Here is a 72,089-nt window from a genome sequence, read left to right on the forward strand (position 1 = left end):
AGGTACCCGTCCATACAGCTTAAGTTTAGTTAATCTGTATATTTGTTCTAATTAGGAGCCCTGTAAAGGTACTTGTCCATAGCGCTTAAGTTTAGCTAATCGGTATCGCTGTTCTAATTAGGAGCCCTGTAAAGGTTCTTGTCCATACCGCTTAAGTTTTGCTAATCGGTATCGCTATTCTAATTAGGAGCCCTGTAAAGGTACCTGTCCATACCGCTTAACTTTAGCTAACCGGTATCGCTGTTCTAATTAGGAGCCCTGTAAAGGTACTTGTTCATACCACTTAAGGTTAGCTAATCGGTATCACTGTTCTAATTAGGAGCCCTGTAAAGGTATCTAACCATACAGCTTAAGTTTATCTAATCGATTTCGCTGTTCTAATTAGGAGCCCTGTAAAGGTACCTGTCCATACCGCTTAAGTTTAGCTAATAGGAATCACTGTTCTAATTAGGAGCCCTGTAAAGGTACCTGTCCATATAGGTTAGGCTTAGCTAATAGGTATAGCTTTTCTAATTAGAGCCCTGTAAAGGTACCTGCCCATACCGCTTAAGTTTTGCTAATCGGTATCACTGTTCTAATTTGGAGCCCTGTAAAGGTACCTGTCCATACAGCTTAGGTTTTGCTAATCGGTATCACTGTTCTAATTAGGAGCCTTGTAAAGGTACCTGTCCATACAGCTTAAGTTTTCCTAATCGGTATCGCTGTTCTAATTAGGAGCTCTGCAAAGGTACCTGTCCATACAGCTTAAGTTTACTAACTGGTATCACTGTTCTAATTAGGAGCCCTGTAAAGGTACCTGTCCATACAGCTTAAGTTTACTAATTGGTATCACTGTTCTAATTAGGAGCCCTGTAAAGGTACCTGTCCATACCGCTTAAGTTTAGCTAATCGGTATCGCTGTTCTAATTAGGATCCTTATTTAATTCCTTCATTTTTCATGAAATCCATTTGCTTTGATTCGCTTTATCATCCTACGCAACTGACAACTTTATACACAGCTTATTTTCTGTTTAGGCCATAATGCTGATTTTTGTTGAATGCGATTCAAATTCTACACTGGTCAGCAACTTTCCAAACAAGATGAAATAAAAGATATTATAGAATTTTGTCTGATGAAACGATGCAGAGATACCTATAAAGATCTCCTATGAAACGTTTTGAGTTTGTATTAATTTATGATAACTTATGAGGATTCGAGTTTTTAAAAACTCCCTCTCTCTCTCTCTCAGTGGCAGTACATCAATTTCTCTACCAACATGTGCATGTATGTCTGTATGCATGTGTGCGTACGTATATGGGTATGCATGTATGTATGTACGTATGCATGCATTGTTATGGAGATTTAATTTGCATTGCTTGGTAGTTAGTTTTTATTTATTATTTTGAAATTTTAGTATATGCTATGGAAAAATCCATGTCTGACGTGACCTTGTCCAAAATCAAGGTCGTTTTCTACTTGACCTGAATCATTGATTTTGTTTAGTTATATAAACGACTAATACATAACTAAAGTTTCTTTATGAGGATAGTTTAACGATTGTGCCTGAATCAAGGACAGCGTGTTTAACACATCTTATATTCTTATTATAAACATCTTGTAAACATTAGGAACCTTCTACAAAGTTATTTTCCATTAGGTAATATTTTTTATTATCAAATGCTAATTGTGACTTGAGGTCAAGTAGAGGACTACATCATCTTGTTATTCTAGAAATTATTCATTCGTGCTTTAAGATCTGAATAGAAGCAATTGTATTATTGTTGTGCTCAGCAGTTTATTTAGACTCGAATTTTATTTATTCAAATTATTTATTCATTGGAGGTACAAATAGTGACTTGAGTTTCGTGAAATTACAAATAAGGATATATTCTTGGCTTGTATTATTGTGATCCAATTAAAGTTTATTTAGAACTTTAATCATTGGGACATGTATCTATAAGTCTAGGATTATTTGGTACTTAATTTGCAATATCATAAGTTTCGTTTTGTATATTTTCACTTTGTCTTCTATTAAAATAAATTATTTGCTGAATTTTCCAAGGCTTGTTGCTTCTCACTCTTTTCTTATTATATATTTTAAGACCATAGTATATATATATATATATATATATATATATATATATATATATATATATATATATATATATATATATATATATATATATATATATATATATATATATATGTATCTATGTATGTAAATGTATTGATGGATGGATGAATGGATGGATTTTGTTCGATGAAATGTCTTGAACAGATTACATACCATCACTTTTAGTGTTGTACGTAATTTATAAGTCATATAAGCCGAACCTGCAGGAACTCAATCTCTTTAAAATAGCGAGCAAAATTAAATAGATGTCTACAGGCACAGGCAGTTACAGATGTATAATATATACGGCGGAAGATGCTATACATGGATAATGGATCCTACAGGATGATGCGTGGTAAACTGAAGTGAATCTTGAAATAAGGAGAAAGAATATTATCATACAGGTTGGAGAAGATTTAGGTGGTACACAGCTGACATTCAAAACCGTGTCTGCAGGTTATGGTACCCTTTGTCTTGCCTTCACAAACCCAATGCACATACCTCCTCGACCAAGCAAAACATCACCCGAAAAGGGATGCAAAAATGTCGCTAATATTAGCTTTCATGCGTATCGACCCAGTAATGGGTTGTCATCTAAGTACAAAGTCAATGCAGATTCGTACGATAGAAATCAAGAAATATGGGGCTTATTATAGATAGGAGGTTCTGATGGCATCCGATTAATACTACTAGTTGGCATGCGTGTATATTGCTTATTCGTGCCAAATTACTAATACACTAATACATTAAGACATACTGTCCTCTTCGTAGTGTAGGTTTGTAATAAATAAGAGAGAACAATATTCAAGTTTGTCAGGCAAGTAACTTTATCTGCAGTGCACTTATTCTGGTTTCTAAAACTGACGATAAAAGCATAGGATCAATTTGTCACTGCTTTCAGTATAAAATGGTTTGTCTCAGCGTGGCAGATAAAAAGAGTGCTTTCAAAATGACATCAAGTTGGTTACTTATTCCTTATTCCAGATGCCCGATTCAGTAAGAAATAAGTAACTAGTTACGTATTCCAGGTTTTATAAAAGCAAAATAAAATTTGAACATTCTTCAGGACAATCGTTGCTAGGTGTCCACTTGGACCCCTGTAAAAAGATGAGACGAAACATTCAGTCGAGCGTCACTGAAGAAATAGGAGTATCTTGATGGGTATCAGGTACATAAAGCTAGAAAAGAGAGTGACCATTACATTAATATTTTGAGTCAGGTTACGTATCCTTATTCAGTCAGGTGATAAGGAGTTGTTAATAATCCGTATCTTGAATTCACTCGCTGTCAATTCCAATCGACATGTGGCAAGTAACATATCTAAATTTTCCATGATAACACTCATGAATATCAACATTTGATTCATGACATGGTTAATGTATGTATTAGCAATAATTATGTATCTGACAGTCGATTCACGCCATGGTATGTATCATTGTTAATTACGTATCTGACATTTGATTTATGAAATGGTAGATGTATCAGCAATAATTACGCATCTCACCTTTGATTCATGCCATGGTACATGTATCAGCATTAGTTACGTATCTGACATTTGATTCACACCATGGTATGTGTCATTGTTAATTACGTATCTGACATTTGATTCATGAATGCTTTTTGTCATCGTTATGTATCTGAGATTTGATTTATGACATGGCATGTATCATCTTTAATTAGGTATCTGACATTTAAAATCATGACATGGCAGGTATCAGCATTAATGAAATGTCTGTCATTTGATACATAATACAAATATAAAGTACAAAAGAACATCTGTGGAAAGCGCAGCATTTCTAATTTGTTTTTACATACATACATACATACACACACACACACACACACACACACATACATACATACATACATACGGTTGCAATTCAAGGTCTTAAGTTATGTAACAGAAAGGAAGTGAAACGAAAAATTCAAACTCAGCAAACAATTTATATCCTATCAGAAGTCCAAAATTATAGAATGTTCCAAATGAATTCCAATACTCTTGAATGTTCTAATGTACTAATAGTCTTGAATGTCCTCATATACCAAAGATGCAGTCCAGAATATCGTTGAATGAATTACAAAATATCTGTCTCGCATTTATATATAAGATTCTAGATGACTATAAACTTCATTCTTCATCGGAAGTCAATGTAGGAAAGAGACTGCTTGAGAAGGAAAACTTTTTCCCACTTTGCAAATACAACAAAAGTTAGGGACAAACCACTTAAATTAAGAGGTAGGGCAGCTGAAGGGCTGTGACTGAAATGTCCCCTTCAAAAATAGACTAAAATATTTTTCTTGCTCTGACTTGCACGAAAATAATATTGTATTAAAAATATCTTAAGATAAATGAAAAAACAATTATCCAAACCCAAAAGAAAATATACGACCAGGTTATATTTTATGGTGCTTATACAATTGGAGTAACGTCCCTTTACCAGAAACACACCATACATCACGTTTCCAGACCCAATCTGGTCTAGGAAGGAATCGAACTCACTCTTACTGGTTGCATGCCTGGCACACTAACCACTAAGCCATCACTACTCTTGCGTCGAATAAGAAAGGAAGGTAACGATGTCCATTTCTGCAAGTGTCCATCTGTGTGGTGAGGAAGGAAATATCACAGTTGGTGATAAATAAAAACTCCCATTGTATCGGCTACGCTCCACCCTGAAAAACCAAATAATAACTGTCAGTTTAATTTTTCTTTCATTCAACGTTACATTCTGTCTGTTTATTTCTTTGTTTCTTGTCTTTATATCTGTTTATCTGTTGTTCGCGTCCATCCGTCCCCCTCTCTAATTTTCTTTTACGTGAAAATAATTATGGAAGCAAAATCAGCATACGCCTTTAATCAACATGCATTATTAATAATGAGAAGGTGTTATTTTGGGCGTAATAAGCTACAAAGTGGGTTATCTTTTTTCCAGAGAAAGTAATTTTGATAACCAGTAACAAGAACAGTTAATTCATTGCTTGTAAAGATTAGATTTCTTGCTCGCAGTGGATTGACAAAAATATGATGATTCTGTTGGAATTATAACAGGGAATTGCCCCTTATGATGTTAATAATGATCAAGATCCTTAACGTCCGTAATTAAAAAATTACTAGCAAGTTAAATAAAGCTCAGAAAATATGTTCTCAGTCTACATTCACTGTCATAGTACTCTCTCCTGGTTAAGCCAGCAAACAAAAACATAAAGGCTGTTATATGTTGTACTCTCCCACTCCAAAACAGAAGCGAACCTCTGTTATTTCAATCGACAAACAGTGGTATGCTAAAGCGAGCACCAAAATTATTGTATGCCTACATTGCTACTATGTCATGATTTTAAATGGCTAATCTCTGAGGAAATGCAAGCTCTTTCGAAGCAGAGAGCATTTTCTTTGAAAAAATAAAACGAGAGGGATTGAGGAAAGGTGCTCGTTTTGCACCTCTGTGAAGTGAATTTCAATCCTCGACTCCAACATGAGGAAGGGTATGAGTTTGTTCATTCAATGTTGCTGGTTTTCACTGGGTTCCACAGCCTATATGACTATATTTCTTATAAAAGTGATCACCGAAAGTTTTTATGGGATCAGTTTATATAAATACAGTTTCAAGTTTATTAACTTTCGTGTACCATTAAAGAGTTTTCCATTTTCTTGGTTTTGTACATAGACAATAGCTGGAAAGCTTTGGTGCATATCATATGAACATGTGCTGTTTCTCTTCTCTGCAACTACCATCATCCAACCAACGTCGTCACACGGATCTTTGAAACTCTGGTTGATAAAAAATCGACGCACTGTATTCTTATCTTCCAGCCTAAACAAGAGTGAAAATAACATGATAGATTAGAGAAAATTTCAATATATTAAGGTATCGACTTTTTAGATTTTCCTCAAAGCAGGTGTTTCTGAAAGAGAGAAGAGGAATAATAACAGTTCTACCGTAGTATGCAAACTTTATCGCGAGATCTGTATTAATGTACAACAAATTAAACAAAAATGATTGAACGATTGTTACAATTATTGCTAGTCACCTTACTACCTTACTACTGACACAAATATATCAGCTGCAATATAAAAAACCCAAAAGAAAACACCATCATTGCTGCAGCACTTTCATTACTACAAAACTTCAAGGTTGTAGTCCAGAATCGGATGAAACAATACAGCTGAAAACACTATACTATTGAAAGATTGCTAATAAAAATATAAGATCATTTCAAATATATCTCTTACAGTATCTCTCGACAACACATCATTGCGGCAATACACAACATGTGCTCAGCATGAATGGACGTTCAAATCACGTCTGCCGTAATAGGTCTTAATATTTAAATATTTATAATTCCAAATTTTATCAATGAAACGGTTTTTCTGCAATATGATTGGCTGTAAACGGTCACTTGATAGTTATCTGGATTTTTTTACACAACGATAAATTCTGGGACTACCTTCGGTTTTTGTACCGTGTGGGATATAAATAAACATTGCAGACACGTCACTGCAAAAAGATTGTTTCATCTTTAACATTTTTTATTCAGCAAATAAATATAATTTACACCGTTTGTGAACTCTTACAAATATTCTTTGATTGAAATGCATTTGGCGTTCGTCTGCTACATATTCCAAACAGGTGATTGTTTTGCTAATTAAATTATTTTCGAAGGGTCTTGTTAAGTATTAACACTGATGAAAAATATATAAAATGTTATTCCTGTATAGGGCATACTAAAATTAAAAAGAACGTTATTTTGTATATGAAAAGAAATGTGCTGGCACGACGGATAGCGATTGCTTAAGATGTAAAGTATGAAGCTGCGAATAACGTAACTGACAGTAGTCACATTTCCTGTATCCAATTTATTTGTTACCCTTATGTTAGTAAGAGATAGCATAATCTTGTTCATATTTCCAGGTTGTTCATTGTTAAAATCCATTTTAATTTAACGTTTGATTGGAAATTTAATCTAGCACACTAGTTCCTTCAGTATCAGCTGTTATTATGTAAAGTCAGGGTCATCTGACGTAAGCAGACGGGACTGACTAAAATTGAACAAGAATGTTGTAAATGAACTAAGTGTGTTGAAACCATCGGTAGCCATTGCCTAAGATGTAAAGTATGACGTTTCTGAATAATGTGAGAGTAGTCAATATGTTCATGTGATTCTATGCAGGTTATGTATTATGGGGTGATGTGAAGCGGCGAATGAAAGGGAAGTACGCGGTACTTAAATTGGAATGCATTGTTGATGGAATAAGTTGATTTGACGAAAGAAAGGACAAAATTGTAATTATAAGGATTAAACTATCATGGTTGGGTTGGGTATCTATCGATGTGTAAATTTTACCTAATCAATCACAAAGATAACGTACAGTCCTTCGGACTTTATTTACTTTGTGAGTGATTAGGTAAAATTTACACATCGATAAGTACACAACCATGATCGTTTAATCTTATAGTAAATTAAAATTGGGACATTTTAAGCGTAACAATTACGTTTAACAAATACTGTCATTCATTTGTACATGAAATAGCTGACCTTTTGTGATCAAAAGTGTACGTTTAGTTACGATGGTGCAGTGACTGAAAAATGTCATGCTGTACGGAAGTTGACTCCTAAGAGAAACTTGGTAAGAACAGCAAGCGGAAGAAGAATACGTTGGCGAAGGTATCGGTAATTGCGTGACCACAGGGAATGAATTCGCGGACAAGTTGGAAACGCTCGTGGGATCAGTTTGCGCTGGAAACAACACGCCATAATTCAGTAATAAGGCCGCATCAATTTGTCAGCGGTTACTCACCAACAACGTCATGAAAAGAGGAAATTTCCCGCAAAGAGGCACGGAAGAACTTACTAATGACATTGATGATAACACCGATCACTGAAACACTCAGCAGCTTACGTGAAATCAGTGCTGCAATTCAGCGTATCACTGCAAATACAACAACATGCGTCGCCTCGATGATTACAATTTCATCAACGAAACCAAGATTGTATGTAGTCGTTCCAACATCAGTCATCGTCGGGGATATCCACACACTAGATATCATAGTAGCATCATTGCGTTTTCATCTTAGGTGGCCTAATATTCGATCACCTCTAATTTGGAGGGTTCCCCGTAAATATCTCGTTCCAACATTTGGCAGATGACGGTCGAGAGAGTACCTGGAACGTTGTTGGACTTTCTCCAGGAGCGTACGAGATTGAATCAATCAATGAACTGATCTAACAGAGGATCACATTGGTGACCAAGTGCGATTCTAAAATCAGCATACATGGTCCTGCACTCATGCCGAACCTGGTCGGAAGGACTGTGAAATTACATATATATATTAGAGATCGACCTGATATTTAGATAAAGTGACAGTCGTACGTAGACGTGTGATACCCACACGTGTTGTTAAAACGAGAAGGCAAGTTTACCATGCAAATTCCGAATATGATATTGATAATGTTGTTCTTGATATGTTTCCAGGTCATCAAAAAATATCGCGTCTTTTCCTTCGCGCACCGCATCAATTGTTAAACAAGTTGCAATATAAGTCGTCGATATCATCAAAAACTATGCTGCGGGTATATGGAAAAATCTGGAATTGTGAACGGTTCAAGCGAATTGAGATCGATTACGACGATTAATGACTGGACGAATATAGAATCATCAACAGACTCCGAGTTAGTAAAATCATCAATGAAGCCGCTCCACAACCTATGTCTGATTCAATGATTCGAAATCTGGCAAGTGGACGCGGCCTAAAAACTTATTAGACAAAATAATAATGTATAGTTTCACCAAACTCAATTCAAAGATGTATCGAATCCAGCGTCTGACATGGACGCTCTTGTCTTGCGAGATTAAAGCAAGCAAAATTATCATTATTACTCGGGATCCAAACTAGGGAGAGCCAGTAAACTTTCAGGATCATAACACATCTCCGTATTTTCATTCGTGTGAGGCATTCTTGGAAGTCCAAGAAAAGATTGTATACGACGACAAAGGCGCTGAAAACGGTGCCAATGATACATTCGGTATAATGCCGTTATTCAACAACGCACGCTATTTCATCAACGGAAAGGAAATCGAGACAATTCTGGAAAATGTAGACGTTGCTACAACCATCATTCGACTCGCTCAGTGCAGTAACGATAATGTAAGATCTGCCGGCCCGTCTATGGTGTTGAGCAAAGACACAAACGAGCATTCTGATCAACAACAGTTTGAAACAGCTTATGCGCATCATGATCCTTTTGAGCATCACCTTGCTGCTCACAGATAAACATCGGTCTTAATTTCAATGGTCGATTTGTAGATCGTGGAACGCAGCGGGCAGTAGGATTCCACTTTCGCATACATTTAGGTATTGTAGTGACTTTCGGAAGGTTATTTTCGGGACCAAACACACGGTCACGTTAAACAGAAGGAGCGATGCTAACATGCAATTTTGCATGATGTTAAAGTTGTCAAGGACGGTAAAGTAGTGCTAACTAAGTTTACATTTTTTGGATGCCATCAACAAGTCCATCAAGGGACACATACGCACGTTTAACATCATCTACGATGTCAGACGGAATATTTATAATTGCATTTCTTGCGATGACCACAGACTCACACCAAAGCGACTCTCAAAGAACATGCTCGTGACAATTAAGTACTCAGCAACGTATTAGTGCACCACGACACGAATTTATAGCATTTTTTCAAAGCGTGGACATCTGAACAACCAACTGGAAAGTCAAATTATATTTTCAAAACAGGAATTGACTGAGGTCGCTAAGTTAAACAGTCACCTAGAACACACCAAAAACATTTTGTCCAGCTTTGGCAACTACCTTGTACCCAATTTATTACTTTGACCTTGAGCATCAAGACCCGATTGGACAGTTCGTGGTGGACAGGTACTTTAAATCTCAGATAAGTCCCGTTGATACGAAATATAGATACATTGCAGTACTTATCTCCTACAAGACTGCTGTTGCAGGGCTTGAGAAGCTGAATGAAGATTATTAACGCGTCTGTAGAAAATGTATAATTGAACTTGTAACTTTAAAATAAAAATGTCACATCTGCGTAAACTGGATGAATGGAGGTCAATTATAAAACATCTCAGCCACGATGAAAAACAAACTAAAGTTCATTTGAAGCTTTCCTAAGGCAAGTTATCCGAGACCAACCACTGATATTGACACCGACGTAGGCACAAGAACTGGAAGCTGCAAAATGTCAACGTTCCCAAAATAACTATTAATTTTGGTAGTGGCTGGATTTGCTTAGATAAAATATGATGGTGGAATATTTCCATTCATCTATTCCAACTTTGTTGACGAATGCGACATTTGACAACTCAGCTAAGTTTAGGGAACTTAGAACTGTATCTGAGATGGCTCTGAAAAAGATGGGTGGAAGTGGAGCCTCTCGAGGCCGTATAAAAAGGAAAAGGTCTTCATTTATCCAGACGAGGAAAGCAACGGTTCCCTAGCAGAGGTACACATCGGTTGTGGCCTCGCCCTTGACCGATCTAATTTACGTGCGATGACAGAGTCTGTGAAACATTTTCGAGGATTCTTTTTGCGGGATTTACTTGTATCGATGATTACCCGCACAAGAGAAACTGGATTCGTTAACCTGAATTCAACACCAGAATCTTGAATGTACTGGTCGCATACGTGGTGACATCCGATCATCTTTTGTGTTTTTTGACTGTTATGGGTTTGCACCACCAATTGCAACTTTTTATGCTTTTATCCGAATAGGTGGTCATGGATGACAACCGCTGTTTTATTCAACACTGCAGTTGCAAACTATGATGGATGGTCAGTAGTGAATGGGGATACCGTAGGGACAATGGGACTTACCATTAAAAACATGAGAGTTGTACCGTAGGGACTATATAAAATTTAACATTAAAGAAATTTTTTTGTACCGTAGGCACAATGGGAATTTAACATGGGACTATAGTTTGGGTCTGTCTAGGGACAAGGGGAATTGAACAGGGGAATAGAGTTTGGGTCTGTCAAGGGAAAAGGGAAATTAACATGGGAAATTGAAACAGGGAGGGTCTCTTTTTTTTTAATTTAAAAAAAAATAGAAAAAGGGGTAGGCAATGAAAGTCAAGGTCTTTTCGAGAGATTGGCGTGGCCCTGAAAAGGGCCTTTGGTTTTCCTCTTCTTCTATTTTCTCCACTTCTTCATCCATCCCCTTATCTTTCCTAATAATCCTTTATTCTTCTTCTTCCTTATTTCTGACTCTGGTAACCAGTCAGGATGGCCCAACTCTCTGAACTTGGTCTGTATCTTCATCCAATTCTGATTTAGCCTCTCAAACTCTGTCTGTTTCTTTTTGTTTTCCTGATCTTTTCTTTCTTTACTCCATGTCTCTTTAATCTTCTCTACTTCTTCCTCCATTTCTTTTCTCATCAGATCTTCCCCTTTCTTCATCTTTTCCAACCCCCATTTTACATTCCTCCACTCTGTCCAGTACAATATCTTTTCTAGGAAGCACCGGACTTGGATGACGTGATCCAGTGCTTCCTTCAAACTTCCCACTCTGACATAAGGTGGGTCAATGAAGCCTCTTGACTTACTGACTTCTTCTTCTATCATTCCTGCTATGATATCTCTGGCTGCCTTTAGACCTTGAACTTGACTGGTTACCAAGTCTTTCATATCTCCATGCCTCCATTCCTTTTCTATTCTTTCCACCACATATTCTACATCCATTATCCTAAAATGGATGTCTCTCAATAGATTAAATAAAACTGATACTTGAGTCATTTTGTTTCAGGTATTCCGTAGAATGGTGGGAACGATGAACACTGTGGGTTCTTATACGAAAAGCGCGGACGTGAAGGAAAACATCCCCCTAAGACCCAAAACTTATATTACCTAGATTATCACTTAAAACGCGCGGACGTGAAGGAAAACATCCCCTACGTTTCTCATTTCATATTTTCTACTATCCACATACGCGAACCAGCAATAAACTAACCCAAAATCTACCATCCACACACGCAAAGCATTAAAATCAAATCCCAATAATCTACTATCCACACTAACCTATGCTAGCGTTTATAAACACACAATCATATACATAAACTCATACACTCACACTAGGAAAAAAAGAGTCAGTGTTGATATTCACAATACTCTACATGCACACAATGGCAAATGGATTACTATTTCTTTTCTAAAGGTTTGGGTAGCCCTGAAAAGGGCTGTTTGTTTTGAACTCCAGGGCACCTGGTTAATGATGGCACCTTCCAGACCTGGTACCACACACACATCTTCTACTCCAGTCTCCTTTTACTTTTTTTGTTGGGAGCGCAGAGGCGGAATGAGTGGCTTCAGAATCCCAATCTTCTGTCTTTGGGATTCTGAAATTTCCTTCTTGTGTCTGTGGTACAGCCATTCCTCTCTCCTTTTCCTCCTCTTCTCTTTTTCTTCTCTCCTCCTCTTCTTTTTTTCTTCTCTCCTCCTCTTTCATCCTTCCCTCTTCGACGATGGCCTCCGCGGCCAGTTCATTTAGTATGAGCCTGGCATATTCCAGGTACACATGAAGTTCTAACAGTTTCGCTAGCCTTCTGCTCATTCTCTAGTGTTGATCAATCAACAAGGGTAGCTAGACTGCCGAGCAATTTTCAATTTATAGTTAAAGCGCGGACGTGAAGGAAAACATTCCCCTAAGACCTAAAACTTATATTACCTAGATCATGACCAAACAACGCGCGGACTTAAAAGAAACACTCACTTATTTATACTACCCATCACTATTCTAATTACTTAAATATTCTATCCACATACGTAAAGCAGTCAAATCAAACCCAAATCTACTATCCCCACACTTCAAACAACAAAAAATATTATCATAATCTACTATCCACACAAACGTACGTGAGCGCTTACAATCACACACACACACATACACACACACATTTTTTAACTAACAAAAAATAATTCATGTGCTTATACACGCACTTCTATGTTTTAACTTATTATAGGCAATCGATTGTTATTTCTTTTCTAGAGATTGGGGTAGCCCTGAAAAGGGCTGTTTTTTGTGTGCGAAGTTGAAGCTAGGGCGATCTTTTATATTCTAAGAATGCGACGTCCTCTGACGATAGACTTTCTGACGATAGGTCTCCTTCTTCGGAAAGAGAAGAAGAACTCTTTGGTGTCGATACGACAATCGACAAAGCCTCTGTCAGGTTCAGGTTGCTGCTGCTGCTGTTGCTGTTGTTGCTGCTCTCTCTGCTGTTTCTGAAGTCTGTACGTCTCTGTCCATTCTTCTTTCTCCCTGTTCATTTCTTCTCTGAAGAGCTCTTCTATCAGGTCTTCAGTGACTTTTAACATTCTCACATTCTCTATCTCTTCTGGCTTCGGTATCAGACTGTGTCTGACCCTATGCAAATTCACGTAGGCTTCGTTTAGCTTAGCTAGTTTGGAGCACATCTTCGTAGGAGGATGAGTCGACAGTGGATGGTTAGACTGGAAACTACCCCTGTTTTTAAAGTCAAAGAGCAGACGTGAAGGAAAACATCCCCACACGGTTTCGAGCTGGAACGTTCAATGAGTGTCATGAGAGGGATAGTAAGAAGTCAAAGAGCATGAATCAAGATTCCTATAGCCAAACAAACCACAAAGGCATTTTTTTCTTCAAAACACATTTTTTATTCAAAATCACTTAACACTAACAAACAACTATAACATTTTTAACAATAATCCAACAATATAACATCAAACATTTTTTCAAATCACAAACATTTTTTTCTCAACTAACACATTATTTTGGACAAGGCTGACAACGTTGTGAATGAAATTGTGATTTCCACTGTTGGAAGTCATTAGGCCATTGATGGACACTACGTTTCCTAGCTTGAGACAAAAGACCAGTATAATGGTCACAAAACCATCGATCTACTTTCACATCGTTTCTAGAAGAAGAACGAGGATCAAAATGAGTCACTAAATGTTCTAAGGAATAGCCCAGGCTGCGATGATGCAGAAAATACACACAATATTGTCCACACACCAAGGAATCTGTGCCTTGTAATTTCACATTATTGAATCGGGTGGTCTGAGCATTTCTTCTCATAAAGTCAATGATATCGTCTTCCAAATGAGGCAATCCATACGAATCGAAATATTCCACACATCCTTCTTGAGGAAAGTAGACGGCTACCCAGTGGGTTCCTGGGAGATGACTGTCGTCCGTGTTGATCACATAAGCTTGATGGTCTTGAGGTTTGCGATGAGGGAGTTCATCTTTAGCACAGACGACAGGATTCCAAGAAGCAGTGTACGAACTGTGGTTCAAAAGATAATAAAGTTCCCAGGTATCCATTTATTTGTGTGGTTTTCTTCTTCACAGGTAATAATAAGTGATCAATTCGATCCTGACTTTTAGCTTGAAAATGTCTGACAAATAACCGTTTCTTCGCTTCGTCTCCCCACTCTAATTCAGGAGAGCTTCGATACGATGGATCTCTTCAGTGGTTAATGGTGGACAAGAATGTTCACGCAAGTCTTTATACCACTGATGCAACACGACTTCGTCCGAGATGAGACTCCAAGCTTCGTCCAGATACTCGTCCAATTTTTCTTCTTGACTTAGCATCAGGCATTTATCGTGTTGAATTTGACTGGGATGATCGTTTTGACATCCATAGCAATCTTTCTTGATCAATTCTGTAATTTTTTCGACCAAGTGTTTGGCAAAACAGGAGACTAAATGCGCTTCTTGTTCTGGCCATCTCGACTTCATCATGATAACTTCTTCCGCAGTCTCCTCACATTCCATGTCCAAAGTTTCTCCACTAGGTAAAGAGGGATAACAGTCTTCCATGGTTTATAATAATCTAGAATGACTTCTCTCAAACTGTTGATTTCTATGGTATTATCGAATTCTGCATACAGGATGGCTTTCACTGTGTTTTTTGTGGGTGTTGGACTCGCAAACTGAAGTTCCACACGAATCTGGCCGGATTTTATAGGGTGGAAATGTCCCTCGTCGCTGCCTTGGTCTGGAGTGAAATCGAAAGCCCACAAAGCATAGCCTCCTGCGTAATCGTCGTACGTAATGCTATGACTGGTGTTGGTTCCTAACTGTCCGGTGGCTTCGTACAGAGACAAGTACGATCTCAAGTAATTGTTCTGGGTAAAGTTAGGCTCAAAGGGTCGGGTACACAAGATCTTGCCATCGCGACTGACTTCGATCTTGGTCACATTGTAGGATTTGAAAGGATTTTCATTGTGGGTTCCGCTGAAGGCTGAATTCTTGACGATACCAAGGATTAAACGCTTGGGTAACTGTCCTTGGAACAGATGATCTTCGATCATGGATCGCTGTCCAGCAGGAATGGTGAAGGTTTTCACTTACACGCGTCGTATCGGATACTTGGCGGTCGTTCTGCTCAACGTCTGACTGATGTCGTTTCCCACTTTAGTAAGACTTCCACGCGTCGCACGTAGAGTCTGGCTTCTTGGATAATGGTTCTGTAATTGGCATTTGCAGACATCAAATGGAAAGCGGCACTGCTGCGATTCAGTCTCAAGCGGATATCCACTCCGTTCAGCAAATATTTCTCTTGCAACCACATGTCCAAATGCAAACGATCCATCAGTTCTAAACTCCGACTTTTAGCAATTTTCTTTTGACGTTCGATGAATCCCTTATTGTCATCGTCTTTTTCGTTGAATTTGCCTGCCGTGTCAGGTTTCCATACCAGGCGAGCATCCAGATGAGTGTTTTTGGCTTCTTTTCCGTACGTCAAGAGATTTTCCAGGTACGCCGATAAGGGTAAGTATCCATGCTGCTGGTGACCAGTTTGTTTTTCAAGTACAAGTCCACTTCACTGAACAAGGAATGCATGAAATTGTTAACGGGAGCTACTTCCTCAACGTCACTTAGATTGGGACCATCCAATGATGTGTCTTCCACTTTGACTTTCAGGTACAAGTAACTACTGTTCATATCGATGTAATCTTCGGTCTGTCCTTTGATTTCAAACTCGATGGGAGCTGAGGCTGTCAAAGAGGAGACAGGATGAAATTCCACCCATTGGGATTCTTGCATCGTCATCATGGTGGGGGGCATGGCAAACAGATCCAGTTCCGACTTGGAACAGGCGCAAGACTCTCGGTGCATCATTTTTCTGTTTCTCAATAATCGAAAACGTCTAAGTCTCGAACAGTTCTTCTTTTCTTTGCCTTTCTAGCTTTAGACGTGTAAAGTCTGGTGAAAGGGTGTTTTCTTCGTCGTCTCTTTCTGCCTTGTCCTTGCTGAATGCCTGACTCAGTAGCGTGCAGGGCATTTATAGGTGTTTCTCGTCGGCCCAAAAGGTCTCTTTATGCGTTTGCAGCAAGACATATTTGCCTGCCCTCAAGGAGGCTTCTTTTGGGTTTTGTTTGTCGATGATGACATTTTGGAGAAATTCTTTGCCTTGCGTCAGAGCGGCATCTTCAAGGCGTGCAATCCGCGTGTCACCATCGGTTTCAAGACTGGGGCCACCGAACGAAAGGCCGATTTTAGCATATCTCCTAAACCGTGTCCTCGCTGTCGAGCAACCCCTGGGTACACTGGATACATGACTTACGAATCGTGAGAGAACCGTTTTCGAAAATGGAGTTTCACCGTGACTTTTCCTTTGGTGAATGGAATATTTTGTCCCAAATCTCCTTTTATAGCAATGCTGACCGTGTCCAAATACGACATGCTGACAGGCAAATAATGATGATGTACAAATTCACGGTGGACGTGGTAAGTGTTTCCACCTTCCTGGTCACTGGTCGTGGCAGAATCCACTTTGAAAGGAATGACACGCAGCAACGGTACGGAGGTGTGTCCCACCACGTTATACTCCACCACATCGGAGTATACAAAGATCTTATTCAGTCCTGGGTTCAGTTCTACAGGGAATCGAAAAAACTTGTAAAATTCCATATTGCTGTTGATCTTCGGTTTAAAATTTGGAGCCATTTTTGTGTCTCCACCTAAAATATCAAAGAAGTCACGATTAACACTGATGGACAACGTTTGGGTATCCTGAAATTTCATCAGTAAGCGACGAGCCACTTTATGGTACTCCAGGGTGACACTTTTTCTGGCTTTGTTCAGGGCTTTGCCAAAGGCTGACTCGAACCTGGAAGCAATGGTATCCACCAAATGTTGGCAACTAAAATAAAACCCTGACGGAATTTTCAAGGTGTAGCTATTGAAGGGTGGATTGTTGGATGGTCTTGTGTCCCCTGAAAACCCCATTTCATTCATGGTCTCTTGCAATCGTTGGTTCAGGATTTCGACCTCAAAAGTGTTTTGCTTTACAGTGATGTTTTGGATTTGTGTAGGGTGAATCACTTCTACCAAAGCCACTTCCCAATGGGCTTCGTGATCTAATTGGATGGCCTGAGGTAATTTGGCCGTGTAACAGCACAACGTGTTGTTGGGAAACACCTCCATGGAACTGTCACTGGGTAAGGTTAAGTAAAATTGGTTTTGGTGACTCATAATTCAAGAGCTCTGTGGCTGTCCGAGGGGTTACGGGACGTCAGAGGCGTGTCGCCGCCCAAAATGGGATTGTTGTTGTTGGAGTGGTGACTGACACTGGCACTGGACACAAGGTTCCTGTTGTTCCCGTTCGAGAAGAATTTCATGGAATGATTGGGAAGCAGGTAACCGATGCAACTGCTTAATAAAATGGTCCACAATTGTTTGTCTCCTTGTTGCAATCTCAAATTGGCAATGGCTGCCCCGATGACACAATACACCACGAAGATTTGGTAGAAAAAGACGGTTTGCGTTTTAGGCACACGTTCTCCACACCACACCCACAAGGGTTGTTTTTGTAAATCTTGCAGAGAAGAACTGGGTGAAGGAGTGGTAGCAGTAGTAGCTGAGTCTGTGTGAAAGGGCATGATGGTCACTTCTTTTTATATTCGATGACTTGCGAAGCGTCGATCCAAGAATCAAAACTGGGTGGATATCCTTTCCAACGTACTTTGACTTCTTTGACACGTCGTTTGCCTACTTTACGGGTTCTGCGTTCGAGAATGCTTTCGATGTCGTACACGTCGTCTTCTTTTTTGGTGACACGTTGTAACTCGGGCAAATAAAACATTCCCTTGAGCATTTCTCCGTTCATGTCTTCCAATTTATAGACGGCAGGATGACGGCCATGCACTCGTCCAGTGACACGAAACAATTCGGTAGTCCAGTTAGGTTTTTGTTTGTTTATTTGTTAATAAAGCACCCACTCTTGGAGAATGTTACTCTTTTTCTCTTGGGGTATTTTCTTGGATTGCAATGCTTTGCGTCTGCGACCGGCAATAGGTGTCGAGGAGGAGGATGTCTGAACAGGGGATATCGGTTCTTGTTTCACTTCTGTCTTCACCTTCGTTTTCTCTTGTGATGAAGAAGGGGTGGTCACCATGTTTTTAATCCATCCTATTCTGGAGGTAGGTGTTGTTGTTAACTTGCGTACTTTTTCTGGAGGAGTTTTTGAAACCCTTCTTCTTCTTCTTCTTCTCCTTTTTCTGTCTTGGTCACTGGCAGTGTTGGTGGTACTGGTGATGGTACTGGACTTTTCATCAAGGTCTTAAAATCTTTCAGAGTGGGAAGAGCTGTTTCGTCTGAGGCTTTTCTGTTTCGGACAAATCTTGGCGATCCATCAAGGACTGCAATTCATGTTGTAACTGGGACATCTCGCTCAAATTGGGATTGGGAGGTAAAATGCGGGGTGCATTGTTCTTGCCAACGATGGTATTCCATCCATCGTTTGTAAGGTACTAAAGCTAGTTTTCGTCCTTCCATGGGGTTGTCAAGGGTCGATTCTGAGATGTTGGGACTTCAGAGGTCCTTTTTATCTTGCTCCACCAGTCCTCCCAACATGGTTCCCAAGATTCCTTTCAGCAATGGGCCTAGCAAGCGGGGTAAAATTCCTTCACGTTGGACCAACATCTTCTTCTTTTGACGAATGGGAATTTTCTTTTGAACCATTTAGCGAAGAACGTGACTATGTTTGCCTAAGCTTTGTTTCTGGTGTTTGGACAAAGGGATCGTGCCTTTCAACACGTTCAAACAACATTCGCACACGGTATCGATGACCTCTTTGGAGGCCGATTGAATGTGTTTTTTTCGTAGGGGTGGAGAAGCTTTGGACAGGAGAGATAACATATCCCCATGTTTAACTAAACGAGGAGGCAGTCCTTTCCTTTTCTTTCCTTGGGGTTGTTTAGAAGAGGGATGTTTTCTGGAGGGTGACATCTTTGAGTCTACAGCACCAAAAACACTGATACCCCTACTTGGTCACATGCCTTTTTTATACTGGAACGCGTCGCCACTGATTGTCTTTACGTCGTATCAACTTGAGGACAGACATGACTCGTCGTGCAGGGGTACGCAACGGACTAAATCGAGCCAGTTCTTGCTTGGACAAATCCGGTAAACTTTGTAACATGCCCGATCTTTCTTGAACTTTGATTTTGGGAGAAGGTACTTTGTGACAAGCGGCCACTGCCGCTAAATTGGAGGGACCTGCCACTGGAGAAGTTCTTGGGGTCATTAACGGAGACGTTCTTGGTGTAATCAACGTCTCCAAGTACTTTTCAGTTCTTTGTGTCATCAACGGAGAAGTGAATGAACCTGAGGCTACCGAGGACGCGGTTACCGCCGTTGCTGGTCGTGGTTTGCGAGTGTAAGGTTGCGTCCTGACCGAAGTGCCTCTCTTGCGACTGGTTTTCTTCTGTGGACTTTTCTTTTTCTGGGGACTTTTTGTCTGTTTCTTTTTCTGGGGACTTCTTTTCTTTTTCCGGGGTGGTGACTGGTAAAAGGAGGGTCCCGCCACTGGAGAAGTTCTTGGAGACACGGGTGTCCTTGCGGACTTGGCCTTGACACCGTGGCTCTTTTTCTTCTTCTTGGAGCTTCGTTTGACTTTTTCCTTGGGGAGAAGTTTCGGAGCATTAGGATCCCATCTTAAGAGAGAGCGAATGATGACCCCTCCTAGAGTACCGCTCCCTCCAGGTTTCAAAATGATTTGTTTTTTGGTTTGAGTGTCGATGCGGGGATCGGCCAGTTGGGTCAAAGCGACTTTGTTTCGATCAAAAAAGCGTTTGGTTTGATGAGGAATCTGAATGATTCCTTGGAGTAATTGACGTGCCGTCACCGTGAACCATCGTAAGACTTCTTTGAGACTAGCTTTTAAGACACGAGCTCGTATTTGTGGATTTTTTCTCGACTGATGCCACACAAGGCACGAATCAATTTGACGGGAAGATGCGACTGAAGGGACGTCATGTTCAAAATGTGTGTGCGACAGACGAAAAGGGTCTGAGGTTTTTATAGATTTTTTTGTGGAGTGAAATTAAGTCGAGGACGGAGACGTGTACAGGACAGGCCCTCCGTCTTGGCACCAGTGGTGAAACAAGTGGGTACGAAATCGCAAATCATCGGGGGTCGTATTTTTCAAATCGACGAGTAAATGGGCGTGTTGAGTTTGAGTGGCATCGTCGTACGCCTGAGTCAGCCAAGGCGTTCCTAACTGTTTGGCTAAGACTTGCACTTGCGATTTATCTCGAGGGCTTTTAAACAAGACCACGTAATGCGCATTGAGACTGATGGTGCGATGGGCTTTACTTTGTTGAAACAAATTTTGAGTGATGTAAACGACACTGGCATTACCGTGATGCCCCTTTCGCGTAAACCACAGCTTAATTTCTTCTTCGTCTTCTCCTAACATGTCGTCGAAAATGACCAAATGGGTTTGACTGGAGTCAGAGACGATGCCGTCGTCTTCTTTAGGAATGCCTTCCACAAACACGATGGAATCGCCTTGACTTTCTCGCAACAGGCTGTACGCCGATTGCCACACTTTGTAACACCACACGATGCGCTGAGGTGGTCGATCGATCAAATGATGCTTATGTTCGATCAAACGTTTGACGAATTCGGTTTTGCCTGAACCGCTAGATCCAGCAATGAACATGTTAAAAGGATGGCGAAGATACAAAGCTTCCCACTTCTTGGGTCCAAGCCTCAAAACGCCCTTTTTTCCAGTCACGGACATCTGTCCAATGGGGGTGTAAGTCACAAGCTACACACACATCGTCATAAACATCCTCGGTAGCTAAAAGTTGACGAATCTTTTTTCCCGTAGAGGTCGAGAAGTATCCAGATGAAAACGCAAGGCTTTGAGCAAAAGGAGTCTTTCGTGACCATTTAAGACCATTCGGATGGTAAGTATTGTTCGTAAAGAGTCCACAAGGAATCAGCTGGTAAACGAAATCCCCAGAAAACAAGTCACTAAGACACACACTATGCGTCGTCCCAAATTGATTGGATACAATTCTTGTAATAATTGATGGTAATGATCCACGGTTTGAATATGGTCATTGAGTTCCTTCCACGGAATCTGTTCAATCACTTGTGACATAAGCCGTAGAATGGATTCCTGATTGTATAGTCTCTTTATTTCGGAAGCAATAAAGGTACTTTCTGACTAGAGATCTTCGTTCTCCAGTGGGGAATCTAAATCTTGCATACTGTAACCTACATTTCAGAGTTCGTTTAGAAGTTTCCTCTTCCGCTAAGCAGATTCCACGTAAAATATGTTGGTAATCCTTTAACTCGTCTTCCTCAATGCGTTGCTCTAGGTGAATCTCGAAGTAACCAAAATTATGAACATGTCGTTCATTCACTAACTCAAAGTGTTGAACACGGTCTGACCACTGAAACAATTTCTGACGAATCAGTCCTCTTATACCATTCAGGTACCAGTGGTTAAACATCTGGTGACGTAACGGATGCAATTGTTCTTTACGTTTCACTTGTATTTTGACCAGTTCTCGGTAAATGCATTCTCTCAACTCCACAGGCAAAGCACGAATGTTCTCTTGTAAAGTATCCATGAATAGCTCATACTAAATCCTCTTTCTGACACAAGAAATGTACCGTTTGCACAGACATGGTTTTAATTCATTGTCAAATCTAAATCGTTTAATCACTAATTTACACATTACAATTCGTTCAGAAGTTTCCTCTTTCACTAAGTTGACATTGTGTAAAAGATGTTGGTAATTCGTTAACTCTTCCTCTGGAATTCGATGCAGTAAGTTTACAATGTAGTAGATAGAATCATCATTAGCAAACCAATCCTGTTTAAAACCAGGGATCGTTGATCAATGTCTGTCCAATGGAACACTTTCAACTGAATCAGTCTTTGTATAGCATTCAGGTACCAGTGGTTCAAACACCGGTGACGTAACGGATGCAATTGTTCTTTACGTTTCACTTGTATTTTGACCAGTTCTCGGTAAATCCTTTCTCTCAACTCCACAGGCAAGCCACGAATGTTCTCTAGCAAAGTATCCATGAATAGGTCAGTCCGTACAATTCACAATCTTCTCCTAGAGCAAAAGTAATCCACATAGTGAGTAATTTCTGACCACTGCCACTCAGGGTAACGTCCAAGAATCTCATTGAATTCTTTTGATGTAAACGGTCTAAATCGATATAATAGGATGAATGCACCCTTGACCCAGAGAAATCTAACACATTGATTGACTTTTTTCACTTTCCTCTTGTGAATTTCTCGGCACAAAGGTTCTACAGTCACCCATTGAGATTTCACCTTGGCAAGCCCCTGCCAAGCTTCCTTGTAAACCTTTTATTGCAATTCTTTAGGTAATGATTCAATATCGTTTTTGAAATGAAGTTTAAATACTGGTCTCGGTGATGTCCAACATTTGACTCCTAACCAATTTGGTTTCTTCTTCAACGACATGGTAAGTTACTTCAATGTCTCGGTCCCACTAAGGGTAAGTAATGACAATTCGGTGACCATCGAGCATGTTCTAGGTAGGCCGAATCTTGTGGTTTCCAGTGGTGAAGTGACACACCGCAACTGAAGCACTTGACTTTATCCCCTTCGCCCAAGTAGAAAAATCCGGCTCTGGCTAATTCTTCGTGGGTAGGTCCTCCCAGATACATAGGCCATTTTCCTTTCAACGATTGAAGACGATTTTCAAAGTCGCAGTATTCCGACAAACGCACAGGGAACGAATATTCGTCTTTCACAGGTTCGTTTCGATGAGGGTTGGGTGACATGGACAGGAGTTTGCTCGTGAAGGTGGAAATCCACATTTAAAACGAAACCCAGTAAAGTGTCCAAGAGGACGAGCGGCATCGCTTTCGCATCCCTCAGGTTTGACACGCACAGCATCACTTTCCATGATAGGGGTAGCGAGAACAAAGTTCCCATGATGCTTTACGGCATCGCTAAGGTCACAACGCACAGCATCGTTCCCATCGCAAGGCTCACAATCGCATTCCACTTCAGAGGGCCCAAACTTGAATTGTGCCTTTCTGAACTTGTTTTGTGTTTCGCTGAAAGTATTCATCTTGTTCGCTTGGTCTTGGTAGTCACAATGAACTATCGATCTTGCCTAGGGTTCCTTTTTATATACAGACCAATACCGACGTGTCCATACGGTAAGGTGAAATGATTGGGAAGTCGCACTCGCTTCTGGTACACGATTTGATAGACTTTTTCCAAGGGTCGACTGACGATGTGATGAGTGGGTAAACGTACAATGTTGTTGGGCTGATAGGTGGTCACTTTAAAGTGTTCATCTTCTCTAGACTGCAAGGCTTCTTCCAATACCCCAAAGTTCACCACTCGACTGGTACGATAATTCAGAGTCAGTCCTTTCACTTTACACTTCGTGTGCACTTCTTGTTTGTCCCGGTATTCGTAGCCGTAATGTTTAGGACCGCCACTGACGAAACTTAGAATCTTGTCGTCGGGGTGCTCGTCTGTCCAGGCTCCTAAACGGTCTCCTTCGATGTCAGGGTGCTGTTGACTCGGGTGATGGATGTAAATGCAACTGTCCGTGTCAAAGTACAGGACACGTTCCCCTAACAGTTCTAAAGCTTCGTACAATTTTAAGCGAGCATGAGCTGTCACGTAAGCCGCAATGATGACATTTCCAAAAGGGTCATCTTGTACAAAGTCCAGATCGTCTTCGTAACTGACCAAGATCAAATTTTCGCGAACGACGTCCACGTGTTTCATGAATTTGGTTTTGTCGTGAATCATCTGGAAGTAGCGGGAAGGTTCTGTCAAATATTCCGTCTTGGGTAAACACGGTCGTTGTGCCATTTTACCCCACAAGCAATTTAACATCACTTTGGCAAACGATCGCCTGCCTTCGTTTTTCTCGATGTGATCTAAAGTGATGCCTTCTTGTGCCCAGTATTTCTCTTTGAATGTCTTTTGGTCTTCGGGAGTGTGACACCAGGAAGGATAGCCACTGGCTTCTTGCTTCAGTTTCAAAAAGACATTCACGTAGTCTGCGAAAATGCCTTTCTGAGTGGGGTCACCCTTGTGGTATTGTTCTGTCTTGGGAAAGTGACAAATTTCGTACACTTCTAACAGTTGGTATCCCATGTCCAGAGCTTTGAACAATTCTACGCTGACCCACGTCCCCGTCAAGGCCCGTTCTTCCTGGGTGTGATGACAAGGTTGATCTTGGTTGCACGTTTCGGCACAAGTACGGCACAAAGGAAACATCAGTTTGCCTTGACAATGGTGAGGTAAGACGGGATGGTATAGGTTCGTGGGAGGTAAAACTTTGCACTTGATCCAGCCTTAATATTGTCGAATGTTTTTCAGGTCGATGTGTTCAGTGAACAACTGTGGGTGCCCTGCAGGAAAGCGACAATATTTGCACGCGTAGGGATACAGCGAACACACGTCCAAGTATTTGATTTCTTCTCCTTTCTCTTCGTCAGCTTGGTACAGCAGACAAGTGGCATTGGTCCTTCCTCCGTACAAATTATCCCTCGGGTTCAGGGGGTCCATGAACTGGTAACTTTCCACGAGGCGTTTAAACTCGGGATCGGTTTTCAAACGGTAATCGTATTCGTGTTCCCACATTTCCACCACTTGGTATCCTTGCCGTTCTAACTTTAGGAGTCGCTGACAAGTGTCCTGGTACACGTCTTCCATGGTTCGTTGTAAAAACTGATTTTTAGTGTCACGGTCAGGGTAACAGATGGGACATCCGTGAAATAAGCAACCGTTAAACTCGTACACGATCTTGGGGTTTTCTAAGTCCCAGCCATCGACCGAATGTGTTCCGATGGTCTTTTCGCCCCCTCCGTTGCGGGCATGCTGAATCCATTTGTCTTCCTTTTCGCACAAGTAATGTAACCAGCGTAGGGCTTTGACCGAGTATTGACGTTTGACATAGTTGGTCGTTTGAGGACTGATGACAGCCACGGTGTTTTCAGGCATGAATCATTGCCGGTACACTAAGGAACACGCTTTGGCAATGGTGCAAGCTTCTTTCAAAGGATCGACCTCTCCGTGTTCAATGAACAGTTCTCGAAATTTTCCACAGCATCGACGTAAAATGTCCACGTAGGAACGACAATACTTTAGCATTTCTTCCTGAAAGTCGAAAGGATCCGAAGCGTGAGCTTGGTACCAAGCGTAGAAAGCTTCTCGTTGTTCGGTACGCATGTTGTCAGGGTCGTAATAGTGAGCCTCAGGCAAATGGGGTAGAACGGTGTGTTGATTGGCTTCCGTATTGAAAAAGTGTGGAAAGTACCCTTTAGCCATTTCTGTCATTCCAAACGTTTCAGGCATTCGACTCAAAGGCATGGCTAAGTAGCTCATCGAATCTTTAAACTGCACTTGTCCCACTTGCATGAAAATGATTTTGGCTCCTTTCAAAGTGACTTTAGGATGCTCGGTGCCATGTTCCGTATAGTATCTCAAAAGAAACTGTCCATCGTATCCGGAGAAATTGTGAGCCATCACCGTGGCATGACGATGACAATCTCCGTAACGTTCGATGTCCTCTTGGCTCCACGTCTTGTCGATGGGGTCTAAGACCCATTTTGCGAAACCGGCTAGCGTGTTCGGTCGCAGAAAGTTTTTTTTTACGTCCTCCAGGAAACTTGCTGCAGTGAGGGCAATGACTCACGATAGGTTCTTGAATGCACTTCTCGCACGCTCGATGAGCCACGTAGAAATTAGGAATGTGAATGCCGGTCTCTTGCATGCATTCGAAATCGAAAAAGATAAAATTGCCTTTCTTCTTGTGACTGTCTTCTTTCTCTGGTTGGGATTGATATTTTTGCACGTAGCATTGGTGTTCCAAGTTCACGATGTTGTGACAAATGTGACATTTTTTCTTTCCTGAACATACGTGTGCCTTAGTACTATTGGTACGTATGCCTTGTCCACACGTAGGGCACAATCTCAGGAGTTGACAAGCACATTTCTGCTGTGAACCTTGCATCTTCAAATGTTGTTGGTAACAGGTAGGGCTGATAAACGTGCGCAGACAGGTTGAACAATGCACTGGTTGTTGTCCTTCGCTCAGACAGGGTGGAGACGCCAAACATCCTGTGCATTTCGATCCACAATGCTTGTCTTGTTCTCGATTGTTATAACCATAGTCAGATTTCTCACAGTAATAACCATATCCCAGGAATGCGGTGATACTGGTAATGGTATCAAAATGTTCATCTTGATGATAGAGGTGAATGTATTTTCTGTCTTAAAGTCTTGGCCTCGAAACAACAGAGGTCCGCACACTTCTTGAGGGTACACTTTCAAGGTATAGCGTGGAGCTAGGACATCTTGCAATTTTTGCATTTCAGGAATGCCACAGGGTGTGTCTTTGGGCAAGCCGGCTTGTTGCAACAGGAGTTCTGCTTCGTTTCGTTGTTTTTCTCGGTTCGATTTTCGAATGTTCTCCTAGATCCTTTTCCATTCTGTCGTGTCGTTTTTGTCGACATAGGTTCGTCCCACCACGATGGCACGGGCTAAACACATCTGGTCTTGAGGGTTGTGAATTCGGACGAGACTCTTTTTGGTGGTGCTAAGCTCGTCCACCAATAAGATCTTTTTGCGGCCAGTCCCTTGAGGAGGAGAAACGTGGGTCATGTTCAGTGTGGCTTTTCCATCTTTGATGTCAAACTGGTCGTTGGATTGTTGCACGTGTTGAATCTTGTCCATGACTTTGGAAGCGGTCAATTCTGCAGGGCTGCTAAACTCGATCCAAACAGGGGATTTCAAGCCGTCGTGTTGTATGGAAAGTCTCAAGCGATCGTATTCTTTGGGTTGACATTGTCGCTTGAGTGTGGTGAGCAAAGAATCCCACATCTCGGTGATGAACCCTTCTGCTTTCTATATCGGTACTTCGGACTTGAAATCTTTAAACTTCACCGTGTATTTGTAAGCCGTGGTTCTAAATTTTCTAGATGAGCGCTTTTCCGTCTCTCGAATGGAATAGTACTTTTCAGGGTTGTCTTAGGGTGGTGAACTTTGTTTAGAGGGTTTGGATTCTGGTTCACTCATGTCCTCTTCAAAATCACTGGCATGAATTTGTGCCAAGACTTCAGCCCTGGTAAGAGGCGATAGATCACGTTTCTGCCTCTTACTGTCTTCTTCTTTCTTCTCAAATGAATTGGATCGTTTCATCTTGATAGCAAAAAGTCGAATGACTAAAGTTTAAACACCATGGACTAATTTATAGTCATAGCAGACCAGCGTATATAAAAGGGTGTGTGTCTTGTCCTTCCACTATTCAGTTCACTCTCAAACCGAGCACAACGATGGAAGAGACTAACCAAATCGAACGTTTCATCAGATCTTTGCGAATGGTCTTCCGAAAATTCTCTTCAGACCAGCCGACGGACTACTCTCCTTCCTTTCGAGATAAAAGTCAAGATACTTGCTATATCTGTCAGAAGAAAGGGCATTGGTCTTCAGAGTGTCCAAACCGTCACAAAAGCAAAACAGGGACTAAAAGAGACAAAAGTCAAGATACCTGTTATTATTGTCAAGAAAAGGACATTGGTCTCCAGATTGCCCAAAAAAGAAACAAGAGGAGTCAGAAGAAGAGAAGGATTCTTCAGAGGAAGAAGAGGAAGAAAACAGACAGGTGAAGAAAAAGAAACAGGAAAAGAAAAGAAGAAGGGAAGAAAGTGAGGAGGAAGAGGAGGAAAAGAGTGTCACGGTGAAGAAATTGAAAAAAACAGAGAGAGTGAACAAATGAGACAGGAGAAGTTTATGAACTTTTTAAAGTGCTCTGTTTTGAATTGGATTGTAAATATTTATAAGAGAATAAATTAGGTATAAAAAGGTAAGTGTCTTTGGGTTTTAATTTTAAAATAAGAACGTACACTCAGACACTCATATACACGTACTATATGGGTAAAATGGTTATTTTTTTGAGTATGAATGGATGTTGGCAATTGAAAGCCTATCTCTTTTTGATAAGGCCTACTTCTGGACTGCGTACTGTTGATGGTGATGATGATTTGGTTGAAATCACTAAGGGTGGTACGGTAGGCTTAGTCACAGGGTTGGAGTGTTTAGCTCGGGAAGGTCGTATTCTGTTCGGTCGTAATAAAGAAGTCTGATACATTTGTTTCAGACTTCTTAACTCCGCTAAAATGTCTAACAGTACCGTGACCGTTTGATTTTCACACCCTTGTTTCTTTGCTGCTGCTTCTTCTTGTTGCTGTTTTTTTCTTACCTCTTCTTCTTGCTGTTGTTGCTGTAGGAGAAAAGCTTGTTCCGCTTCCTTTTGCTGTTGTATAAATTTCTGCAATTCTTCTTTCTGTCTCTGTCTAAAATTCTCCACGTGCGGTAATGAAGGTGGCGAAGGTTCCAGAACAAATTCTTGCGAGGTAAGAAAATCCACAAAATCCCAATTCACCTCTTCTGAAAGTAAGTCCGGGTTCCCTTGGGTGGTCTCTATGGCTGGTGCACCCCAATTTATCGTTTTCTGAGTTTCCGTCATGTTGAAAAACTGTTGCATGAATTGACTGCGTACAGGCGCTAGCGAATCTATATAGACCACGTGACGTCACAGACTGCTCTCTTCGGATTGGATGTGGGCTGACTGAATTTTGTAACGCGTGTTTGGATTGGTCAACGAACTCACTCCGTTTCAATCCTTCCTCTCCCTATCAATAAGTGCAGTTCACTGAATTCCTTCACCTGTTCTCGGCGCCTCAACATGTGGACCGACGTTCAATCTTCTACGCTTGTGTCTTCGATGATTTTCAGGACGGACATACAAATGTATGTTCGATCCAAGTGGACAGTTGTCCATAGGACCGACACCAACCTATGGATACGAAGAGTCTATGTGGAGAGGCAAGGATGCCTCAAAAGAGTTTTAGTCTATGGTCCTACAGTTAGACGAAGCCTAAGGACAAGAAGATGTCACAGATGCCCTTTATGTTAAGAGCATATTAAGATAAACACAAAGGCCCTTTTCAGGGCCACTCCTATCTCTCGAAAAGATCTTGACTTTCAATTGCCTACCCCTTTTTATTATTTTTTTTTAAATAAAAAAAATAGAGACCCTCCCTGTTTCAATTTCCCATGTTAATTTCCCTTGTCCCTAGAAAGACCCAACTCTATTCTCCTGTTCAATTCCCCTTGTCCCTAGACAGACCCAAACTATAGTCCCATGTTAAATTCCCATTGTCCCTACGGTACAAAAAATTTTCTCTAGTGTTAAATTTTACATAGTCCCTACGGTACAACTCTTATATTTTTAATGGTAAGTCCCATTGTCCCTACGGTATCCCCATTCACTACTATGGTCATATAAGCGGAAATGTTGTTAAAGTGTTGCATGCACTTGCTGGAAGCAAAACACCACGCGTGCTTATTGTTTTTACATTAAAGTACGCTTAACAGTATATGAAGTGCCTATTGACATTTATGGACGCTCAACCGCCCGTTAACGTGGAGCTGATATAGATCTGACTAGGTATGCGCCAAAACGGATGTGACTTAGTTTAGCAGCCGGATTGTTGATAAAGTGGACTGGGTATAGCTTGTTGAACATAGAACTGGTGTACTTAAAAGGTCTAACGTAGGTATTCCATATAGTGTTGTCAGGCTGCGCTGCTCTGTTAAAATAATCGGGCGGTGATCAGAGGAATCAAAGACTTGTGTACCATTTGCGTTTATCAAAGACTACGTCGATACTGTCTATGATGTGGCGAAACAATACGTGGATGAACAGATCACAAAAGGTGTCAACACCACCACGCGTAGTAACTTCATGTAGCCAAATTCAAGAAATATTAATCAAAGATGAAGAGGACGAAACCGACGAGAAAACCTTATCAAAGGGTCGACTTGCTTTATATCCTTCTCAAAGTGGTTTTGATTGACATAACGTTTCATCCTAAAGGTGCTCGAGTCTGGATCATACTTGTTTAACATAACTAGCGTCTGATGGGATTGTTGACAATTGGTAAAGCGGTATCATGGTCTTGAATTTGTAACACTAATATCATGTATCGAGAAAAAGGACACTGATGAATTTTAAAGATGTACAATAGCAACACATTGGTCGCCGAAGAAGAAATTCAGTTCGAAGGACTCAACATTTAACAGGAAGGGTACTTAACCGTGTTTGGTATTTGTGTTTCAAAATGAGATTTATCATTACATATAAGTAATAGATTCTGACCGTGGTGATGATGTTTAGGAATTTTGGTGACGGATAGCTGATCAGCTGACCAGTGATACCGATATCAATAGTGAATTTGTTCCACTTATCGATCAATATCTGCATGGCGTTAACAAATCCCCATATATACTCAAATATAAGTTTGTTATGGGTCAAATAGAAATCAATCATTGGAATCCCGCTGATGTATCACTGCCAACTCGAAAACAGCCTGGAAATATTGTAGGATGTCCGATCTCAACGAGTCAACCTGCACCACCAGGCATTAAAACACTCAGGGAGTATTTCTGTAAAAAAAATTTGCAATACATTCCTCGCTGAATCTACCCCGGTTAGATTTCCCAACGAATATGTTACACCAACACTGACTCACCTAAGACAAGAAAGATCGCGACTATATTCAACAAAGACGCGTTTGTCCGTATAAAAGGTCTTTGGTGAAGACGAGAACGATCGTTTCAGACATAATTCAATGATGCCATCACTATGGATTTTTACGGACCTGGTGCTAGGCCCCCAGAATGCACAATCGCCGGAAATGTAAATATTGCCCAAATAAATATTTTTTATGAATGTGTGACAGTTGTAACTGTCAAAACAGTAATTGGTTAGAAGTGTGTATGCGTGATACACCTTACAAAGGTCGACCTGTGGAGCAATTATATAACACGATCACGCCGTTAATAGAAGAACTATAGCGGACGCTCTAGGTTACCGATGTGAGAAAATGAACAAGCGGATCAACAGCTGCAGGGTGAAAGAACCAAGAAAACCGTGTTACTCATAAAATACCGACGATTGTGTGGTGGTATATGCTCTTTACAGATTCGTCGCAAGAGCCACATAGTCTGGGTGTAGCAGGAATCACGACTGCGGCAACTACAATAGGTAAACAAACTAAAATTGTTGTTAGAACCATATCAATAGTAATCGGTGTGACTAGCGGTGCTGGTAAAATCATCTTGTACCAGCAGAATTCTCGAATACGTGTCTATTCAAAACTTCTCGCGGTGGCACAAAGCAGTCTCAATAAAATTAATAAACTCCACTCGATGGTTATTGAGGATAAAATAATTAACATTGCTGCGAATGGCACAGTGATGGCAGATTTCGAAAACCACCGGCAAATCCAAGCACATATGCGAAAATGGGGACAGGCAGTAAAGGTATATAAATACTGAAAATCAGGCACACTATTCTTGAAATACAACGCCTGCATGGCTTCATTTCTGCAAAAGAAGTAAAGAAATGTCTGGAATCAGCTCAACCAGATTATATGAAAATAGAATGCCCTCAAATATTGCCCAGCTTCAAATACAACCGATGTTGTGTTCATATTAAATGATATAGACAAAAATATCAGATCTGAATAAAATAATATCATATATGAAAGTTAATCTTTTAAAGCTTTTATGTAAGCACCTAATATTTGCGAAAATTTCAGCAGAGTGCGGACTCTTTATGATAAAGTCATAGAATATAATATATAGAAACGATATAAACAAGGCAGACATATGGCAAAAGGCGCTGTAAACGAAATCCGAGAAGAAACGGAACTTACACAAAATAAAAACAAACCAATTATGCAGCACCCTGCGACTACACGGTAAATATAAGGCTCCGTCGACGCAACAGTGTCAACAGCTGCCACAATGTATAGTTAATGCCATCGTGCACAATCACTGCTACAGTGAACAAACACGTGGACTCAATAATCAGTGCAGTGTCGTTTACGTTGCAACAATCGCCTACACGGTGAGATAAAGATGCTTGAGTTTTCTTTTTCAGAAAATACTATGGCGACATAAGGGCATGTGGGGGATGTTTATATGGTTGAGATCAACAAGATTTTAATATAAGTTATTGTGAATTACTTGCAGTTGTGGTCAGGCATATTTTAAGAGGAATTACTTATTTCAATTATTCATTGGAATTACCAAGTGCTCACTGATATTTTGGACTGAACCAATACTTTGAGATCATTGTGCATTCATTTAAATGCATGATGGATTACGTTATCGCGAAATGTCACGACTATTAGTACCTTGGTACATTCAAGACTATTGGAACATCAGCACATATCAGATTGGAATTCATTCGGATCACCTATGGAATTTCTTCGGCACATTCTTTACTTTGGAATTGTGATAGAACTTTAAGGAGTATTGGGAATTTAATTCACAATATGGTAAGTTCCTTTAAAATTTTCACTTTGAATTATAGAGAAATATATTGTTTGTTAAATTTTACTAAACGTGTTGCTTTTACTTTGTAACTTAATTTAAGTCCACGTTGTCGTAACAATTATGTGATGAAGATCAATCAGACTGGCATCATCGACCACACCATTCGCGTTTGCCAACCACTGCTAAGGTAGAAATATTGTGTGACATATACACAAGTATACGTTCGTTTAATTACAATATTATCGTATTGGAAACTAGTCACGTTCTCAAAGAGGTGTACACATAGGATTGTTATAATAGCAGTTTTTGTTGGCTGCTGACATATGTTACAGTTGTTAACCGCACGTGCCTATCACAGATTATAATCCACGGGTTCGCATGCATACACGTTTGATTTTGAGTGATATGAGGACAAATTCATGTTGGGTAGAAGGATATGACCTATAGTAGTAATCAAAGTTCTAACACCGCTTTATAACACGATAGGTACATCAGCACATTGAAGATTGTTATTATAATACGTTATTATAACACGATATTCTACTCAACCAATTTAGCATGATCATCCGCTCCACCTACAATCACCGCACCTCCATCCATCCCCACAATAAATGTAGCAGGAGTTCAGGTTCCAATACAGTTTTCATATTATCTATGAAAATGTGACCCTAATCCATATCACACAATCGTACCCTTGGCCTGCATTGTGAATCATGTACCTTTGTTGTTTTCCGGATATCTTAGTGATAACTCCATAGATCACAAGATCTGTCCATTGAGCTGCAGCGGGAATCATATACCTTCGTTGTTTACCGAATATCATAGTGACAATCCCATATGACATCCACCCTCAGTTAGTGTAGATGGAGTTCAACTTACACCCACCCACTCCCTACTCCCCTGGGGTCTTCATTACGGATCTGAACCCAGGTTGTCATCAACTTGCGAGAGAACCTCATGACACATATGATTACCCTCCATGAACCGGTGCATACAGCGTTCAGATTACAAAGAAGAATTCATCTTAACAGTGACCGCCAACCATATACTCCCCAGACAACCCCCGCGTCCCTCAAAATCGGTGTCGATGGACTTGATGTTAGGACTTGATGTTATGGGGAAGAGTCAGTATTACCTACTTAATGGGACTTCTCCCGAAACTGTATCAAGGATCTGAAACTATCGTTGTCATACACTCGTCAGAGATACATCATAAAAAACACAATCACCCTTCCACAACCAACGTAGAAGGGGTTTAAGCAGTAAAACTCAGTGACAGACAGACAGACATAAAGTATTATCTTAGTATACCTTAAAAAGTGCGGATATGGCAACTGTTGGAAATGTTGCTACAAAATAGTTGTGCGTTTGTGTGTGTGTGTGTGTGTGTGTGTATGTGCGCGTGTGTGTGCATGAGAGTGAGAAGATTGGATAGAGAACATACCCCTGAAGACAGAAATAATTAAACTGAGTGGTATTCAAAATTCCTGTGTAGGTCGTACGCAGAACTCTTTCTCTAGAAAACCAGGATGTCAAATTTGATCCCGTAGAGTTAAATGTAATGTTGTGGACCTCTTTACCATCCTTGTAGATGCCCACTTTTACCTGGGTGATACGATATAAAAAAATTCAAATTACAACAAGAAAGAATATATACATGAAGTTATATATATATATATATATATATATATATATATATATATATATATATATATATATATATATATATATATATATATATATATATATATATATATATATAATAATTTCTGATCAAAGAGAGGACGAGATCACAGATTCATATGTGAAGACCAAGATATTAGAATTTTTTTTTACTATCTGATGAAACGATATTTCCGTCACATACATCAGATTTAGAGTCAAGCCACATTTTTGAAAGAAACGAAGATGAATTATTTCGAGCATTTTTATCATTATGAAGATTAGGAATCAACGAGCTTTTATGTAAGCGTACAAGATTGAAAGCAGTGGGAGGAAAAAAGATTGAGGTTTTCCTTTCTAAACTGACATCCCATCTCGAAGAAAAAGAAAAAGTACACAGATGCATTGTGAATACCATCTTGATTATACGTACCTCAGACGTCACCTCTGCGGACCATCTCTGTAAAAGAGTACTCCGGAAGTGACGCTTACAGCTAGGATTCGACTCAATAGTTTGACAGTTTACGTCAGAATTTGTTGTGTAAGGTCCATCGGATATCCATGCGTCATATGGATCTCCGCCAACTCCAGGAGTGATGCGGAAAACCAGCTTCCAGGGATCTAGAAGGAAAACAAAAGAATAACAGCTTTGAAAGCACGCCATGGCAGCCCCATCGCGTTTAACATCATATTTTACATCCCTCACCCGGCATGCACCCTCACTCCCTCAAAGGGTAAGCTAAGGGTCATAACGGTCACTATGATGTGCCAATCTCGTGAAAGTCCACCCATAGGAGGAGATGTGGTCATGGAAAAATGAACTGATGGATAACAGATAGACGAACAGACGGCGGGTATGACAATATCCCTGCCCTTGATGCTAAAGCGAGTAGATAAAATCAAAATATGGTTGCGTTGCTGCGACTCGAAAATTTGGTAAAATCAATCTGTTGTGATTAGCATTACTCCTCCGCTCAATTCTATGTCAACAGACAGTCCACTACTAGAGATTTGACCGCTGCAGTAAACATTAATTCAAAGCTGATGTCCAACTGAAAATAGTTCACATTGGGAACATAATCTATAGTACCGATTTGACATTTCATGTCTTGAGTAGTATATTACTTTCCAAGTGGCATTATATATATATATAAATTTTTAATTACACAAAATGTAAGCAATAGTATATGTCATAATTTGTCCAAATTTAAGAGAGAGAGAGAGAGAGAGAGAGAGAGAGAGAGAGAGCATATATATAACTATGAAGTAGAAATCTTGTCTAGATGGTCTCGAGTCTTTTTTTAAATGCCAAAAGTTTTGTTCCCTGCGACCGGTTAGAAACAAACACAAAATAGTTAACCTCCTCTCCCGGAATAAAGGTAACAAATTAGAGTGTCCAATTTACAATACATGTATATTGGCATGCGTTCATGAAAATACTGTTATTCAATGCTACTTTTTGAAATTATACATATTTCCTCTCTGTCAAGTCACCTACCCATTGAGGTTACGCTTTTGGTTGATTCTGTATGTAAAGACACAATAAACAACAAAATAAAATCTCATACAAAGGGAAAATGCGGAGCACTGTGTAAGGCTGTACGATGATTTCGTCTTATTTCTGGCTTTCTTTTGATTTCGGTGCGCCTCATTAGCACCTATTTTGTCTTTCTGACAACAAACATATCAATAACGTTTCTTCTTATGCTAAAAATCTTCCAGGGGTGCCCAGGGAGTGGATTTGAACTTCCAAACTGCTATACATCGTTATTTTCTATCTAGACTTTCTATAACCCAATCCTTTTCCAAGGAGTTTGATCTGCACACGTCTCTGTCCTTCCACCCCCCACCCCCGCCAAGGGCAAAGTCTAAGTCGTTTGAAAATATGTATTACAGTTTTCAGTTAAAGTTTGCCTGTATAGTAATCTGTTCCAAAAACTCTAGAAGGATAGATGCCATATTTGGTCGTATAATGGGGTAGCTCCATCCTTTCCTATCCATGTACTCCTACCCTCCCACTAACCCTCTTGTATGATCATTTGAAAATCTTTGGCAAAATTTCAGTTCAATGTTTTCTGTATGGTCATATGGCATGGGTTCCCGGGTAAATTTATCTTACTTGGACAAACGTGTCAAAATGCTCTCCCTTTAATTAGACAGTAGTATTAGGATATTCTCCCTTTAATAGGACAGCAGTGTCAGGAAGCTCTTCTCTTTAATTAAACAGTAGTGTCGGAAAAGTCTGCCCCTTAATTAGACACTAGTGTTGGAAAACTCTGCCCCTTAATTGGACAGTATTACGAGAAAACTCTTTAAAAATTCTATGACCCGTACCTTCTTTCAGAACCTCATGCAAAGTTCTGATTGGTAGAAGGTAAAAGCCTTTGTAAGCTTTGGGGTAAGTACAAGAGATTTATATTTCCCTGGATTTGTCTTTGAAAGTGTTTATGAATATGATTATGTATGAAAAATGATGGACTACTTAAGTTGTTGCTCCTTACCCGAGTTTTACCGTGGCTCTTTCTGCCCGAATCTTCCCTTTTGTTAATAATTTATTACGACTAACAGTTTCTGAGAAATGACCTAGGCAAACCCTGAAGTAGAGAACCGAGATCACCCCAAAGGTAAGAGTAAATCACTGAACCATGAAATATAGGTCGCAGCGACCTGTTTTCTGTGACGGTTGATTTGCTATAGAATTTTCATGACGTAATTATATAGAAAGTTGTGATTCACAGGCAATAGTGCATGAGGTAATAAGTTTAACATAAAAGTTAAGCAACATCAGTGAACCATGAAGTATAGGTCACATTCGTATAATTTTCCCTAAAAGATGTTGTAATATGTATGATGCATATCAAATGCCAACTTCTGTTATTCTGAAAGTAATAGCGTAAGAGAAAATAAAAATGAAAACCATAACCCAAGTGCCAGATGCACATTCAGACATCATCAAAGCACAAGTCAAAAGTGTGGATCGTGATGGCTGAGTGGTGTAAAGCGCTTGCCATCACTGCCATCTCACCTCTGCCCGCGGGGGTTCTAGTCTCGGGCTAGGCCAATGTGGGTATGTGGAGGAAAGTTTGCCAGTAGCTTTACGTGGGTCAGTGGTTCTTTCCGTTTTATTTCTTCCGGGTTCTTCCTCCAAAATATAAATTGACTGCCATGGGTAGCCTATCATTGCGCTGAAAAATGGCGTTGAACCCATAACAACAACAGCTGCATGTCATAATAGACAGTAGTGTCGGAAAAGTCTGCTCCTTAATTAGACACTTATGTCGAAAAACTCTGCCCCTTAATTAGACACTAGTGTTGGAAAACTCTGCCCCTTAATTGGACAGTATTATCAGAAAACCCTTTAAAAATTCTATGACCCGTACCTTCTTTCAGAACCTCATGCAAAGTTCTGATTGGTAGAGGGTAAAAGCATTTGTAACCTTTGGGGTAAGTACAAGAGATTTATATTTCCCTGGATTTGTCTTTGAAAGTGTTTATGAATATGATTATGTATGAAGAATGATGGACTACTTAATTTGTTGCTGCTTACCCGAGTTTTACCGTGGCTCTTTCTGCCCGTATCTTCCCTATTGTTAATAATTTATTACGACTAATAGTTTCTGAGAAATGACCTAGGCAAACCCTGAAGTAGAGAACTGAGATCACCCCAAAGGTAAGAGTAAATCACTGAACCATGAAATATAGGTCACAGCGACCTGTTTTCTGTGACGGCTGATTTGCTATAAAATTTTCATGACGTAATTATATACAAAGTTGTGATTCACAGGCAATGATGCATGAGGTAATAAGTTCAACATAAAAGTTAAGCAACATCAGTGAACCATGAAATATAAGTCACATTCGTTTAATTTTCCCTAAAAGATGTTGTAATATGTATGATGCATATCAAATACCAACTTCTGTTATTATGGAAGTAATAGCGTAAGAGAAAATAAAAATGAAAACCATAACCCAAGTGCCAGATGCACATTAATACATCATCAACGCACAAGTCATGAAGTGTGGGTCGTGATGGCTGAGTGGTGTAAAGCGCTTGTCATCACTGCCATCTCACCTCTGCCCGCGGGGTTTCTAGTCTCGGGCTCGGCCAGTGTGGGTATATGGGGGAAAGTTTGCCAGTAGCTTTACGTGGGTCAGTGGTTATTTCCGTTCTTTTTTCCGGGTTCTTCCTCCAAAATATATATTGACTGCCATGGGTAGCCTATCATTGCGCTGAAAAATGGCGTTGAACCCAAAATAACAACAGTTGCGTGTCATAACAGCACTGCAATCAGTTTTACAAAATAAACTAAGAGTATTAATAGTTTACAATGGTTTAAAATCAGGTGGTTCATTCTCCGTTACACCTTGGTAACTGTTTATAACATTCTTATATGATTTCTCGGTCATGAGTGGTAAATTAGAAAGCCATATTAACCTAAATGTTCTGCTGCAAACGCTACCTATACAAAAACATGTTCTTTATTTTAATGGAATCATGACATGTAAGTCTTTGGACGATCTTTCTCTAGATTATATCTCTAACCATATTGAACTAAGATCATCGAATACTGAGCGTAATCTCCAATCAGCAAATAACAACGAAATCCAGATTACGTGGTCGAAAGCCAACTTATTCAAAAGCTGTTTGACTGTATCAGGACCTTCCGTTGGGAATTCCATACCCTAATGATACGCAATTCGAATTCCCCTGCTTGTTTTAAAATCTCCTTAAAGAAATTCTTTCTTGACCGGATGTATTGATATATTAAAGCCAGTAAAGAATCTTATCGTTGTGTTCAGAAATAATATGAGCACGTATGACTTGTGACATTCCGAAATGTGCATACCTGTTGTTGTTGTTGTTGTTGTTGTTGTTGTTGTATGTTTTAACGCCATTTTTCAGCACAAGATAGGCTATACATGGCGGCCAGTATTAATGGTGGAGGAAGAACCCAGGAAATCCCCGGAAAGAACCACCGACCTTCGAGAAGCTACTGGCAAGCTTTCTCACATACCCACATTGGCCGAATCCGAGACTCGAACCTACGCAGACAGAGGTGAGATGGCAGTGATCCGTAACGGAGAACGCTTTAGACCACTCGGCAGGACCACTCGGGGCCCCCGTGCATACCTGTACATAGTATATTGTTCATGTGTTGACCACAACAGTTACACACATTGATTCATTGTAAATCTGTGTTAGTAGGTGTGCGAGCATGCTTGTGTGTGTGTGTGTGACTTTACTTTTTTTTAGACCAAAAAAAAAAAAATAACCAAAAGAAAAACAACAAAAAGAAAATAAATTTTATAATATAACTTGTTACAAAAATTGAGGACTTCATGATAGCTGTGTCTTTCATATCCAGATGTGTTAACCTCATATGTATTTATCTTATCATTATTACTATTATTATTATTACTACTATTATTATTATTATTAGTAGTAGTAGTAGTAGTAATAGTAGCAGTAGTAGTAGTAGTATTTGTTTGATATTGGTAGCGAAATATTATGTAAAGTTTTGAGCAAAAATTGTTTGAATCTCATTTCAGGCAAGGAAACAACAAAATAAACTTTCACCATTGAACTATGAAGCATTATACCGGTCTACACAAAATTTAATAAACCCATTGAAACCTACAGAATTACTGTTTTTTCACCTAGTATTGACAAATGTTTGACCTACCACAAGCAAAGTCAGAAACAGTCCAATTTCCATCCGACTGGCACGTGATGAAAGGATTTCCCGTGTTCATGAGATGCTTGTTGATGCACGTATACCTTAAGGTTACCCCGACTCCTGTCTCCTGTTCGATAGCAGTACCCGGTTTTACCTCTGGTAACGGACACTCTGAAAAGTGTGTAAGTGATTGCACTTAAATTGAAAATATGAGAAGAAAGATCAAGAGGGAGCATAGTCTCAAGGAAATAAAATATATAGAGTCACGATCAAGTATAAAGGAAATTACATCCCTGGAGTCACGATCAAGTATAAAGGAAATTACATCCCTGGCGTCACGATCAAGTATAAAGGAAATTACATCCCTGGCGTCACGATCAAGTATAAAGGAAATTACATCCCTGGAGTCACGATCAAGTATAAAGGAAATTACATCCCTGGAGTCACGATCAAGTATAAAGGAAATTACATCCCTGGAGTCACGATCAAGTATAAAGGAAATTACATCCCTGGAGTCACGATCAAGTATAAAATATATTACATCCCTGGAGTCACGATCAAGTATAAAGGAAATTACATCACTGGAGTCACGATCAAGTATAAAATATATTACATCCATGGAGTCACGATCAAGTATAAAGGAAATTACATCCCTGGAGTCACGATCAAGTATAAAGGAAATTACATCCCTGGAGTCACGATCAAGTATAAAATATATTACATCCCTGGAGTCACGATCAAGTATAAAGGAAATTACATCCCTGGAGTCACGATCAAGTATAAAGGAAATTACATCCCTGGAGTCACGATCAATTATAAAATATGTTACATCCCTGCAGCCACGATCAAGTATAAAATATATTACATCCCTGTAGTCACGATCAATTATAAAATATATTGTAATAAATTTAGAGTATGCGCATTTGGTTATAACGCCCCGTTTTAAGGAATTCTTAGATTTGTGTGATTATTAGTGTGATTATTGGAATTCGGCGCTATGGAAATATTCCTAGCCCGAAATAATGAACCAATTATTAGGAGCAAATGTCACGGAGTGAAGTGTTAGTGAGTTTCCATGATGCCATGGTTCACTAGTAGTGAATTCCGGCAAAAACCGAATGAATGTCCCTGTCGTAAGATAGTCCATATTAAAATCTAGTGGTGTACATTCGTGGTGTGACTGCAAGGGCAGTATTTACAGTAGGTAACCGGTAAATTACACAAGGGAATAAATAAGAAGGGACGTGGCAGATACCGTTTATGTCGCCATGTGGGCAAATGTGGTGCAGTTATATTGGCGAAATGTGCCTGGAAAGCATAGATTGACTGGCCTAAGGTGGCGGAGTTAAAATAGTTCCCAGTGTTAGGGGATACTCGTATATTTTCTAAAGCGTGAACGGTTGGCGGTACGGAAACATGACGAAGATTAAACATGCAGATGTACGATTGATATATATTTGGCAGGTTGTTTTATCTGTGGTCTTGCATTAATTAGAGTAAAATTTAGGTATAGAATGGACACGTTGGGCTTTCTAATTTACAACTGAAGTTGTATGGAAGTCTTTGGAAAGTAGGGGTAAACTTATGACTTCTAGCGAGAATCGCGCCTGGGGTTGACATCCGCTCGGTCAAGTAAATACCCACGTGAGTGTAACAATATTACATCTCTGGAGTCACAATCAAGTGTAAAATGAAAAATATCATATCCCCGGAGTCACGATCAAGCATACAATAAAATATATTACTGGAGTCACGATCAAGTATTCAGGCAGCTCTTTTTTTTATAGAACGGAATTGAGATTTATAATGCAAAGGCAATCTTAATACAGCGGCCAGATTCAAGCACAATGTTAATAAGGGGGGGGGGTCAGATTGACTTAGACCTACTGAACATTAAATCTCATATTAAATTAGGTTTGAATCCATGAAGACATTCTCATGGAGAATAAACAAGCTCCGTGACATACGGGCAGACATGTGCTGCAATGTATGCCACCACACCTCACATATTATAATAATATGTCACCTTTCTACACCATTACAAAAATATTCCACCCTACTACACCCATTTCCATATTGTGCTACCCGACTACATCCACTTCAATATTATACTACGCTACTACACCTATTTCAATAGTATTCAACCCTACTACACCCATTTTAAAATTATGCTACCCTGCTACATCCATTTTAATATTTGCCACCATACTTCACCCATTTCAATATTATGCAACCCTAATACAGCCATTTCAATAGTATGCCACCCTACTACACCCATTTCAATAATATGATACTCTACTTCACCCATTTCAATATTATGCTACCCTACTACACCCATTTTAATATTATGCTACCCTACTACACCCATGTCAAAAATATTCCAACCTACTTCACCCATTTCAATATTTATGATACCCTACTACACCCATTTAAATATTATGCATGCCTATTACACCCATTTCGATATTATGCTACCCTACTACACCCAGTGCAATAATATGCTGCTGGCATAAAACGTGATTTGTATTAATTTTAATAAATTTAATTACTTTAAAGGAAAAACATGTATGCGCATAATCGTGCTTTCAGCTAAATGCATTTGCTTTTTTTCAGGAATGCTTTTTCACCAGAATGATGAATTACTTTTGAGTTTGTCAGTGTGTTTATTTCTGTAATACATGCAAATCGACCGCCATCACGATACCCTCCCCCATTTCGCTTACCACTGACATCACAGACATTGGCGCTGTCCGGCATGCATCGCTCAAGGTACCTGCACGTTATTTCCGCGCAACTGCTGGCAAATAACTGAATACAATAGAAAGCAATTGTTACTTATATGCTGCTACTGCTACTGCTGCTGCTACTACTACTACTCCTCCTACTACTAATAATAATAATGATACACATAATACTAATATTGAAAATAATAATAAGAAGAGTTGTAATAATAACACCAATAATAATTGTGATAATCGGACCAGCCAAAGAAATTGTCCTGAATAAAATACAAGGCAAGTACATGATCTCAATTACCTGAATTAGCTGAAACTGAAGACATTTTTTGAAATTCTAGTTGATAATTTATCAAAATTGTGTTACAATTGAAGTATTATATATATATATATATATATATATATATATATATATATATATATATATATATATATATATATATATATATATATATATGTGCGGGAGGTCGTGGGCTCGATCCCCGGCCGACGACGCTTGGCGCTCAGCATTAAGAAGTTAGTGTTAGGACTGGTCGGCCTGGTGTCAGGATAATGTGACTGGGTGGGACGTCATGCTACATGTCTGCGGCATGATGCCCCAGTGCTAGACATCACTATAAACTGCCACGTTGCAGTCATCGTAGCGATATGACTACCTTTTTTTGTTAAAGCTACGTTAAAAATCCCCAAAACACACACACATATATTATAAGAGAGAGAGAGAGAGAGAGAGAGAGAGAGAGAGAGAGAGAGAGAGAGAGAGAGTGTTGGCAGATAAAATGTGAGATTGCTACTTTATCAAATATGAGCTAAACTTATATTCTTGTTTGAAATCTGCTGAGAACAAAAGTTGAACGATCCCTGGCCGAGTCATACCAAAGACTTACAAAAATGGTACTAACAGCTGCCTCGCTTGGCGCTCAGCATTAAGAGTCATGTCTGCGGCATGATGCCCCAGTGCTAGACATCACTAAAAACTGCCACACTGCAGACATCGTAGCGATATGACTGAAAAATTGTTAAAGCTACGTTAAAAATCCAAATCACACACACACACACACACACACACACACACACAAAAGTTGAAAGAGATTTTTAGAACTCACCTTATTCCAAGTTGAGATGTCACTATGTAAGCCGCCATTGCTCGGCTCCATGTTATCATTGCCTGTCGTATTTTGACAGAGTTGACACTTGAGCGAAACCCTCCAGTAATTAATTGATTTACATCGGGACTTTCTGAGAAGACATTCCGTGGCACATTCTGTAACACTAACACCATAGAAACTTCTGAAGCACGAGGTCTTCATGTGAATTCCAAACTCCAAATTTCCAAGTGCCAATGGTCCAGGACTAAATTTTGGACACGCCTCATGTCCAAGAATAGTGTTCACTAAAACACATGTTATGAACGATGTGTAGAAAATAAAAAGGTTCCACATTTTTTTTATCTAATTACTAATATAATTTTCCAAATGTCTCCGACAAATCTACAAAGAACAAAATTGTAATGAATTAAGCTTATTCGAAAGCAATGATCTTCCACTTGCGCTGGAAGGGTACCAAAGAGTTTTTCACCTACATGATTGTTGTTGAATGCCTGAGAACACATAAAAATCTCCCTTTTGTTTGCTCATTGCTGTTGTCAAAGTCATTAATTTTTTACGAAATGAAAACCTAAACAGTAGAATGAATATTTAAAACATAATATTTATGTGAATCAGTCTCCTGGGCGTTTACTAAATACGGCATCGTACGTCAAATAGAAAGCTACAATTCTATTTGTAAGCGATAGCTATGTCATTCCATCAATCACAATATTTAAGGTATGCCCTACAGCATCATAAAATAGCACGTTTGACTAAGCCAGCAAATGTGTTTTGGTGTGTCAAGATTTATGAAGCTTTCATTTGTTCATATTCCATATGAGTAGTTTTACTGTGATATTGCTGTCAATCGGCGTTCTATTGACTTTACTTTAAAAACACTAAGTCTATGGTTGATGAAAACGTGTGCAAAGCGAGATATAATTTTTAACTCGTTTGTGCGAATTGCACCTTTAAGTCAAATAAAACATTTGTTGCTGTTAATGTCTTCAAGAAAGAAATGTCTGAAAGCACGGAAATATCTCTTTTGTTTCCTCATTGCTGTTGTGAAAGTCATTACCTTTGTACAAAATGAGAAATTAAACTGTAGAATGAATATTTAAAACATGGCATTTATGTGAATCAGTCTCCTGGGAGTTTGCTAAATACGGCATCGTAGGTCAATTATAGAAAGCTACAATTATGCTTGTAAGTTATAGCTATGACATTTCATCAATTAAAATTTTTAAGGTATGCCCTACAGCATCATAAAATAGCACGTTTGAGTAAGCCAGCAAGATCTTGTCTGTGTCAAGATCTATATAGCTTTCATTTGTTCATATTTCACTTTTATTGTGATATTGCTGTCAGTCGGCGTTCTATTGACTTTACTTAAAAACATTAAGTCCATGGTTAATGAACATCTGTGCAAAGCGAGATATAATTTTTAACTCGTTTGTGTCGTATTGCAACTTTAAGACAAATAAAACATTTGTTACTGACATTCAACGTTTGAATACGTGAAAACATTCAATATCTGCATAGGTGGACACATTCAGCGTTTACATATGTGGATACAATAAACGTTCTCTTAGGTGGGGACATTTAACATTCGCCGTTGTTCTTTTGATAAAGCAGTTATAAGAATATGGAATATAAATCAATCAAGCAAGCATATATCATCATCATCATCATCATCATCATCGTCATCATCATCATCTACAACAATAATATTTTCCTTATTGAGTTAAGACAAAGATACACACTAGTTCACTTTCATGTCTTCAAATCAATTATCAAGAAAGCGCCTACAGTATGACAAAACAAATAAATAAAAATAAATTAAATAACGAATGAATACAGAAGAAATAGTTTTCAAGCAAACAAATAATATACGGCTTGGCTACAAATCGACACCGACAAAGCTATTCGCCTGAGTGGTCGCTATTTGAGATGTGTAATAATGGTCTGTAATATAGTCAGACTTAACACATATATAGCATTACCTGAGAATGGAACTTGGATACTACTAAAATTGTTAATCTATTTTGTGCATGTTTTGATGAAATATAATTGCGAAAAACTGAATTAAAGTAGAGATCATATATATATATATATATATATATATATATATATATATATATATATATATATATATATATATATATATATATACACATATATATATATATATATATATATATATATATATATATATATATATATATATATATATATATATATATATATATATATATATATATATATATATATATATATATATAATCGTAAAAACCGCGACAGTAAGAAACCCCTTCCAGTACGTTGAACAACCAATTGTGACACCTTTAAAAATAGCAGGGAGAAGGAGAAAAATGTCTTGTACAGTCATTGATCTCGAGACTTCTTTAAAAGTACCTCAACGCTCTTACCACTGAGCTAACCTTGACAAGCTTTCACCCCTCTGGCAAATGCCCGAAGATGTTAAACTTAAAAAGTTTCATTTTTATATCATGCGAAAAATAAATTTTGATCAAGTTAAAAGTAAATCCGAGTACCTCAATATCTTTAATTTAAACTCAAGAGTTTCACGGAGGGACTTTTTGGAGAAACAATCGTGTGTGTAATTCCTTATGGTCTAAGGTAATTACTGTTGCTTAGTTAAAAACAACAAAAGAAATACAATATTAAAAAACTACATCTATATTCTTTTTTAATTTTAAACTTTAAAGTACATTCTAACATTTCATATTTTTGGTCTTTAAAAATTAGAAATAATGTTTGCAAAATATACGAAAAAATCCATCCTTGATATGCCTTGTTGGATTGAAAACTGACAGTGAATGTCATTTTGTTTTTACATCATAGATTAAAATAAAACAAGATCAACAATTTATACTTAACACAGTTTTCTCATGCATATCGGAAATTATATCATGTTTAGATAGATAGTTAAAAATGTAAACAATGTATGAAAAATGTATAAACTAGTAAGTAGAAAAAATATAAAATAAACAAAAACAAAACTAACGCTGATACATTTTTATAACGATTTGGGAAATGTATTTGACAAAACGAATGTATTTAAATGACCCACATACCATTCAAAGTTTAACGGTAACAACAAACAATATATATATATATATATAAAGAATACAAATCATATGGCGAATAACAGTCCTTTCAAATGCACTAGATCCGGCAAGGGATCACGTTTGTCATGGATTGATTAAGATAAATGTAATAAACTAACTACGAACAGTGCGAAATTAGTATCTAACTAACATGAGCGCTTTCGACTCTTTGATTAATTATTTAAAAGAAAATGTGTAGGCTGCAAAATATATAACACTAATTCACCAGAAAGATCACCAGGACATAAAACATTGCGTAAGAACGTAGAGGTATAATACCTGGAGAAGGTCCAGTTGCAAAATCAAAACCTGTCAAAATCAATGAATGGTTACGTAGATTATTTATTGTGATTTTGAAAGCATCGTTGTTCCCTTCTAAAATATAAATTGACATACAGTGTATCTTGGACAATTACAAAAGCTTAACAGATTTTGCCAGGCTTTCGGTTAAACCTCAACTCAACCCACTAAATATATACACTAATACTATAGAGAGAAATATACTTTTTATAAGCATTTTGTGACGTGTTTTGTCAAATATTAAAAACGAATGCACTGAGGATTAGGACGGATTAAGACGGAGAATAATAATCCTTTGGTGCTCACAGAGGAAATGAAATGCATTTTAACTCAAACATAAATATTACATCTGATAGAAGTAAAATAACAAAAGCAAAATGTTCGAGATTACAATCACTTAACAGGCATGTATAGAGCTCCAACACATAACAACATGATCACGAAATTAGCATATGTATAGTTCTATAGGCCCCAAAAAACCCGGATTGCGAAGACAAAAATTAAATAACACTCAAATAATATCAAAGACACTACTTAGACAATCCTAGAAACATTTGCATATAAAATACGAAAGACTGCGAATTGATAAAAAGATCATCAAAAGCAATACATGGAATAAATAAATGCAGGTATGAAAATTAGATAGATTTCAGAATTTCTTGACATTTGTAGAACTTAAATGTACCTATAAAACTGAAAATATAGACATTTTTGATAGATTATCGATTCAGTTAGAGTGAATGGATAGAACGTACACATTGCATATATTCATCGCCGTACAGCATAGGCCTCGTCCATTCGATTAGATCCCGGCAGCAAAGAATATATTTTCCTTGGAAACATTTCAAGTTAATAGATGCCTTCTGGTATAAAATATTAATAATTTCAGCATGCAACATCAGTTTTACAATAAAAATTTAATTTTTAAATTTAGATGATTTTTTTTTTGTATTATCAGGATTATCACTGTCACCAATCATGAACAATGTGTTTCTACTTAGGTGCATAACAACCAGTAACTCTAACCAAGTATCCGATTCGTCTGAATCCATCACCTTTCTTCTCTGAATCCGTCACCTTTCTTTTCTGAATAGTCACTCTCTATCATAGATCTTTTTGTAATGAAAAGTTAGACAGATGATAGTGATGATGTATTCAACTCTACAATTTTCAGCAAATTAGTATTCGTGTGTTTTTTGTGTGTTTTTTTTTTTTTTACAGTGATGCCTCTTAATGATGAGCGCTAAACGAGGCCGCTGCAAGTAGTATTTTGTTTTACAAGCTTATGATATGACTCGGCCGGTGTTCGAACCAGCGACCTCCCGCATCCGAGGCAAACTCTCAAACCACTTAAGCCACCAGAACAGTATTAGCAAATCAGTTACGTATTAAATTCAGTGGAAATATTCTTTCCATAATTAGTTACAAGCTAAAATTCAGAGCAAGTATAGTCTTTCCACAATTAGTTACATGTCAAAATTCAGTGCGAAACAGCGACCTCCAGCATCCGAGGCGGAGGCTCATACCACTTAATCAGCATGAACGGTATTAGCGAATTACTTACATGTCAAATTTCAGTGCAAAGATAGTCTTTCCACAATTAGATATACGCCATATATGATTATGCTGAGAGGTTGTTTCAAATACTTTTATTCAAAGAGAAAAGAAAAACGATTGCTGCATGTGTGCATATAACAGCTAATCACATATCTGATTTTAGGAGATTTTGTTTGTATTAACCAGAATATCAGACACATAATAAATATGCATTTTGCAAACATCTACATTTTCGTTCCTGTTGATTTGAAAGCGAAAGTACCTTGTGGAACGTTGTTTATTATAAAACCAGTGCCATGTAATATTTTATCAGGTGTAATTAAAATCAAGCCAGAATCTACGGAGCCCTAGAGAGGACACGAGGTAAATTATTTTTACCTCATGTCCTCTTTGAGGCTCCGTAAGATACATCAGTCATCGGTCTATAAATTATTAAAGTTTGTGCTACTGAGTTCTGCGTTTCTTTTGTTACTCATCGGAAACAAGTACAGATATTCTTCAGCAAATGTTGGTATTTTATTACCAAACCGTGGAGTTAACCACGTATCATTGACGTATTTTATCTTAGTGGGTTGTACAGCTTTTCTGGATTATTTTCTGTACTCTTTTTGCACAGCATGAAAACTCCTACGAGCTGATTCCGGGCCAAGTTAGCTGTGAAATTTGTTAAAATGTTGTACTGGATGCCACATCAATAATTGTCTGGCAAATTAGGCAGAATATAAAACAAATTTCATGTCAATATATTTAATTAACTGATTGCATAATTTGTTGTGTTGCTTTCTTGTCACTATGGAAACAAAGTTTGCAGTCTTACTTCGTACGCTCTATCATTTCAGATGCATTTAGAAGTGTTATATTAAATATGAAATCTAGAAGAGGAGAGTAGCGATGCAAGGGGTCATAGTTTAATTATCGTAGCGATGCAAGGGGTCAAGGTTTAATTATCGCAGCCATGCAAGGGGTCAAGGTTTAATTATCGTAGCGATGCAAGGGGTCAAGGGTTAATTATCGTAGCGGTGCAAGGGTTAATTATCGGTTAGAAACTGAAAGGCTAATAGTATTCTAAACTTTTCACCATAGACTACGAACTGAATAGCTTTGATGTCATTATTTTGCGGAATGGACGCTACTCATTTAACGTTTTCATTTTGTCACTCATCATACCTTGATTAATTTGGATTGTTCAGACTTAATCTAGAAACCGAGCCCCCCTCCCCATCACTGTATGCCATGAAAATGGTGTAGTTATTAAATCTGAAATGGTCATCAACATCATAAAATACAGTGATGCATTTTACCTGACATATACTAGCATACTTGTGAGAGTTTGTGCCAAACGACATCAACCAATTTCCACTTACAACCGTTATATTTGGAATTTTATGACACTTTAGTATCGTAGACATGAACTACAAACAAGTAATAACATTATAAAATCAATAAGGCAATATAACGCAGTCAGATATGTGACAAATGGAATTAATCACATATTTATTAAAGCACTACACCCATAGTAGTAAATAGGGGCACAGACCCCCCCTTGGGCAAACCTAGCCTCAGTGGAAACTTAACATCTGAAAAAATCATGGGCAAACCTAGCCTCAAGGGAAATTGAACATGGGAAAAAATCATGGGCAACTCTAGCCTCAAGGGGAATTGAAAATGGAACAGGGTCGGGACCCTATTTTAATAGGGTCCCGACCTGATGAGTCTATGGAAAGGGAACAGGCGAAAATTGAAACAGGGAGGGTCTCTGTTTTGTGTTTTTTTTTAAAAAAAAAAAAAAAAAAAAGAGGGTTGGCAATTGAAAGTCAATCTCTTTTCGAGAGATGTGGGTGGCCCTGAAAAGGGCCTTTGGATTTATGTTAATATGCCCTTAACATAAAGGGCATCTGCGGCATCTTCTTGTCCTCAAGCTGCGTCTTAGTGTAGGGCCATAAATCAGAGTCCTCTTGAGGCATCCTTGTCTTTCCACATACACTCTACGTATCCACAGACTGGTGTCTGACTTGTGGACAATTGTCCACTTGGATCGGACATACATTAGCATGTCCGTCCTAAACATCATTGAAGACACAAGGGTGGATGATTCGACTGTGGTCCACATCTTGAGGCGCCGAGAATAGGTGAATCAATGCAGTGAACTGCGCTTATTTATAGGTAGAGGAAAGATTGAAACGGATTGAGTTCATTGACCAATCCAAACACGCGTTACAAAATTCAGTCAGTCCGCATCCAATCCGAAGAGAACAGTCTGTGACGTCACGTGGTCTATATAGATTCGCTAGCGCCTGTGCGGTGTCAATCCATGCGACAGTGATTCAACATGACAGAAACTCAGAAAACGATTCACTGGGGTGCACCAGCAGTGGAGACCACCCAAGGGAACCCGGACTTACTTTCAGAAGAGGTGAATTGGGATTTTGTGGATTTTCTTACCTCGCAAGAATATGTTCCGGAACCTTCGTCACCTTCTTCATTACCGCACGTGGAGAATTTTAGACAGAGACAGAAAGAAGAATTGGAGAAATTTATACAACGACAAAAGGAAGCGGAACAAGCTTTTCTCCTACAGCAACAGCAGCAAGAAGAACAGGTAAGAAAAAAAAAAAAACAACAAGAAGAAGAAGTAGCAGCAAAGAAACAAGAGGGTGAAAATCAAACGGTCACGGTACTGTTAGACATTTTAGCGGAGTTAAGAAGTCTGAAACAAATGTATCAGACTTCTTTATCACGACCGAAGAGAATACGACCTTCCCGAGCTAAACACGCCAACCCTGTGACTAAGCCTACCGTGCCACCCTTAGTGATTTCAACCAAATCATCATCATCAACAGTACGCAGTCCAGAAGTAGGCCTTGGCCGTGGCAAAGGCTTAAGACGGTTAACGTTGATTGCTTAAACTCACCCCTACACCAAAAAAGGCCCTTTTCAGGGCCACTCCAATTTCTCGAAAAGAGATCGACTTTCAATTGCCAAGAACTCAAAACAAACCATTTTACCCCTATAGTACGTGTCTGTGTATGAGTGCGTGAGTGTACATTCTTATTTTAAAATCAAAACCCAAAGACACTTACCTTTTTATACCTAATTTATTCTTTTATAAATATTTACAATCCAATTCACAATTCTCAACAAATCACTTTAAAAAAGTTCATACACTTCTTCTGTCTCATTGTTTAGTCTCTCTGTTTTTTGAATTTCTTCACCGTCACAGTCTTTTCCTCCTCTTCCTCCTCACTTTCTTCCCTTCTTCTTTTCTTCTCCTGTTTCTTTTTCTTTACCTGGCTGCTTTCTTCCTCTGAAGAATCCCTCTCTTCTGAAGAAGAATCCCTCTTTTCTTCCGACTCCACTTGTTTCTTTTTTGGGCAATCTGGAGACCAATGTCCTTTTTCTTGACAATAATAACAGGTATCTTGACTTTTGTCTTTTCAAGCCCCTTTTTTTCTTTTTTGACGGTCTCGACACTCTGAAGACCAGTGCCCTTTCTTCTGACAAATATAGCAAGTATCTTGACTTTTATCTCGAAAGGAAGGAGAGTAGTCCGTCGGCTGGTCTGAAGAGAATTTTCTAATGACCCCTCGCAAAGCTCTGATGAAACGTTCGATCTGTCTAGTCTCTTCCATTGTTGTGCTCGGTTTGAGAGTGAAATGAATAGTGAAAGGACAAGACACACACCCATTTATATACGCTGGTCTGCCATGACTATAAATTAGTCTATGGTGTTTAAACTTTGTCATTTGACGTTTTGTACTCAAGATGAAAAGATCCAATTCATTCGAGAAGAAAGAAGAAGAAGAAAGTAAGAGGCAGAAACGTGATCTATCGCCTCGTACCAGGGCTGAAGTCTTGGCACAAATTCATGCCAGTGATTTTTAAGAGGACATGAGTGAACCAGAATCCAAACAATCTAAACGAAGTTCACCACCCTTAGTCAACCCTGAAAAGTACTATTCCATTCAAGAGACCGAAAAGCGCTCCTCTAGAAAATTTAGAACCACGGCTTACAAATACACGGTGAAGTTTAAAGATTTCAAGGCTGAAGTACCGTTAGAGAAAGCAGAAGGGTTCATCACCGGGGTGTGGGATTCTTTGCTCACCACACTCAAGCGACAATGTCAACCCAAAGAAGATGATCGCTTGAGAATTTCTATACAACACGACGGTTTGAAATCCCCTGTTTGGATTGAGTTTAGCACCCCTGCAGAATTAACCGCTTCCAAAGTCATGGAAAAGATTCAACACGTACAACAATCCAATGACCTGTTTGACATCACCGATGGAAAAGCCACACTGGACATGACCCACGTCTCTCCTCCTCAAGGGACTGGACGCAAAAAGATGTTATTGGTGGACGAGCTTCGCAGCACCAAAACAAGTCTCGTCCGAATTCACAACCCTCAAGATCAGATGTGTTTAGCCAGGGCCATCGTGGTGGGACGAACCTATGTCAACAAGAACGACACGGTAGAATGGAAAAGAGCCTGGAAAACTATTCGTCAATCGGACCGAGCCAAACAACGAAACGAAGCAGAACTCCTGTTACGACAAGCTGGCTTGCCCAAAGACAAACCCTGTGGCATTCCTGAAATGCAAAAATTGCAAGATGCCCTAGCTCCACGCTACACCTTCAAAGTGCATCCTCAAGAAATGCGTGGGCCTCTGTTGTTTCGAGGGAAAGACTTTAAGGATGGAAAATACATTCACGTCTATCATCACGATGACCATTTCGATACCATTACCACTATCACTGGATTCCTGGGATACAGTTATTACTGTGAGAAATGTGACTATGGCTATAACAATCGAGAGCAACACAAGCATTGTGGATCGAAATGCTCAGGATGTTTGGCCTCTCCACCCTGTCAGAGCGAAGGACAAAAACCAGTGCATTGTTTCACTTGTCTGCGCACGTTTGTCAGCCCTGTCTGTTACCAACAGCATTTGAAGACGCAAGGTTCACAGAAGAAATGCGCTTGTCAACTGCTGAGATTGTGCCCTACGTGTGGACAAGGCCTATGTACCAATAGTGCCAAGGGACACGTATGTTCAGGAAAGAAAAAAATGTCATATTTGTCACCACATCGTGGACTTGGAACACGAATGCTACGTGCAAAAATACCAACCCCAACCAGAGAAAGAGGATGAACACAAGAAGAAAGGCAATTTCATCTTTTTCGATTTCGAATGCATGCAAGAGACCGGCATTCACGTTCCTAATTTCTGCGTGGCTCATCGAGTGTGCGAGAAGTGCATTCAGGAACCTATCTTCAGTCATTGCCCTCACTGCAGTAAGATTCCCTGAGGGCGCGAAAAAATCTTTCGAGGACCGAACACGTTAGCCGATTTTGCCAAATGGGTCTTAGACCCCATCGACAAGACGTGGAGCCAAGAGGACATCGAATGTTACGGAGATTGTCATCGTCATGCCACGGTGATGGCTCACAATTTCTCCGGATACGATGGACAGTTTCTTTTGAGATACTATACGGAACAAGGCACCGAGCGTCCTAAAGTCACTTTGAACGGAGCCAAAATCATTTTCATGCAAGTGGGACAAGTACAGTTTAAAGATTCGATGAGTTACTTGGCCATGCCTTTGAGCAGAATGCCTAAAACGTTTGGAATGACATAAATGGCTAAAGGGTACTTTCTACACTTTTTCAATACGGAAGCCAATCAACACGCCGTTCTACCCCATTTACCTGAGCCTCACTATTACGACCACGACAACATGCGTACCGAACAACGAGAAGCTTTCTACGCTTGGTACCAGGCTCACGCCTCCGACCCTTTCGACTTTCAGGAAGAAATGTTAAAGTATTGTCGTTCCGACGTGGACATTTTACGACGTTGCTGTGGAAAATTTCGAGAACTGTTCATGGAACACGGAGGGGTCGATCCTTTGAAAGAAGCTTGCACCATTGCCAAAGCGTGTTCCTTAGTGTACCGGCAACGATTCATGCCTGGAAACACCGTAGCTGTCATCAGTCCTCAAACGACCAACTATGTCAAACGTCAATACTCGGTCAAAGCCCTACGCTGGTTACATTACTTGTGCGACAAGGAAGACAAGTGGATTCAGCATGCCCGCAACGGAGGGGGCGAAAAGACCATCGGAACGCATTCGGTCGATGGCTGGGACTTAGAAAACCCAAAGATCGTGTACGAGTTTAACGGTTGCTTATTTCACGGATGTCCCCTCTGTTATCCTGACCGTGGCACTAAAAATCAGTTTTTACAACGCACCATGGAAGACTTGTACCAGACCACTTGTCAGCGACGCCTAAAGTTAGAACAGGAAGGATACCAAGTGGTGGAAATGTGGGAACACGAATACGGTCACCGTTTGAAAACCGATCCCGAATTTAAACGCCTCGTGGAAAGTTACCAGTTCATGGACCCCCTGAACCCGAGGGATAGTTTGTACGGAGGAAGGACCAATGCCACCTGTTTGCTGTACCAAGCCGACGAAGAGAAAGGAGAAGAAATCAAATACTTGGACGTGTGTTCGCTGTATCCCTACGTGTGCAAATATTGTCGCTTTCCTGCAGGGCACCCACAATTGTTCACCGAACACATCGACCTGAAAAACATTCGACAATACGAAGGCTTGATCAAGTGCAAAGTTTTGCCTCCCAAGGACTTGTACCACCCCGTCTTACCTCACCATTGCCAAGGCAAACTGATGTTTCCTTTGTGCCGTACTTGTGCCGAAACGTGCAACCAAGATCAGCCTTGTCAGCACACCCAGGAAGAACGGGCTTTGACGGGAACCTGGGTCAGCGTAGAATTGTTCAAAGCTCTGGACATGGGATACCAACTGTTAGAAGTGTACGAAATTTGTCACTTTCCCAAGACACAACAATATCACAAGGCTGACCCCACTCAGAAAGGCATTTTCGCCGACTACGTGGATGCCTTTTTGAAACTGAAGCAAGAAGCCAGCGGCTATCCTTCCTGGTGTCACAATCCCGAAGACCAAATAAAATTCAAAGAGAAATACTATGAACAAGAAGGCATCACTTTAGACCACATCGAGAAAACCGAAGGCAGGCGATCGTTTGCCAAAGTGATGTTAAATTGCTTGTGGGGTAAAATGGCACAACGACCGTGTTTACCCAAGATGGAATATTTGACAGAACCTTCCCGCTACTTCCAGATGATTCACGACAAAACCAAATACATGAAACACGTGGACGTCGTTCGTGAGGATTTGATCTTGGTCAATTACGAAGAAGATCTGGACTTTGTACAAGACGACCCTTTTAGAAATGTCATCATTGCGGCTTACGTGACAGCTCATGCTCGCTTAAAATTGTACGAAGCTTTAGAACTGTTAGGGGAACGCGTCCTGTACTTTGACACGGACAGTTGCATTTACATCAATCACCCGAGTCAACAGCACCCTGACATCGAAGGAGACCGTTTAGGAGGTTGGACAGACGAGCATCTCTACGGCTACGAATACCGGGACCCACAAGGAGAAGTGCACACGACGTGCAAAGTGAAAGGATTGACTCTTATTTATCGTACTAGTCAAGTGGTGAACTTTGGGGTACTGAAAGAAGCCTTGCGGTCTGGAAAAGATCAACACTTTCAAGTGACCACCTATCAACCGAACAAGATTGTACGTTTAACCACTCACCACATCGTCAGTCGACCCTTGGAAAAAGTCTATCAAATCGTGTACCAGAAGCGAGTGCGACAACCCAACCACTTTACTTTGCCGTATGGACACGTTGGTATAAAACATTGGTTGTAAGAGGATAGCCACCCACCAGAAGGATGACTTCGCCACAGCAAGAATCAAGTGAGAAACCCGATGAGAACTCCAAGTTCAAACCCTACCATTTTCCAGTCTTCTTACCTGACTATTGTGATTGTGCCCGTCGATTGGACACGTTTCAGAAATGGCCTACGGATAGGGAAGGATTACCTTCTTCGCATGTTTTAGCTAGAACAGGATTTGTCTACTTGGGACCTGAGTCAGTATTGGGATATGAAGTACAGTGTTTCGCTTGTGGCCTGAAGTTACGAATGGATCTATGTATCTATAAAGATTCAGCTATTCTGGAACATACTCGATGGTCTCCGCACTGCCCTTACCTTTCTATGGCCTTTCCACCCATGACATTACGGTACAATGATGACGGTACCATAGAGACGGTACCTTCCAAAACAAGACATAAAAAACATAATAAAGGAACGATGTACAAGCTTGAGACTGCATTGCGACTAGTATAAAAAGGGGCTATGGTCAAGATCGATAGTTCATTGGGACTACGAAGACCGAGCGAACAAGATGAATACTTTCAGAGAAACACAAAACAAGTTTAGACAGGCACAATTCAAGTGTGGGGCTTCGGAAGTGGAATGCAATTGTGAGCCTTGCGATGGGTACGATGCTGTACGTTGTGACCTTAGCGATGCCGTAAAGCATCGTGGGAACTTTGTTCTCACTACCCCTATCATGGAAAGTGATGCTGTGCGTGTCAAACCTGAGGGATGCGAAAGCGATGCCGCTCGTCCTCTTGGACATTTTACTGGGTTTCGTTTTAAAGGTGGATGTTCACCTTCACGTCTACCACCCTACGGATGTCATCCAGCCCTGAGCAAACTCCTGTCCATGTCACCCAACCCTCATCGAAACGAACCTGTGCGTTTGTCGGAATACTGCGACTTTGAAAATCGTCTTCAATCGTTCAAAGGAAAATGGCCTAAGTATCTGGGAGGACCGACCCCCGAAGAATTAGCCAGAGCCGGATTTTTCTACTTGGGCGAAGGAGATAAAGTCAAATGCTTCAGTTGCGGTGTGTCACTTCACCACTGGGAACCACAAGATTCGGCCTACGTAGAACATGCTCGATGGTCACCGAATTGTCATTACTTACCCTTAGTGGGACCGAGACATTAAAGTAACTTACCATGTCGTTGACGAAGAAGAAACCAGTTTGGCTAGGACTCAAATGTTGGACATCACCGAGACCAGTATTTTAACTTCATTTCAAAAACGATATTGAATCATTACCTAAAGAACTGCAAGAGAAGATTTACAAAGAAGTTTGGCAGGGGTTTGCCAGAGTGAAATCTCAATGGGTCACTGTAAAACTTTTGTGCCGAGAAATTCACAAGAGGAGAGTGAAAAAAGTCAACGAGTGTGTTAGATTTCTCTGGGTCAAGTGTGCATTCGTCCTATTATATCACTCTAGACCGTTTACATCAAAAGAGTTCAGTGAGATTCTTGGACGTTACCCTGAATGGCAATGGTCAGAAATTACTTACTATGTGGATTACTTTTGCTCTAGAAGAAGATTGTGAATTGTACGGACTGACCTATTCATGGATACTTTACAAGAGAACATTCGTGCTTTGCCTGTGGAGTTGAGAGAACGCATTTACCGAGAGCTGGTGAAAATACAAGTGAAACGTAAAGAACAGTTGCATCCGTTACGTCACCAGATGTTTAACCCCTGGTACCTGAATGGTATAAGAGAAATGATTCGTCAGAAATTGTTTCAGTGGCCAGACCTTGTTCAATACTTCCAGGGACCCGATGATCCACGTGTTGATCATTTTGGTTACTTCGAGATTCATCTAGTGCAACACATTGAGGAAGACAAATTAAAGGATTACCGACATATTTTACGTGGAATCTACTTGGCGGAAGAGGAAACTTCTAAACGAACTCTGACGTTTCGGTTACAGTATGCAACATTTAAATTCCCCACTGGAGAACGAAGATCTCTGGCTAGAAAAGTACGTGTATTGTTTCCGAAACAAAGAGACTATAAAAAACAGGCTGCCATGCCACGACTTTTATCGTATGTAATCCAACACATTCCGTGGAAGGAACTCAATGACCATATTCAAACCGTGGATCATTACCATCGATTATTGCAAGAACTGTATCCATTCAATTTGGGTCGACAAGTGGTGTGTGTCTTAGTGACTTGTCTTCTGGGATTTCGTTTACCAGCCGATTCCTTGTGGACTCTTTACGAACAGTATTTACCACCCATTCAACATGAAAGTGGTGCCTTTAAATGTTCACGAGAGACTCCTTTTGCTCAAAGTCTTACGTTTTCATCTGGATACTTCTCGACCTCTACGGGAAAAAAAGATTCGTCAACTTTTAGCTACCCAAGACGTGTATGACGATGTGTGTGTAGCTTGTGACTTACACCCCCATTGGACAGATGTCCGTGCCTGGAAAAAATGGGATTTTGAGGCTTGGACCCAAGAAGTGGCCCAGTATGCACGAGAGTTGTTCAAGGAAAAAAGTTACTTTTCAACCAGTGTTAGTGACGGTGCCAGAAGAACCCGTCACCCAGGACAGGACTGTCGTGGACATGCCTGAAAGACCCTTTCGGGAGGACACTTGTGTGACCTTACCCCCTATAGAACTGGTCAGAACTTTACCCAAAACATGTTGTACAGACACTTGTTTTTATTCCACGCTAATGATTTTCATGTGCCTTTTATCGTTGTATTTAAGCCTTTGGCTTTTATGTATTTTTGTATTTCGTATTCATGTTTAAAACATTCAATAAACGTGTTCTGAAAAAAAGTATATAAACTCTCGTCTTGTTTGTTTTCGTGTCACAAGTGACATTCCTGACACTATGGCTACTTCTGCTGTCTCTGCTCCCTCTTCCTCCACTGTCAAAGTCATCGACGAACACTTAGATCGTGCCAGTTGGGAGGCTTTGTATCTTCGCCATCCCTTTAACATGCTCAGTGGCGGACCTAGCGGTTCAGGCAAAACCGAATTCGTCAAACGTTTGATCGAACATAAACATCATTTGATCGATTGTCCACCTCAACGCATCGTGTGGTGTTACAAAGAGTGGCAATCGGCGTACAGCCTCTTGCGAGAAAGTCAAGGCGATTCCATCGTGTTTGTGGAAGGCATTCCTAAAGAAGACGACGGCATCGTCTCTGACTCCCGTCAAACCCATTTGGTCATTTTCGACGACATGTTAGGAGAAGACGAAGAAGAAATTAAGCTGTGGTTCACGCGCAAAGGGCATCACCGTAATGCCAGTGTCGTTTACATCACCCAAAATTTGTTTCAACAAAGTAAAGCCCATCGCACCATCAGTCTCAATGCGCATTACGTGGTCTTGTTTAAAAGCCCTCGAGATAAATCGCAAGTGCAAGTCTTAGCCAAACAGTTAGGAACGCCTTGGCTGACTCAGGCATACGACGATGCCACTCAAACTCAACACGCCTATTTACTCGTCGATTTGAAAAATACGACCCCCGATGATTTGCGATTTCGTACCCACTTGTTTCACCACTGGTGCCAAGACGGAGGGCCTGTCCTGTACACGTCTCCGTCCTCGACTTAATTTCACTCCACAAAAAAAATCTGTAAAAACCTCAGACCCTTTTCGTCTGTCTCACACACATTTTGAACATGACGTCCCTTCAGTCGCATCTTCCCGTTAAATTGATTCGTGCCTTGTGTGGCATCAGTCGAGAAAAAATCCACAAATACGAGCTCGTGTCTTAGAAGCTTTTCTCAAATTAGTCTTACGATGGTTCACGGTGACGGCACGTCAATTACTCCAAGGAATCATTCAGATTCCTCATCAAACCAAATGCTTTTTTGATCGAAACAAAGTCACTTTGACCCAACTGGCCGATCCCCGCATCGACACTCAAACCAAAAAACAAATCATTTTGAAACCTGGAGGGAGCGGTACTCTAGGAGGGGTCATCATTCACTCTCTCTTAAGATGGGATCCTAATGCCCCCAAACTTCTCCCCAAGAAAAAAGTCAAACGAAGTCCCAAGAAGAAGAAGAAAAAGACCAGGTCCCCAAGAAGAACTTCTCCAATGGTGGGACCCTCCTCTTACCAGACACCACCCCAGAAAAAGAAAAGAAGCCCCCAGAAAAAGAAACAGAGAAAAAGTCCCCAGGAAAAGAAAAGCCCACAGAAGAAAACTAGTCGCAAGAGAGGCACTTCGGCCAGGACGCAACCTTATACACGCAAACCACGACCTGCCACGGCGGTGACCGCGTCTCCGGCAGCCTCACGTTCATCCACTTCTCCGTTGATGACACCAAGAACTGAAGAGTACTTGGAGAGGTTAATCACACCAAGAACTTCTCCGTTGATGACCCCAAGAACTTCCCCAGTGGCAGGACCCTCCAATTTAGTGGCAGTGGCTGCTGCTCACAAAGTACCTTCTCCCAAAATCAAAGTCCAAGAAAGATCGGGCATGTTACAAAGTTTACTGGATTTGTCCAAGCAAGAACTGGCTCGATTTAGTCCGTTGCGTACGCCTGCACGACGTGTCATGCCTGTCCTGAAGTTGATACGACGTAAAGACAATCAGTGGCGACGCGTTCCAGTATAAAAAAGGCCTGTGTCCAAGTCGGGGGTATCAGTGTTTTGGTGCTCCTGAAAATGTCACCCTCCAGAAAACATCCCTCTTCTAAATAACCCCAAGGAAAGAAAAGAAAAGGACTGCCTCCTCGTTTAGTCAAGCATGGGGACATGTTATCTGTCCTGTCCAAAGCTTCCCCAACTCTACTAAAAAAAATCATTCAATCAGCCTCCAAAGAGGTCATCGATACCGTGTGCGAATGTTGTTTGAACGTCTTGAAAGGCACGATCCCTTTGTCCAAACACCAGAAACAATGCTTAGGCAAACATCGTCACGTTCTTCGCCAAATGGTTCAAAAGACAATTCCCATTCGTCAAAAGAAGAAGATGTTGGTCCAACGTGGAGGCATTTTACCCCTCTTGTTAGGCCCCTTACTGAAATGAGTCTTGGGAACCATGTTGGGAGGACTGGTGGGAGCAAGATAAAAAGGCCCTCGGAAGTCCCAAGATCTCAGAATCGACCCCTGACAACCCCATGGAAGGACGAAAACTAGCTTTAGTGCCTTACAAACGATGGATGGAATACCATCGTTGGCAAGAACAACGCACCCCGCATTTACCTCCCAATCCCAATTTGAGCGAGATGTCCCAGTTACAACACGAATTGCAGTCCTTGATGGATCGCCAAGATTTGTCCGAAACAGAAAAATCGCAAAAGTACGGTCAACTCTTGCAACGAATGCAACTCTTTCACCAGAAAGCTTTAGACGAAACAGCTCTACCCACTCTGAAAGATTTTAAGACCTTGATGAAAAGTCCAGCACCATCATCACTACCACCACCACCACCACCACTACTGCCATCCCCACGGGTCATCAGAGATGCTACCCCACGAAGACCTGAGGAAGAAGAGATGCGAGAAGTGTTTCAAACACCGTCAGCAGCTCCTTGTTGACCCCGTCCCCCACACCCCAACGAGAAGAAATGAAAGCTTGGGTTAAAAAGATGATGTCCACTCCTCCTTCGACAGAAGTGAAAAAGAAAGAAGGGAAACCAGAAGTGAAAAAAGAAAAGAAGACCAAGGCCATTCCATTGCCACCTCCACCACCACTACCTTCTACTCCCGTAGCCCATCGGTCGACCCACCCATAGTAGCATCACCGAAGAGTGGGTGACCTATTAACACACAAACAAACACAAAAAATGGAAAGAGTCTTAGCCAGCATTTACTACGATCCCTCCCATCCTGCAGGTTACGCAGGAGTTCAAAAATTGTATCGTGCTGCCAAAATGCGACTGAAAAGTCTCCGTTTACCTCAAGTGCAACGATGGTTACAAGAACAAGCTACCTACACTTTACACAAACCCATTCGACGCAAGTTTGCCAGAAGTCGCACCCGAGTGGAAGGCATCGATCATCAATGGCAAGCCGATTTAGCCGATGTCTCTCATTTGGCCAGCTACAATTGTCGCTACAAATATTTGTTTTGTGTCATCGACGTCTTTTCCAAATTTGCCTGGGTCGTACCCTTGACTTCCAAATCGAGCAGCGTTATTGCGGGCCCTGCAACGGGTGTTGAAACAAAGCGGTCGTCACCCTCTTCGATGGCAAACGGACAAAGGTACCGAATTTCTGAACCAAGCTTTCCAAAAAGAATCAAAGAAACGTGACATTCATTTTTTTACCACCGAGAATCCCGAAACCAAAGCCAGCATCGTGGAACGTTTTCAACGCACTTTGAAAGAACGCATGTGGAAATATTTTACGCATCACCACACTCTGAAGTACATCGACATCTTACCGCACCTGGTGCAAGCGTACAACCAATCTTACCATCGAAGCATCGGACGTGCCCCGCAAGAAGTGACTCCCGAGAACGAAGTGCTTGTGTTTGAGCGCCTGTTTGGTACGTCCCCGACGAGGGCTGTCCCCAAGAAAAGTGGAATGTTGACCGTAGGAGATTGGGTGCGCATTGGCAAAACCAAACGCACTTTTGACAAAGGTTACTTACCTAACTGGACGACCGAATTGTTTTGTGTCACTGGACGAGTGTATGGCCGTCATCCTACCGTCTATAAATTGGAAGACATGAACGGAGAAGTGCTCAAAGGAACGTTTTATTTGCCCGAGTTACAACGTGTGACGAAAAAAGAAGACGACGTGTACGACATCGAAAGCATTCTCGAACGCAGAACCCGTAAAGTGGGCAAACGACGTGTCAAAGAAGTCAAAGTACGTTGGAAAGGATATCCACCCAGTTTTGATTCTTGGATCGACGCTTCGCAAGTCATCGATTGTAAAAAGAAGTGACCATCATGCCCTTTCACACAGACGCAGCTACGTCGACCACTCCTTCACCCAGTTCTTCTGTGCAAGATTTACAAAAACAACCCTTGTGGGTGTGGTGTGGAGAACGTGTGCCTAAAACGCAAATCGTCTTTTTCTGCCAAATCTTCGTGGCGTATTGTGTCATCGGGGCAGCCATTGCCAATTTGAGTTTGCAACAAGGAGATAAACAATTGTGGACCATTTTATTAAGCAGTTGCATCGGTTACCTGCTTCCCAATCCCTCCCTGAAATTCTCCTCGAACGTGAACCACGGAATCCTTGTGTCCAGTGCCAGTGATAGTCACCACTCCAGAACAACCACAACCAGAACCCCATTTTGAGCGGAGACACGCCTCTGGCTTCCAGTAACCCCTCGGAGAGCCACAGAACTCTGGAATTATGAGTCACCAAAACCAATTTTACTTAACCTTACCCAGTGACAGTTCCATGGAGGTGTTTCCCCACAACACGTTGTGCTGTTACACGGCCAAATTACCTCAGGCCATCCCATTAGATCACGAAGCCCATTGGGAAGTGGCTTTGGTAGAAATGATTTATCCAACACAAATCAAAAACATCACTGAAACTCAAAACACTTTTGACGTCGAAATTCTGGACCCAATAGTGCAGCAAACCATGACGACCACTTCTCAACATAGATCATTTCTTGCGAAGGACCCAATACCCCGTAACAGCAGTGACCCTTCTCCTCCTTTTTACGTTTATCACTTTAAAATTAACTCAGGCCATTATTTTAGTGGTCAACATCTGGTGGAGGCCATCGCTGACAAATTCTATGCAGCATTTGACAAAGTTCTGACCGGACTAAAAAAACGTGTCACCATTGAGTACCACAAACTGTCTCACCGTCTACTCGTCAAATTTGAAAGTGAGGAAAAAAGTATATGTATTAAATTTTGCCCTGAATTGTATGACATTTTGGTCACGGATAAAAAGACCAAAACAATTGAGAAAGCAGAGATTGACAACAACGGGCATTTTGCGAGGTATTTTCGTTTCCCGGTAGAACTGAACCAGGGACTGAATTTGATGTTCGTGTACTCCGATGTGGTGGAGTACAACGTGGTGGGACACACCTCCGTGCCGTTACTGCGTGTCATTCCTTTCAAAGTGGATAGTGCCACAACCAATGACCAGGAAGGTGGAAACACTTACCACGTCCACCGTGAATTTGTACATCATCATTATTTGCCTGTCAGCAAGTCGTATTTGGACACGTTCAACGTTGCTATAAAAGGAGATTTGGGACAAAATATTCCATTCACCAAAGGAAAAGTCACCGTGAAACTCCATTTTCGAAAACGGTTCTCTCACGACTCGTAAGTCATGTATCCAGTGTACCGAGGGATTGCTCGACAGCGAGGACACGGTTTAGGAGATATGTTGAAATCGGCCTTTCGTTCGGTGGCTCCGGTGTTGAAACCGATGGTGACACGCGGATTGCACGCCTTGAAAGATGCGGCACTGACACAAGGCAAAGAATTTCTCCAAAATGTCATCATCGACAAACAAAACCCCAAAGAAGCCTTCAGGAGGGCAGGCAAAAATGTCTTGCTACAAACGGGTAAAGACCTTTTGGGCCGACGAGACACACCTATAAATGCCCTGCACGCTACCGAGTCAAGCATTCGGCAAGGACAAGGCAGAAAGAGACGACGAAGAAAACACCCTTTCACCAGACTTCACACGTCTAAAGCTAGAAAGGCAAAGAAAAGAAGAACCGTTCGAGACTTAGACGTTTTCGATTATTGAGACACAGAGAAAAAAAAATGATGCACCGAGAGTCATGCGCCTGTTCCAAGTCGGAACTGGATCTGTTTGCCATGCCCCTCACCATGATGACGATGCAAGAATCCCAGTGGGTGGAATTTCACCCCGTCTCCTCACTGACAGGTTCCGCTCCCATCGAGTTTGAAATCAAAGGACAGCCCGAAGATTACATCGATCTGAATAGCAGTTACTTGTACTTGAAAGTCAAAGTTCTAGATAAGGGAGGAGATTCTATAGTAGACGAGAAAGTAGCTCCCGTCAACAATTTCATGCATTCCTTGTTCAGCTCAGTGGATTTGTACTTGAACAACAAACTAGTCCGTAGCAGCATGGATACTTATCCTTACCGTGCCTACCTGGAAAATCTCTTGACGTACGGAATAGATGCCAAGAACACCCATCTCAATGCTTGCGTGCTAGGGGAACCTGACGAAGCGAACGATTTTGATGATAAAGATATTGGTGATGACCCCAAAACAAAAGCAAACATCAATGAGGGATTTGTAGAACGAAGAAAAAAAATATTAAATGGAAAGAGTTTAGAACTGATGGATCGTTTGCATTTGGACATGTGGTTGCAAGAGAAATATTTGCTGAACGGTTTAAATGTCTGCTTGAGACTGAATCGCAGCAGTGCCGCTTTCCATTTGTTGGCTGATGCTGATGCTACTACTGGTGGCAATCCTAAAAGCAAAATCGAGGAGGCCAAACTCTACGTACGACGCGTGGAAGTGTTACCTAAAGTGGGAAACGACATCAGTCAAACGTTGAGCAGAACGACCGCCAAATATCCCATACGACGCGTGGAAGTGAAAACCTTCACCATTCCCACTGGACATCATTCCATGATCGAAGATCGTCTGTTTCAAGGACAGATACCCATGCGTTTAATCCTTGGTATGGTCAACAATGAAGCCTTCAACGGAGACTTCACTAGAAATCCTTTCAACTTTCATCACTTCAACGTGAAGAAAATCGAAGTCAGTCGCGATGGCAAGACCTTGTGTACCCGACCTTTCGAACCTGACTTTGGTGACACAAAGATGAATTACTTGAGATCGTACTTGTCCCTGTACGAAGCCACTGGACAGTTAGGGACCAACACCAGTCACGGCATTACGTACGAAGATTACGCAGGAGGCTATGCTTTGTGGGCATTTTATTTTCTCCAGACCAAGGCAGCGACGAGGGACATTTCCACCCTATAAAATCTGGCCAGATTCGTGTGGAACTTCAGTTTGCAGAACCAGTGGACAAGACAGCGAACGTCATCCTGTATGCAGAATTTGATAATACCATAGAAATCAACAGTTTGAGAGAAGTCATTCTAGACTATTAGAAGCTATGGAAGACTGTTATCCCTCTTTACCTAGTGGAGAAACTTTGGAGATGGAATGTGAGGAGACCGTGGAAAAAGAATCTCAGGACAAAGACGACGAAGTTATGACGAAGTCAAGATGGCCAGAACAAGAAGCGTATTTAGTCTCCTGTTTTGCCAAACACTTGGTCGAAAAAATGACGGAATTGATCAAAAAAGAGTGCTATGGATGTCAAAACGATCATCCCAGTCAAATTCAACACGATAAATGCCTGATGCTGAGTCAAGAAGAAAAATTGGACGAGTATCTGGACGAAGCTTGGAGTCTCATCTCGGACGAAGTCGTGTTGCACCAGTGGTATAAAGACTTGCGTGAACATTCTTGTCCACCATTAACCACTCAAGAGATCGATTGTATCGAAGCTCTCCTGAATCAAAATGAGGAGACGAAACGAAGAAACGGTTATTTGTCAGACATTTTCAAGCAAAAAGTCAGGATCGAATTGATGACTTATTATTACCTGTGAAGAAGAAAAAAAACAAAACATGGATACCTGGGAACTTTATTACCTTTTGAACTACAGTTCGTACACGGCTTCTTGGAATCCTGTCGTCTGTGCTAAAGATGAACTCCCTCATCGCAAACCTCAAGACCATCTAGCTTATGTGATCAACACGGACGACAGTCATCTCCCAGGAACCCACTGGGTAGCCGTCTACTTTCCTCAAGAAGGATGTGTGGAATATTTCGATTCGTACGGATTGCCCCCTTTGGAAGACGATATCATTGACTTTATGAGAAGAAATGCTCAGACCACCCGATTCTATAATGTGAAATTACAAGGCACAGATTCCTTGGTGTGTGGACAATATTGTGTGTATTTTCTGCATCATCGCAGCCTGGGCTATTCCTTAGAACATTTAGTGACTCATTTTGATCCTCGTTCGTCTAGAAATGATGTGAAAGTAGATCGATGGTTTTGTGACCATTATGCTTATCTTTTGTCTCAAGCTAGGAAAAGTAGTGTCCATCAATGGCCTAATGACTTCCAACAGTGGAAATCACAGTTTCATTCACAACGTTGTCAGCCCTGTTTAAAGTAGAGTGTTAATTGAAAAAAATGTTTGAGATTTGAAAAAAAAAATGTTTGATGTTATATTGTTGGATTATTGTTAAAAAATGTTAGAGTTGTTGGTTAGTGTTAAGTGATTTGGAATAAAAAGTGTTGTGTTTTGAAAAAAAAATGCCTTTTGTCTTTTGTTTGGCTATAAGAATGTTGATTCATGCTCTTTGACTTCTTACTATCCCTCTCATGACACTCATTGAACGTTGCGGCTCGAAAGCCGTGGAGGGATGTTTTCCTTAACGCCTGCGCTTTGACTTTAAGAACCGGGGTAGTTTCCAGTCTAACCATCCATTGTCGACTCATCCTCCTACGAAGGTGTGCTCCAAACTAGCTAAGCTAAACGAAGCCTACGTGAATTTGCATAGGGTCAGACACAGTCTGATACCGAAAGCTGAAGAGATAGAGAATGTGAGAATGTTAAAAGTCACTGAAGACCTGATAGAAGAGCTTTGTTGTTGTTGTTGTTGTGGGGTTTAACGCCATTTTTCAGCACGATAGGCTATACATGGCGGCCAGTATTAATGGTGGAGGAAGAACCCGGAAAACCCCGGAAAGAACCACCGACCCACGAGAAGCTACTGGCAAGCTTTCTCACATGCCCACATTGGCTGAATCTTTGACTCGAACCGCCGCAGACAGAGGTGAGATGGCAGTGATCCGTAACGAAGAGCGCTTTAGACCACTCGGCCACTCGGGGCCCCGATAGAAGAGCTATTCAGAGAAGAAGTGAACAGGGAGAAAGAAGAATGGACAGAGAAGTACAGACTTCAGAGACAGCAGCAGCAGCAACAACAGCAGCAGCAGGAACCTGAACCTGACAGAGGCTTTGTCGATTGTCGTATCGACACCAAAGAGTTCTTCTTCTCTTTCCGAAGAAGCAGACCTATCGTCAGAAAGTCTATCCTCAGAGGACGTCGCATTCTTAGAAACTAAAAGATTGCCATAGCAAACAAAAAAACAGCCCTTTTCAGGGCTACCCAATACTCTAGAAAAGAAATAACAATCGATTTGCCAATGTGTGTAGGTAGAGTAGTGTGAATATAAACACTGACTCTTTTGTGATGTGAGTGTATGTGTTTGTGTATAGGATTGTGTGTTTGTAAGTGCTCACGTAGGTTTGTGTGGATAGTAGATTAAGATCATATTTTTGGCTGTTTGAGGTGTGGGGAGACTAGATTTGGGGTTTGATTGGATTGCTTTGCGTATGTGAATAGTATATTATTTGTTTAATAAAATTTTTTAGAATAGTGATGGGCAGTATAAAAAAGTGAGTGAGTGTTTCTTTTAGGTCCGCGCGTTGTTTGGTTATGATCTAGGTAAGATCAATTTTGTTTTAGGGGGATGTTTTCCATCACGTACGCGCTTTCAGTATAAATTGAAAACTAATCGTCAGTTGGGCTACCCATCGTCGACCTGTTAACAGCAAGACAATGAATACAAGAATTGTAAAGAATTGTAAAGCTTCTAGAACTCCAGATGCACCTGGAATATTCCAGGCGTATACTGAATGAGCTGGCTGCAGAGGCCATCGTAGAAGAGGCAAGGATAAAGAAAGAAGAGGAGGAGAGAAGACAGAGGGAAGAGGAGGAAAAGAAAATAGGAGAGATGATGGCTTACAAGATACCAGAGACAGAGGATTGGAGTGCTGAAGCCAATCATCCTCCCTCTGCGCTCTCAAGAAAAAAAGTAAAAGGAGACTGGGAAGAAGAGTGTGTGTGGTGCCAGGCCTGGAAGGTGCCATCATTAACCAGGTGTCACTGGAGTTCATAAAAAAACAAACAGCCCTTTTCAGGGCTACCCCAATCTCTAGAAAAGAAATAACAATCGATTTGCCAATGTGTGTAGGTCGAGTAGTGTGACTATAAACACTGACTCTTTTTCATAGTGTGAGTGTATAAGTTAATGTATATGATTGTGTGTTAATAAGGGCTAGCATAGGTTAGTGTGAATAGTAGATTAGGGTTTCATTTTAATGCTTTGCGTGTGTAAATAGCAGATTAGGGGTTTGTTTATTGATGCTTCACGTATGTGGATAGTAGATCATATGAAATGAGAAAAGTAGGGGATGTTTTCCTTCACGTCCGCGCGTTTTAAGTGATAATCTAGGTAATATCAATTTTGTTTTAGGGGATGTTTTCCTTCACGTCCGCGCTTTCACTATAAGAACCCACAAAGTTTGATGTTGGAACCATTCTAAGGAATAACTTAGGCAAAATGACTCAAGTATCAGTTTTATTTAATCTATTGAGAGACATCTATTTTTGGATAATGGATGTAGAATATGTTGTAGGAAGAATAGAAGAGGAATGGAGGCATGGAGATATGAAAGACTTGGTAACCAGTCAAGATCAAGGCCTAAAGACAGCAAGAGATATCATAGCAGGGATGATAGAAGAAGAAGTCAATAAGTCAAGAGGCTTCATTAACCCACCTTACTTCAGAGTGGGAAGTTTGAAGGAAGCACTGGATCATGTCATCCAAGTCCGGTGCTTCCTAGAAAAGATATTGTACTGGACAGAGTGGAGGAATGTAAAATGGGGGTTGGACAAGATGAAGAAAGGAGAAGATCTGATGAGAAAAGTAATGGAGGAAGAAGTAGAGAAGATTAAAGAGAGATGGAGGGAAGAAAGAAAAGATGAGGAAAAACAAAAAGAAAAAAGGAAGAGTTTGAGAGGCTTAACAACAATTGGATGAAAATACAGAGGACGTTTAGAGAGTTGGGCCATCCTGACTGGTTACCGGAGTCAGATATAAAGAAGAAGAAAGGATTATTAGAAAAGATAAGGGGATGGATGAAGAAGTGGAGGAAATAAAAGAAGAAGAAGAAGAAACCCAAAGGCCCTTTTCAGGGCCACCCACATCTCTCGAAAAGAGATTGACTTTCAATTGCCAACCCTCTTTTTTTATTTTAATTTTATTTTTTTAAAAACAAAAAAACAGAGACCCTCCCTGTTTCAATTTTCGCCTGTTCCCTTTCCATAGATTCATCAGGTCGGGACCCTATTAAAATAGGGTCCCGACCCTGTTCCATTTTCAATTCCCCTTGAGGCTAGAGTTGCCCATGATTTTTTCCCATGTTCAATTTCCCTTGAGGCTAGGTTTGCCCATGATTTTTTCCCATGTTAAATTTCCATTGAGGCTAGGTTTGCCCAAGGGGGGGTCTGTAATGCTAATTCCCATTGAGGCTAGGGTGCCCCTATTCACTACTATCCATACTCACTAAGCCTAATTTGAAGAATAGCTAGCACTCATTATCGTAACGTTCATACGATTTTAGTCATTACCAATAACTCCAAAAATATTGAAATAATTTAAATTTAATTCTTCATTATAGATAATTATGCAGTTTTACACCAAATCCTATACACACCCACATTCTCCAAAAAACTGTATAAGTAGCTTTTGTGATATTTTCCCTTTGTTCTAACAACGTCTCGAATATTGTACATTCATTAATCATATTTACATACATTCATATACAGTTTAACACTCAAAATTATAGTGTTTTAATGATTTCGTTATTACCGATAACTCCGGAGTAAATATTGAAATAATTTAAACTTAATTTTATATATTTTTTTTATATAGCTAATCTATCATTTTCTAACAAATTGTACACACATCACCTTTTCCCAAATAAAGGAATACGTCTATCCCTACTTAATTTGCACAAATTATTTGCTTCTCCTTTGGCTAGGTAAGTCCTTGTACGTACACAGATCAATTCCTTTAAAATTTATTTTTTCATCCAATGCCTAGAATGTACATACAGTTGAGCAATGTAACACCGGCTGTTATGATACTGCTTCTATGTTACAGCTTCAAAGAATAAAAATAGAGAAGAATATTTAAACAGCGACCGCATGTGGTGTTTTCCGTGTGAAATACACGGTCGATCATATCAAAGTGCTTACGTCACGTTACCTTCCTTTTCTTGTCTCCGAATATCGATTAACGTCGACTCATTTTTCAAGCTAGTTGATAGGCGTGTAGAACTAACTTTTAATTTTCAGAATTTTTTCTTTCTTAAAATCGATTTTGAAAGTATTCCCAACAAAAAAAGCAAAATGATCAGTGTGGGAATTTTAAAACACAGACAGTCTAGAAACAGTGAGATTTTTATTTGCTGATCATTTGACTGATTTGAGCCTTTTGTGGACTTGTTTTATTTTAATGTTAATTTTAAATGTTCATTTGACTACCATTTGAAGTCTAACAAGGTAACATCACTTAGAGGTGTGTTTTTCAAGTAGTAA

General features: G+C 40.2%; 1 protein-coding gene across 1 annotated transcript; it reads right to left on the reverse strand.

Moving 5' to 3' along the window:
• Positions 1-4,017: 4,017 nt before the first annotated feature.
• Positions 4,018-44,333, reverse strand: LOC149792133 (uncharacterized). Its single transcript, XM_089969343.1, has 7 exons — positions 43,958-44,333; positions 42,840-42,924; positions 40,123-40,287; positions 34,872-35,059; positions 34,221-34,381; positions 5,721-5,905; positions 4,018-4,766 (listed from the first exon to the last, which is right to left on the reverse strand). Exons 1-7 carry the CDS (start codon positions 44,291-44,293, stop codon positions 4,717-4,719), a joined length of 1,170 nt encoding a protein of 389 aa, XP_089825469.1. The 5' UTR covers positions 44,294-44,333; the 3' UTR covers positions 4,018-4,716.
• Positions 44,334-72,089: the final 27,756 nt, after the last annotated feature.

Source organism: Sinohyriopsis cumingii, chromosome 9 (genome assembly GCF_028554795.1).
Source record: "Sinohyriopsis cumingii isolate HCF-2022 chromosome 9, ASM2855479v2, whole genome shotgun sequence".
Lineage (NCBI taxonomy): Eukaryota > Metazoa > Mollusca > Bivalvia > Unionida > Unionidae > Sinohyriopsis > Sinohyriopsis cumingii.

What these genes read in the sequence shown, in the direction of transcription:
- LOC149792133 (XM_089969343.1), bottom strand. Translation starts at nt 44,293, where the DNA reads ATGTGGAACCTTTTTATTTTCTACACATCGTTCATAACATGTGTTTTA. An exon ending in CAATGTCTGTGATGTCAGTG is followed by an intron (nt 40,288 to 42,839) that starts GTAAGCGAAATG and finishes CACACTTTTCAG; the next exon opens with AGTGTCCGTTACCAGAGGTA. An exon ending in CCGCAGAGGTGACGTCTGAG is followed by an intron (nt 34,382 to 34,871) that starts GTACGTATAATC and finishes CGTATCACCCAG; the next exon opens with GTAAAAGTGGGCATCTACAA.